The sequence below is a fragment of the Calypte anna genome, chromosome 2 (assembly GCF_003957555.1).
Source record: "Calypte anna isolate BGI_N300 chromosome 2, bCalAnn1_v1.p, whole genome shotgun sequence".
Taxonomy (NCBI): domain Eukaryota; kingdom Metazoa; phylum Chordata; class Aves; order Apodiformes; family Trochilidae; genus Calypte; species Calypte anna.
The window spans coordinates 58,596,140-58,668,228 of NC_044245.1; positions in this window are offsets into that span (position 1 = coordinate 58,596,140).

Below are 72,089 nucleotides of genomic sequence, written 5' to 3' on the forward strand. Positions count from 1 at the left end.
AGTATGTGTGAGTTTTGCGTGTGTGCAGGCGCATATATTTATCCCTGTCAACATTCAGAAAATTACATGCCCCTAGTTAACATACTGTACAGTACTACAAATTCTCATGAATATCCCTCATTGCAAAGAATAAGTTCATCCAACAGCAAAGAATGGAAACTTTTCTTCTTTTCAAACAAATTACCTTTGCTAAATACACAGATATTTACCGTCGGTGCTGTTTTGTATTATGCTTGTAAAGTATAAATGTTTCATTTACCACTTCTCCTGTATTTCCAGAGGGAGACCCTGACAAAACCACCTAGCAGAATTTCAGACAAAAATAACTCCAATGCATATTTAGAACTGATACATGTTCACATGTATCTTTCATGTTTTCCTCCTGCAATGGTTTTCCTCCAGTGGTTGATAGCAGTCAAATGGAGTTCTTAGATAATCATGTAATCACAGAAAAAAATATGAAGGCAAATAAAGCAAATCACATGCTAAGTAAGTTTTCAAGATTTTATCCTGATCAAACTGAAATTGCCCGTCTGTCACATCCTATTCCACTGTAACTTAGGTTACTTGTTTCACTGCACACAAAAAAAACCAAAACTCTCAAGCAACTCTTCTGTCCTTCTTTCTTCAGTACCACTTGTAACCTTTAGCCCTTTCATTCTTACTTTGGGCTACAAGGGTATAAAACCAGTAATTAACAACTTCTTTATTGCCTCCCCAATAGTAATTGCCATGTATAGCCTTGAGGTACTAAGAATAAAAAAATAATTTTCCTCTCCTTGCCCCTTGTATTTAACCAGGACTCCACAGTTATTCTTAGGACCTTGTCAAAACTTCACCTTTCACAAGAACCTTGTGATAAAAGTGTAATCCCCACACAGCGACCTTTGCATGCAGCAATCAATACTTTTGCTGTAATATTTCCTTTTCTTGCTGTTTCAGAACAGGCTTCTTTTAAATAAATAAATAAATAAAAAAACCTGAAAAAACGAAAAAAAACAGGCTGGGAAGAGATTAGATTATCAATTATCATGAAACTGTCTGCAACTTCAAAGGGCTGCAAAGTAAGGGAAACCATAGTTTATCAGGACTGTAAGCGTCCTGCAATTATCTCTCATGTCACCCAGATGTAGACCAGTAGTTGGGGGAATAGCTTGGGTCTGTGGTGAGAGACTGGGCTGGTGGAAAAATATAAAAGCAGCATTTTCTTTGGAACATGAATCATTGGTTTTGAGTCAGATATTGACAATAAGTAGGATCTTGAATGTGTTAACTACGAGCAGCTCAATCCAATATACTCATGTATCTATGCAGCGTGAGCATTTTATCGATAAGCAGAAACGGGACGCTTTCTTTTTCCCTGAAACTCCAATTTTTACATAGGTCAACAGATTGTTAATAGCATGTCAAAGAATGATGCATTGATAGTCAGTAAAACTGCAAGATGTTTGTCCTCAGTCATTCCCCCAAGTATTAAGCCTATGGGTTTGCACAGGAAAACAGCTTTGCAAGTCAAATAAAACACAGAAGTTTGGAAGCAAAACTCCAGCTCCTGACATCACTTCCTGACACAATGTGGCATTTTTGTTTGCTCTTGTTTCCAGTCAGATCCATGAGGTTTGAGTCTGACCTGTGATATCTTAAGGCCATGAACAATGGAAAAATTAATGTAGTGTTTATTAATACACAGAAAAAGCCTCTGGCTATACTGAGCACCAAATCAAAACGATTAAAGTAGCATGTAGTCACAAGTCTGGTTAATGTGCAACTTCCTGTGTCAGGATATGATATACTAAAAGAAAATAAGTTCATAAAGGAATTTTACTTAGTTATGTTCCACCCCACTACCTCTTCATTCCACCTGATATGTGAGTCAGATATTTACCCTTGACCATGACCATGCAAGGACAAGAAAAAAAAAACAATTGGCAAAGCTAGACAATTTTATTTTGCATAAACAGGACAGATCTTTAATACATGTAGCAAGGAGAGGAAGTGTAATACTAATGTGTTTAACTTACACAACATGCAAGGATCTCAGTGCACTCTACAGCAATGGAGATAATTCAATGAAACTTATGTATAATGAGACTCATTCTACCATGGACAGATGGTAACAGTTCCCACCTCCAAAAAATGTGTAGAGGTGACGAATAACAGAAAAGAGAACCAACTGGGCTGACATGGTAGAACAGAATTAATAATGCTAGAAGCAAGATTTTCTTGCTTGCCTTTTGTTTCTTCACAGTTGTTTCTCTATGATACAGCACTGGGTGATTTGTTGTTATTGACATTTCTGCAGGATTGTTTATCACTGAAGAGACTGGATAATGCCTAAGCTGACACCAAACATCAGTCTATGGTTTCCTTATGCTTTTAGCCAAGCAAACCACAATGGTAGAAAGACCTAAACTTTGATGAAGTCAGGAAGATTAAGAGGTTATAAACTTCGTGCTGAGTGGGATATCTGGACCCCCTGTACCTTTTTGTTTCCTGTTACTGTAAGATACAGGCTGTGTACCAAGCTAATAACGTTTTACATAAAAGTAAAGGGGCATATCTGAGAAAGAACTCAAATTCAATTCCTCTCACAAGAAACTACAAAGAAAAACTAAAACCATTCAGAGTGTATGGATTCTTTTTATCTCCAGGTGTATGTTACCTGGGTAATGTCCTTAGGTACTTGATGGCCCCTGAGGACCTGCTGGGCATAGAGCACAATATTTCAGATAAATAGTAAATAAATAAATAAATTTTGCTCCACTGCTTCCTAGAGTATCCCATAAGGGTCTCTGATGGTCTATTGGAATACTAAGAGGTCAAAGGGCTGGAAGATAAGAGGAAAATAAAGAGTCAAGTTCATTTTTGTGGACAGTTTTGGGGCTCCTCTTTCCACAGCTGTCATTTTGCCACCTGTTGGCTGTTGACATCATCAAAATAAAGTGGCTGTAGATGAAATCTAGTACACTGATCCCTCATACAATTATAGAAGAGAATTATTTTATACTAAAACATTTCAGAAATACTGAGATTTCAAAGATGGGTTTCCTATTTTTCTATGACATTGCATCTAATCTTCAGTGATGTCATGGTGCCAGATAAAAGAGTTTCCTGAGGGAAAAAAAGTGCAGCTAATCAGTTAGAACCATTTAGGAATTAACTTTAACATCTTATTGTTGATTAAACTCTGGATATTACCCATGTTCTTCTGCCAATGTTAACACCAGGGTCAATTATTTCATGTATATTTCAGGTGAGAAAGATGAAATATATGGCTTTGTAATATGTGGTCGTACATGTCTGTTGTAGAAATGGAACCTGACCTTAGGTGACTCAGGTCTTTTTTTTCTCCATGTTTTGCTGAAGGAAAGTCCTTTCATCCATACCTATAATAAAATAAAATATTATTTCCTGCCTGTACCATTTCAGACACTCAAGGAAATGAGTGCTCTTCTCCCTTTTATACAACTGACCATTTTGCATGTGATTTTCTCTTTCTTTTTTCCTAAGAAGGCAGTAAAAAAGGGTGGAAAGGTCACGGTATAATCTCCAGATGAGTCCTGCTTGTGTTCTGAGCCAGGCAAAGCCTCCACAGCCATCTAATTAGCCTTTCAATGAGAGTCAGGAGTGCACTTCTGAAGCAAATCTTGCCATCAGTGCTATGTACCACTCTTCAAGTGTGGAGCAGTCTCAGAGACATAAACTGGACTCCTTTCAGATGAAGCTGTACCAGAAGGTGCACTTCCACCACTGCAGCACACAGGAGTTGTTCTAAAAGAAACATCTCCAAAATGCACATGGCATGAATACTGGGACCTCAGCTGCATCACTCCTTTCAGTAGCCCTGTAGTGCTTCATCATTTGTTAGCACAGACATAGTCATTATCTTTCCCTCAGCTTCCTGAGGGAAGTAAGGGAATTCCATTATGCAACACAAATGAGTACTCCTACTGTAAGAGTTGGAAAACTTTTGTTATTTCAGGAGGGACTACATTATGGGACCAGGCTGGTCCATGTTTCACAGCTTACACTGCACATGCTGATCTGAGTGTAGGGGCAATCAAATATAGTATTTAACATAAACAACATCCCTGTGAAACAAGGACACCTGGGTAGCCAAACTGTTATTTATCTGACTAGAAGGTTATATAAATCAGAATGCTTTGGGGGTAAAAACCGTTTGTCAAGCCTCTGTATAGTGTCTGGCTCAGGGAGGCCTTGATCCATGACCTAGCCTGTAGGCACAACCAAAATACAATAGAAAGGATTTCCCAGGCCACTGGGCAAACAGAAGAGAAGGATAGCTCCTGCCCTGCAGAGCTTACCTCTCCTGATAATAATAGGACAGTTATTTCATTTATAGACAGCTTAGATTTGCTTACATGTCAGGAATCAATTTGAGTGTCTAAGTCCACCCATGCCCTCTCATTAGGAAATTGTATGATCTGAGGTCTTGACAATGAAATGGTCATCAGCTAGAAGTTTACTGACATAAAAAAGCTAAGACAGAAACAAGCTAACATTTTTAATATTCTCAGCAAATAGTACAGCAGAAGATTGAAAGTACAAGTAATTTGGGGCCAGCTAGTAGAAGCAGGCATTAAAGAGTAAAAAGCTTTACCAATTTACACATGAACATCTTTCTTATGTCTGTGGAGCTGTGCAGCTACAAGTCCAAATCTATGTCATGCATTCGTGCAGGTCTTATTAAAAAAGGTGAGGAAAGCAGTCACCCACCTGTTCTTTACTTAAAAATTTCCTTACTTTATCATTATGAATTACTGTTTTGTAAATGCTGGGCCAACACTCTGTCAGAGTGTAATAGTGAAATTCCCCTGCCTGATAGCCTTCAAAGGCTAGAAGTCATCATCTCATCTGACAACCTCAGTGACACGGACTACAGAGTTTACCTCACCCTCATATTAAGGTGTAGCACATGGACCTGCATGAGCAACTACTCTATGAAACAGGAAAATGTCAAGCTGCCAACTTAAAGTGACTTTTATATACAAAAACATGAAGGAAGAATAAAATGTCTTGAAGCAGAATTCACCTCCCCTAAACCTTTAAGATAAACGACAAAAAATTCAGCATCAAGTTGATGCTAGGTCAGTGGATGAGCACCTCTTCAGTATGGGTGGTGCCCATTTGCCTAGCCTTTTTTTCTGGGAAGACAATGAATTAACCCCTAAGGGGGGTGCCTGCCATCACCATTTATGAATGTGAACTTGGGTGTCTAAGCTAAGCCAAGCTCTTGCCTGTTAATAGGACAGAATACAAGTGAGACAAACATCATCTTAAAAAAAAAAGTTAGCTTTTTTTTTTTTTTAAACAGTGAAAAGACATCAGCGACTTCAGTGTAGTCACATGCAAAAGTGAATGTTGCCCACATGTGCTATTTGTTTTAGGGGTGTTATCTATGGCTGTGGCACAGTCCTTCTCAATGAAGTAGGAGTATGTATACTATGTATTCAAATACTAGCTTATTTAAATTAATTTTTTTGTTATTTATAATTTCAGAAACTATTTATTACATACAGTCATCTTTTTTAATGGGACAAACTTTGTTTTAGAAAGGAATAACTGTTTTAAACCTCAAGAAATGTTTCTACATGGGGTTTTTAATCTTTGTGATCACTGAACATTCTTACATAAAGGGCTGCATTGTACAGAGCACTTGAGGTAAGGGCTGTGTTATCATTTCCTGTAAGGTAAGGTCAGTCCAGTGCATTTTGGAGATGCTCTAGAGGGATGTATTTTTAGGATTAAGAAGTAAGGATTGAGTTCAGGAGCTGTAAGAAGATAGTGCATTTTGTGGCACACCAAAAATACCAGGTTTGTTTGTAATGCCTTTGTCCTGCCTTCCACCTATGGGCCTAGGAACAAACAGCCTGAGAGTGGAATATGCAAAAGGATCTAGCCTGGCTAGAGAGAGTTTAACAACTAGGTACTTATGGCTTCGTGAGCATTTTTGATGATCTAACTCAGAAGGTCAACTTTTAGTTTTCCATTATGCAATACAAAAAATACTCTTACTGTGAGTTGGAAAACTTTTTTTTCAGTGTCCATTTAGTCAAAAGTATTTATGTAAACATCACATCTCTCTTCATATGTTTGTTAAAGTTCTGTATATTACAAAAAAAAGCAACATCATAATTCCTGCAGGATTAAGCACAGTGAGCACAGAGCAATAAGGGAATAATATTTATGAGCAGGAAATGCTAGCTTGTAGCAGACTGATATATTTACACCTGTTCACTAAAATGTCACATTTACATATATCTATTTTTTAATTATATGTGGGCACTGTAGTACTCAGACTTGTTTACACTGAATGGATCCAGAGTACTGACTGCTGATTTTAAATATAAATGGAAGAATAAATCAAATAAATACAATACGACTGTGTAACTGGGAACATGAGATGGTAACATTTTTAAAAATACATAATCAGAATTTTCTCAATATGCATCAAAATACAATGAATTATCTCTTTCAGATTAAGCACTAGTTAAAGCCTTGGTTCAAAAGACATCACTGGGAAAGTGGCCATTAACATCAGAAAGTCCAGACTATCATGTACAAAATTCCAAACTTCACACAGTGTTCTCTGCTTTCTCATTCATGAAGTATCAAGTGCTGAACAGATGTCTTGTATTTTTTTTCTCAATGCTGGCATAAGGATGCATAAGAGAAAGAGAATCGTGAAAACAAAAAGCAGACCCTTTAGCTACAAGAAGAGATTATAAATACAGTTGACTTTAACTGCCATCAGGAGTACTTATATGTAGATTTTGCTCATGACATTTTGAGTTGCCCAAGATAGATTCCTTTTGGGACAGGTAAGAGATGTAATGGGGTGGGAAATTTTAATCTAGGCCCTCAATATCCATTGAATGACAACTTCACTGTTCAGATAAATTCTAGCCCAATATGTCAGAAGCTAAAAGCTACCTCAAATGTCTTCCCCATTCATCTTTCCACATGCTGCTGCTGCAAGAAAAGCCAGAACACATTTGTGGCAGTGTATTATATTGCTATCATTGTAAGAAGTGCATTCAGCATAGCAATCATTTTGTAAAAAATCCCAGCTCTGTTGCTAATCTTTATTTTAAATAATAATGATTCCTATGCATCTTTGAAAGTTGAGGTCCTACTCAGTTCAGAGGAAATACTGGAGTCAGTATAAGGGTTATTTTCATTCCAGGCCATGTTGGTGTGAACGTTATCAATTGATCTAGTATTTAAGTGACCTGTCTGGAATGCTTGACAAACAAATTTTTCTCATGAATTATACATATTACCGAAAAACATACTTAATGGGAGACTGGGAAGAGGGCAGGTATTTCCATCACCTAGGGGTGAAAGCCCTGCAAATTAACAACAAGACGGTTCATTGAAGCAAGTAATGGATTGGCCTGTGAAAGCAAGAAATCTTTGTGGGAATGACTGTGATTATTCATATAGTCTGGTTGCTAATTATTGCTAGTATGAACATTATTTTAACTGCTTTTAAGAAGCCTGGAAATTATGTGACTTGTCAACATTGTTGTGAAACACTGCAATACAGAAAACATGTAAGCAGCACACTCATTCTTGGAAAGCTTCGTGTTTGATTTTGGGAACCAAAATGTGTTGGCCATATCTATTTCTGCATAATGATCATGTGTCTGGCTAGCAAGAAGAAGGAATAATAGCTGAAAAAAAAATCTTCAAATATGGTAAGTATGATGTGTCAGCACAGAATAGTGACATTAGAAATGAACATCTATGCAGCTAACATGATGCAGTGTATGATGCTCTGACAAAAAAGGGTGAGAAAGGGCTAATCCTGCAGTGCTCATTTTCACATTCAAATTCCATGTCCAATAATTCCTAAATGGTCATGTGGTAAGAGCAGTCATTTTCATTTGGAGAAAGTCTAAAAGCTATGTCTTCCTAAGAGCTATAGAGCACAGCATACACAGATATATTCTATATACAAACCATTTTCCATTTTTCCTTTTTTTTCCTTTGTAATTGTTATCAGAAATTAACACACAGACTTAAGTAATAACTTTGACATTTGTTCTTTTGTGAGGTTCTGTACCTTCTGTTTTTGTCACTGTATCTTTCAGAAATCACATCAGTGCACATCATTTTTTTACATAATCTCAGTCCTGATCACTTTACTCCCAGCCAGGCATTATTTCCTCCATTAAACTTTTAAGACCATAGGGATCTATCTAAGAGTCTTCTCTAACCTCCAACATAATACTGGCCTTCATATTTAATCTCCAGAAATCTTTCCATTTAAGTTCCATATCTTTCAGTTGGTCTCCTGCATGTTACTTTAAAGTCATGCAGAATCATATGATATCACAGATCAACAGAATGTTTAGGTTGGAAGAGACCTCCAAGATCATCCAGTCCAACCTTTGACCAACACCATAAGCTAACTACTAAACCATGTCCCTAAGGACCAGGGCCAAACACCTTTTGAATGCATCTGGGGATGGTGACTCCACTGCTGTCCTGGGCAGGACATTCCAATGCCTGACAACCCTCTCAGTGAAAAAATATTTCCTAATATCCAGCCTAAACCTCCCCTGGCACAGCTTCCATCCATTCCCTCTGGTCCTATCACACTTCCCTAAGGAGCAGAGGCTGTTTCACTCCTCACTCCAACCTCCCTTGAGGCAGCTGAAGAGAGCTCTAAGGTCTCCTCTCAGCCTCCTCTTCTCCAGACTGAACACCCCCAGCTCCCTCAGCTGCTCCTCACAGGACTTGTGCTCCAGGCCCTTCATCAGCTTCATTGCCCTTCTCTGGACACTCTCCAGCACTTCTGTGTCCCTCTTGTAGTGAGGTGCCCAGAACTGAACACAGGACTCAAGGTGCAGCCTCACCAGAGCTGAGTACAGAGGGATGATCACCTCCCTGTTCCTGCTGGCCACAGAGTTCCTAACACAAGTCAGGATGCCACTGGCCTTCTTAGCCACCTGCACACACTGCTGGTTTATATTAAGTTGACTGTCAATACCCCCAGGTCCCTTTCCAACTTACAGCACTCTAACCACACTTCCCCAAGACATCCTGTGAGCTAGTCCTGGAGATTCTTCATAAAAATGGAACAGAAAAAGAAATAGTGCAATTTTTCAGCTATTACTATTACTATTATCAAAATTATCTTTCATAGAAGTGTAGAAAGATTTGGGTTGGAAGGGATCTTAAAGACCATCTTGTTCCAGTTTCCCTGCAATGGGCAGGCACACCTCCCACTGGACCAGGTTTCTGAAAGCCCCATCCAGACTGATGCTGAACATTTTCAGGGACAGGGAACACTTTTCTAGGTAGCCTGTTCCAGTGTCTCACTACCCTTACAGAGAAGAATTTCTTCTTAATCTCTGGATGCTCAGGCAACTTCTCTGTACTTCCAGGCTACCTATCCTTGCTTCCACCATCCGTAGACTTGTTTTTCACATGTAAGTGCATCCAGTAGCTCCTTGTTCATTCACACAGGCTTCCTGGCATTCTTACCTCCCTTCCTTCTTGCTGGGACACATTGCTACTGAGCTCAGAGGTGATTCAAGGAATATTGACCAGCTTTCTTGGGCACCTCTCCCCTCCAGGACTTTATCCCATGGGCTTTACCAAGCAGGTCCCTAAAGTCTGATCTTCTGAAGTCCAAGGTAATGATCTTGCTGTGTACCCTCCTTGTTGCCTTCGGACACTGAATTCCACTATTTTGAGTTCGCTGCAGCCAAGGCTGCCCTTAAGCTTCAAGTTGTCCACCAGCCTGTCCTTGTTGGTGAGAACAAGGTCAAACATCTTTAAATCTTCCAAAGCAGATTGAATATACCAAGTTCTGTTTGCACATATTTATGTCTTCCCATTAAATTGAAGGAAGTATGGATGACCTTTGCAGCATCAGAGGTCCATGCAGGGGACACCTGAGCTTAACAAAAAAGGCTTGCATTTAGCTTTGATTTAAGGCTTTCAAGTGAGAGGAAATTCCCAAATTGTTTCAGTGACTAAATATAGTAGCAGATAAAAATTTACATCCATTTTCTAATTGGAATCTGACTAAATTGTTTTCATTCCTGTATGCTCTCAGTCTGAAGGAACTTTTTCTCTTCCTTTGACTCTAATCAACCTGGAGAAGTGATCACAGGAAGCACAGAGCAATTTTATTCCTTCTTACTGTCCTTCCTAGGTATTACATCAGCTGGTCATATTCATTTATTGCAAGTGATAGTAAATCAATTGAGGACCATCTAGATCTGTATTTTTCCTTGGTGTAATTTCAGGCTGAACATCTTTCACTACCCATGGCAAGATCATATTAGAGGAACTGAGGACTTTATACATAAAGAAAAATTAGTTTCAGGTCAGTAGCTATGACATTCCCAGACCATCTGGCAGCATCATTTACCTTTTATCATTTACCTTATCCTAATGAAAGAAAAACTGGGTCTTGGTCTTGTGGAATAAGAATGCCAGAGATTGGATTTCACCAAAAACAGACTCAGGAACCAGATTGTATGTAGTAATTTGACGGACTTTCAGGGACACAGTTTAAATAACTTTCTTTGCTAGAAGATTAAACTGTGAATAGGACACTTGAAGTACTAGAAATAAGGAGTGGATAAAGCAGGTTCCTTCATTTTTTAGTATAAACCAATTTCGCATCTTACTTACAAGCATCCCGTTCCATTCTTCGTTGTGTGTTTCTAATAACTGGTCAGATTTTTTAAATTGTCATAGCAAGATTATTGCATTCAGAAAACTTTAAGATACTGGTATAAGCAGCAGACCAGATCACTGTAGATATTACACATATTGTGCTTACTTCAATTAAACTATTTATCTCTGTGTATGCCTCACTTAATTTCAGCTCTCCTAAAGATGTTCTTCTGAATTATAATACTGTTTAGGGGTACATTTTATTAATCAAGGCAGGTTAAGCTGTCTTTTACATCTTCCTTGGGTGTATGTCAATGATGTGGAGGCATTGCATATGCAAGAGAAAATGACAATGCATTTCTGGAAATAATAGGATGGTTTGGGTTGAAAGAGATCTCAGTGATCATTTAGTTCCAACAACCCTTCATGGGAAGGGACACCTTCCTATAGACCAGGTTGCTCAAAGAGCCATACAATCTGGTCTTGAACACTTCCAGGGATGAGACATCCACAACCTCTCTGGGCAACTTATTCCAGTGTCTTAATATCCTTCCACTACAGAATTTCTTCCTGATGTCTAATCTAAATAATAGAATCATAGAATCAATCATAGAATCATAGAATTGCTCAGGCTGGAAGAGACCTTTAAGATCATTGAGTCCAACCTTGTCCTAGCCCTATTATCCTATTACTGATGACCCACCATTAATCCATGTCCCCAGGCGCCACATCCAGATGACTTTTAAACACATTCAGGGATGGAGAGTCAACCACCTCCCTGGGGAGCCTGTTCCAGTGCCTAACAACCCTTTCTCTAAAGAAATTTCTCCTGATATCCAATCTAAATCTCCCCTGGTACAACTTGAAGCCATTTCCCCTTGTCCTCTCATCTATCACCTGTGAGAAGAGACCAACCCCACTCTCACTACAACCTTCTTTAAGGTATTTGTAGTGATAATCATTTTACTTGCCTCAGTCTCTCTTCATAGGGGATGTTTTCCAAACCCTTCACCAGCTTTGTTGCCCTTCTTTGGACTTGCTCCAACACCTCAATGTCCTTTTTGTACTGAGGTGCCCAAAACTGAACACAGTACTCAAGGTGGGGCCCCAGCAGTGCTGAGTACAGGGGCAGGATCACTTCCCTAGTCCTGCTGGTCACACAGTTTCTGATACAAGCCACAATGCCATTGGCCTTCTGGCCACCTGGGCAAATTGCTGGCTCATATTCAGCCAATTGTCAATCAATACACAAAAAAAAAATCCCCCCTCTTCCAGCTTGAAGCCATTTCTGCTCATCCTATCAGTACAAGCCCTCCTAAAAAGTCCCTCTCCTGCTTTCCTGTAGGTCCCTTTCATATAGTGGAAGGTTTTTACAAAGTCTCCCTGCAGCCTTCTCTTCTCCAGGCTGAACAATCCCAGCTCTCTCAGTCTGCCTTCACAGAAGTGTTCTAGCCCACTGATCATCTTTGCAGACCTCCTCTGGACTCAGTCCAAGATCTCTATGTCCCTACTCTGTTGTGGGCTCCAGAACTGGACACAGCACTCCAGGTAGGGTCTCACAGAGAACAGGGAGAAAAATCACCTCCCTCGGCCTGCTGGCCATGCTTCTTTTGATGCAGTCCAGGATATGGTTGGCTTTCTGGGCTGCATGTGTACATTTCTGGCTCATCTTGAGCTTCCCACCAACCAACACCCCCTACTCCTTCTCTTCAGGGTTGTTCTTTATCCATTTTATGCCACACCTGTATTTGTGCTTTGATTGCTCCAGCCCAGGTATAGAACCTTGCACATGGTCTTGTTGGACTTCATGAAGTTTGCAGGTGCCCACATCTCAAAATAAATAAGTCACGGATTCTTCTGGACAAACATGATGAGGTGAGATGCAATTAAACACTCACACACTTTTCAGTGAAAATATTATTGCTTCTGATAGTCTTTTAACTATGGACACTTACTTTAAACTATTTGCATGACTATTAAGTGCCAAATTGATATAGTCAGAAATCATTTTACTTGTCTAATTGTAAGTTAACTTTTTATTCTTCAAAAAATACTAGAAAACAAAGAAAAGAACTATGACACATGCACCTGACTTGCACCATCCTCTACTGAAAAAGCTTCCTTGCAGTGGTAATTTCTAAAATGTCATTTATTCTAAGCACCATATAAAAGTTCTTACCATCGTGAAAATATTTGACTTCTAATGTGCAGATAGGGAACCTCAAGTTTATTTTATCAAAGGTCCTTTTATCATTGGTTACCTAGGCTGCCAGGGTTCCTGCATGCCACTAACTTTTTAGATAATATTCAGTGTTTTCATTGTAATTCTCTGGTTGTAATGATTCATTTACAGAGCTTATTTGGTCTGGTCTAGTAATCTTACAGATCATATCCTGCAGGCAGTCGGTTAGAATTTTTGCCAGAAGTTGAAAATTCTAATTACTTAGTAACAAGGACAAAGTTTCCTGAAGGCATTGGGAACCCTACCTCGAAACTTTTCTCACCATTCTCACTTTCTTGATAGTTTTGAAATATATGTATTATTCTGCTGACCTTTTAATGTGCAAATCCAGTCATCATAACTGATATTCATTTCATAATATCTGCTAATCCAGCTTGTAACAGCCAGAGTGTTGTATCTTGCATTGTTAATTTTCTGTTTCTTGAAAAATGCAACAATGGCAAGAGCTTGCTTACATCCCCTCTGTATCTAAGCATAAATGTATTCATATTTCATCAAATTTACCAATGTACTGTGTAAATACCATAATATATTGCTTGTCGGCATCCACATGGCAACATTTTGTAAAGTTTCTACTAAGTTTTGGAGTCTGGCAACATGCACTTATCATGTGCAGACAACCAGCCCAGGTTTTGCAACTGGTTAGACAATCCAATTCCTCTTCTTAGATACACCAGTTCAGTCAGTAGGTCTCCAGAACTGTGCCACTGGAAATCCAGGCCCACTTCAACTGGTGCTGTTAAGCATTATAGCAAAGTACATTGTCCCACAGCGTGTTTCTGAGGACATCAGGTCCTGTACTTTGATTCCTGAAAACCACCAGTCAGTTTGAAAAGCTCACTGATAGTTTTGCTGTTTGCAACACATGAACCATCTGTCATATCTTCTACAGAAAAATTACATCTGATTTTAAATACAAAAATAAAGTCTTTGTCTAGAGTAAGCAAAGGAAAATGAAACGTGCTGTGACTGAGTTTCCTAAGTAGTTTGCAAACTATATTAAACCCTCCTCAGTTCATGTACTGACCAAAACTCAGGGATTTTCAGCTTTACTTTTAGGGACACCCACTAAGGTAAACAGAAATCATGATTTATGGACACATCAGAAAGAACTTCAGTGCTGGCGTGCAACCACATGAACAAAATAAATTTAGCAAAATCACTTTTGTGAAGGCATGTATCATCATTATCACCATGGCTTGGCTTCACGAATGAAGATTTAAGAAGGGCTTAAGGTCTCTCCCCTCACTTGCTGCAAGCACGCTGATGGCTGATAAGGCCAATGTGGGACAGGCCAAGGTATGGTTCTTTCTGCATTGTTTTTTCTCCTCGAGACTGATTCTGCTGTGTTCTCAAAGGAGGCAGCAGCATCATGGATGGTGTCTCCATGTCTCCTGATTGGAGACCAGAGTGGACCCCTGATGGCAGTCAGTATGGCCAAGGCTGAGGGATTGTTTCAGGAAGTCCTTGTGTCTCCTCTCTGGGGCGCCTCTGTTGCAGCAGCTGGTGGCAAGTTCACCAGAGAGCACAATCTTAGGGAGGGGGTGATTCTCCATCCTAGAGACGTGCCCTGTCCAGCACAGCTGTGTCCTCAGTATCATGGCCTCAATACTGGTGACCCCTGGATGTTCAAGGACAGGAACATTGGTCACGGGGTCAGTCCAGTGGGTCTTTAGGAGGAAGCTGTTTTTAGTGGATGTATGGAGGCAGCACTGATGGAAGCACTCAAGGAGTCACAGGTCGTGGGGGTAGATGACCCATGATCCAGACCCTTATAAAAGACTAGACAGTAGGATGGCTCTCTAGACACCAGTCTTTGTACTTTTCTTCAGGTGTTTATTGCACCAGACTCTTTTATGAAGTCTTCCAAGTGCTCTGTGTGCCTTTGCTAATCTGTTGTCTATCACTTTGTCGACCTTGGCGTCCAAGGAAATAATGCATCCCAGAAAGCTGAACTGCTGGACTGACTTAAGCTCTGATTCCCCTATGGTGATGTGGGGATGATGGAAGTCTTCCTGTGGTGCAGGCTGGTAGAGACCTTCTGTCTTCTTCAAGTTGACTTCCAGCCCAAAAAGATGATCTTCAGTTTCTGCAAGGAAGGATATTATGTGCTGCAGAGCTGCTTCTGTGTGAGCAAGGAGGGTGGCATCATCAGCAAAAGCCAGCTCTGGGACATGGGAATTTAGGGTCTTGGTGTGGGTCTTCAGTCACCTCAGGTTGAATAGGCTCCCATTGGTACCATATGGGATGTAAATGCCATTTTCTTCATTGAGGTCTGCCATGGCCCTTTGGAGCATCATGCTGAAGAAGATTATGAATAGAGAGGGTGTGAGAACACAGCCTTATTTCACACCATTGATTATTGGGAAGGATTCAAAGAGTGCATTGCCATATCTGACTTGGCCTCACTAATCCTCATGTAGCAGGATGATCAATTTGAGGAACTTGGGGGGGCATCCCAATCATTCCAAGATTCGCTACAGGTGCTTTTTACTCACAGTATCAAAAGCTTTAGTGAGGTCAATGAATGTCACATAAAGACCTTTGTTCTGTTCCCTACACTTCTCTTGCAACTGTCTGAGAACAAATACCATGTCTGTGGTATTCCTATTGGCTCTGAAACCACATTGGCTTTCAGGTAGAACTTCCTCTGCTGTAGCAGGTATTAATCTATTCAAAAGTATGCTTACAAGGATTTTTCCAGCAATGGAGAGCAGAGTTATACCTCAGTAGCTGGAGCAGTTTGACTTTTCTCCTTTCTTCTTGTACAGGGTGATGATGACTGCATCATGAAGATCTGGTGGTAGTACACCTTGTTCCCAACAGCTCACAAGGAGCTCATGAAATTTAGCATGGAGTGCTTGGCCTCCATGCTTCCACACTTCAGATGGAATTCCATCAACCCCATCTGTCTTGCAAGTTTTCACTTGCTGTATGGCCTTAAGAGTCTCTTCCAAAGTAGGAGCTATGTCCAACTTGGTTTTCACTGGTTGTTGTGTAATGTGCTAAATTGCTTACATTGTTTAAGTCCAAGGCTTACATGGCTGGCACTGAAGAGAGTCTGAAAATGTTCAGCCCATCAGTTCAGGATGGAGGTTTTATCTGTCAGAAGCATTTGGTCATCTGCGCTGTGTAGGATTATGATCTTATCACCTGCAGGAACCTCCTGGGTGAAGCGGTGCAGGTCGGTGTAGAATTTGACTTTATCTGCATGGTCAGCTTGGAAGGTTGGGACATGAATACTGAAGAGAACAGAGTGTTGCTTGTTGTGTAGTAGGACGCATAAGGAAATAATGCAGTTAGAATGACCCATCAGCAAATTTTCAAGTTTGGAGGTGATGGAGTTTTTAATCATGAAGCCAACTCCTGAGAGCTGCCTTTCAGTTTTGAGTTTGCCTGACCAATAGAGTGTGTAGCCAACACCATGTTCTTTAAGACTGCCTCCCTCATGAAGACAAACAGAAGAAAGAACTTTAGCAAAATATACAATATGAATCTTCACACTAGAAAACAGAAAGGTGATGGCATTACATGGTGTCGTTCACATCAAATTGGTCTGTGATCATCCACAGCTGTATTTTCCCTATTATAAACTGTAAATGCTGCTGGGACCAACCTTTCTATATATCATGTACATAAATATAAAATTATATATGCTTTCCTTCCACGTGCACCCCCTTGTCATGGGGGAGGAGCTTGTGTGCCCTTGTGAGATTGTGAGCTATGCTGGCAGTGGCATATGCCTTCAGTAGGGTCTCCCATGCCAGACAGGTCACAACTGAAGGGTCAGACAAAGTGTGTCCATGGGCAGGATGTTCAATTTCACTTTTCCTTCCTATATAGTAATTTCTGATTTAGCCCTATTTTTTCCATGGTTTATTTCAATCTCTCCTACTTGTTGGATGATCTTTCTCCAGCACAATACCAATTCATTGAGGTTCACGTCAGACATAGAAAGCTACCATGTCAAGCTGAAATTAAACAAAAATGTTTCTTCCTTCTTAAACTAATGGATGTTATCTGAATTTTGGCATCATCTTATCGCAACTATATGAATACAAAAAAAATAGTTTTTAAAGGAAGATTTCCCAGATGGAGGAGTAAAAGTTTCAAAATCAATGTTAGTGTTGAGGAGTTCAGATAATATAACCAAGTCACTGCCTTCTTGTACAACTCAGACTCAAAAGAAGAACAAGCAATTAAGATCACTTGGTCTCCAAAGCTCCTTTAGTTTACCTCTGTACATAGTGGAAATTAGGCGCCTACAGCATGTGATATGCCTCCCTTAGCATTATGACTGCCCTCCAGTGCCTCAGCAGGATGAGCAGCCTTGGCTTGTAGTGACCTGTGTTTTTTTGACACTCTGACATGTTAGCAACATGCTACGCACTCAACGCTGCTTTGAAGGGTGTGGAAACCTGATAGTTTTGGAAGGGTCTTCTACATTTGACTTAAAAAAAGGAGTTTCAGGTCAGAAAGATTTATTGTTTTCTCCATAGTTACTATCATATTGAATTGTAGGCAGAAAATAGGAGCACTGTTCTCATGAACAGGAGTGATAATTGCATTGTTAAAGGTCGCCCAGATGGGACACAGATATTCAGAACTCTTTTAAAGTGTAGTGAGAGATACAATTATTTTGTGTCTTCTCAAGTGAGTCTGAAGTTGCAAAAAGACATTGAACCTTCTGGAATAAATTTTTTTATTTCTTTCAATTAAATGTAAACTTATTAGCCTGTAAGGATGTGGGGTTCTATTGCCCCAAGACTAAAAACATTGCAGAATTTTCATTGCAGAAGAGGACACTAGTTTCTGGACTTCCAGGATGAGACGTGGGCAGCAGGACACATTTATTACAGCCCTGGTTGAGCTCCTCTTGGAGACCATACAACCATGCTTTGTTAGACTTCACTGTTGGACTCCATGCATTTAACCCACTTGACCTAAGCAGTCTGAACATTGCCATAGTTCTCTCTGTCACACTGCTGGAGAAGCAGTGAAAACAATTTGAAGTAATGAAGAGATTTTTTAACTAGTGTAGCAATTCCTGGTCATGTCAGCTGGGAAATCATCAGTTGCTGTGATAGCTGCAGAGAAGTTGAATTTCTCCTTTATTTCCCCTTTTCTATTTTTTTTTTTTTTTTATGAAATCCCATCACCCAGTAACAGTGTCACAAATGCAGCCAAATTAACTTGCATGCTTTGCTCTTTCTAAGTTCATGCATTTTGGATTCATTCTTAATCATCTGAATCATTGTGCTAACCTCTAATACTTGTTTTCATTACTTTTATTATCACTATCTGATCTGATTTAGGGCACTTTATGTAGTCTTAGTTCCTGCTTTTACTTAATCATAAAACACAACATGGAGAACGCACACTCTGCCCCTGGTTGCCAACATACTAAGCTGCAGAGAATTTTGAAATACGAATTTAAAGCCATCAGAAATCTTCATTTTATTAACAAGATTTTTTTTCCTTTTTCTCCTAAAGTGAAAAATTATGAATTCTAATAACTGTATTCCAAGAATGTTTTATTCTGTCAAAATGGAGAGCTCTCCCCCAGGGCCACATTAGTATCTTTTTCTGCCTAGGAATGCAGCTGTTCCAGGGCAGTCTCTGAGTAATGTCTCTAATCGGCAGATATGCAGAGTGCTTAAGCTAATTATGTAATAAGGGGATCACTCCTAAAATTTTATAAATGTTAATATAGACATTTAACTTCAATTTCTTTGAAAGTTGAACAGGAAATGAGAATTCTTGTGGTACTAGTACCAAATGCTCAATTTTATTCTGGGGTTTTAAAATGTCGGGTATTGCAGATCTAATGTTGTATTCAAGCTGCAAATTACTCTTTGGCATTGAAATATTGCTGCAATTAAACCTGCAGTAAAGTATTAAAAGACTAAAAAATAAAAAATAAAAAATCTTGCATCTGATTGCCTGTCGCAAAACTATGTGGATCTTCATTGATCTTTAGAGATGGACTCTGAGTTCTGAGTTTCAATTTTTCATACCCAGATAAGCTCTCTTTCATAGTTCTTGAGTAATAAATTGAAGATTTCTGATTTCAGTAGTTCCACACGGAACAGTTTGAGAGCTATCTGAGCTAGCTTCTATAACTCCATTAGCAATCTACATGTCCACCCTTATTCATTTATCCAGGTGTATGTCTTTGGTTCTACAGTCATATAACCCAGTAAACCACTAGATCCAATGCCAGTCTTTTCCAAGGTACTTGGTAAACAAGCCAAATGCTTGTTCAATTACAGTATTGAGCATGGGGAATGGGGGAAGGGGAAAAGAACAGCTGGCCTAAAACCAACACACTGGTCTCTCTCTGTTTAATATTTTTCTTCGTTCAAGTTCCCCCTGAAAGCTGACAGGACTGCAGATAACCAAGAGCTTCCATGTTCAAGGTAGAAAATTCCTTTGGCCATACTTTTGACTAGATCAATTCCCAAAATTCAGGGCATGGTCCTCGAGCCAGTTCAGCCTTCAGTGTCTACTGTGTGGTTATTAAAAACAAAAAACAAAAAACAAAAAAAAAAAAAAAACAAAACAAAAACAAACAAAAAAAAAAAAACCACAAAGCCAAGACACTTCTCATAGGGAAGATTAAAGAGTTTGTTACCTCTTTGTTGCCCATGACAAATGTTTCCCTTGGAAGGGACCCTAAAGGTCATTTAGTTCCAACATGCCTGCATGGGCAGGGACACCACTAGAACAGGTTGCTCAAAGGGCCATCGAACCTGGTCTTGAACACTTCCAGGAAGGAAGTATCCACAACCTCCCAGGCCAATCTGTTCCAGTGTCTCACCAACCTCACACTATAGAATTTCTTACTTATGTCTAACTTGAATCTGCCCTTGTTCAGATCAGAACTGTTAAGTCTCATCCTATCAACTTTCCTGTAGGTCCCCTTCAGGCAGTGGAAGACTACAGGGTCTCCCAGGCTGAACAACTCCATCTTTCCCTGCCTCTCCTCACAGCAGAGGTGATCCAGCAGACTGATCATCTTTACAGACCTCCTCTGGACTCAGTCCAAGATCTCTATGTCCCTACTTTGTTGTGGGCTCCAGAACTGGACACAGCACTCCAGGTAGGGTCTCACAAGAGCAGAGTACTGGGAGAAAAATCACCTCCCTTAGCCTGCTGGCCATGCTTCTTTTGATGCAGTCCAGGATATGGTTGGCTTTCTGGGCTGCACATGTACATTTCTTACTCATATTGAGCTTCCCACCAACCAACAGCCCCTACTCCTTCTCCTCAGGGGTGTTCTTAATCCATTTTATGCCACACCTGTATTTGTGCTTTGATTGCTCCAGCCCAGGTATAGAACCTTGCATTTGGCCTTGCTGAACTTCATGATGTTTGCATGGACCCATTATTGCACCACTACTGGGCATTAAGATAAAATCTATACTTCATTTTCCAACTGGACATCTGAACTACTTCAGTCTTGCTATTATTAATACCTGAAGCAACCAACCAATACATGGAGGAGTATGCTGTGTCTATTCTGCATCTAATAGAGAAGAAGTCTCCTTCTAAGTTGCAGAAAAACATCTCCCTCCTCACACATGTCTAACTGAAGAAATACAAGTCTTTGTTTAGGAGGTTTCTGAGACACAATTCGTCAGAAGCTGGAAGCATAGTTCAGTGCCAAATGCTTATCCTGTTCCCAAACTCATTCCCTACCCATGTTGGAGATGAGGTACTTAATTAGATGGACCTTTGCTTTGTCCAGCAGTACAGTACACACTCACTCATGCCAAGTTTTGGAAGGAGCATGAAGACAAAACCTGTGAGCTAAGCCTTGTATCCTAAAGAAGTTTAAATATGATATTTACTAGCAAGGAGGCTTACTAGTTAGGAGGCTGCAGAAGTGTCTTGTAGAATGGTATGTTCTTGAAAGGATTTAAAACGTAGATTTTCAGTTGAACTTCCAGGAGTTGCTCCATTGTCCTGATGGTATAACTTCATCTTGTGCTAGACATCTTGGATATACTTTTCAGATATTTGATTGGATTTCTATTGACAGATACAAGTTTTCACTGAAAAATTAAATGAAAGCTCTGGGAGGTAACAGAAAGAACACATGTTGGATGTTGGCTTGCTGCATTGTTTTGTTCCCCCTGTTATTCCTTGAGATGTTATTCCTTAAGCTTATGTTTGAGGTCTAAAAATTACAAACACAGCTGGGTGTACATTCTATACACAGTAGGATGTTACTGTGATATTACTACTGATTCAGCTTCAGTCAGAAGTCCTAGGAACTACCAGATGCACAAAAGCAAACACACTCATATTCATTGTAGCTATGGAGAGAATAGAGAGAATGAGAGGTTTTGTGACTGAAGTCCCTCAAATACCAACATTATTACCAGAGCAGCAAGTCTTCTCATTTCCTAAATCCTAGTGTGGAAAACTTGATCATAATATCTGAGGTTTGAACATCCTTTCTTCTGACACATAACCCTGGAAAAGGGACAGTGCTGAGGTTCCACCAGAGCCAGGGCTCTCAGGCTCTGCCTGAGTGTATCCCTGTTGCTACAACTAGACAGCACTGAATCCCTTTCACCATACCAGAGGGTATTGCTGCCCTGGGTTATTATTATTCTCTGTCAAGGGATGGCCTCAAGCTGCAGTGAGTCTGCATCATGCTAACACTTCCACATTTCTAGCTCTGCATTCATATTTGTGTTAGTTACTTCTGGAATGTAGACTCATAAAATAAATGCAGATGCTCAGCTCCTTGCTTTGAGTCCTACATCTTTGCATTTACCAAATGTTTGATCACTACAGAATTATGGCTTTTGGAACAGATTCAAGCATACATACGCTTCTCACCTGTCAAGAGTGCCCAAATCCTGATGTGTTTGAGTGTATTTGTCCTTCTCATCAGCATATGGGGATCATGTTGTTGCTCCTCATTACATGAAGGATAAAAGTGACCAGTTATCCTTGACTTGACAAAGGCCTTGGCTCCATCAATAGAACTGGTAGAAGATGTTTCAAATTTATCACTCTAAGATGCATACAGTGCCCCAAGATTCTTGCATTACTTCGGCACGTAGACATTTCTCCCAACTCATTGAATCAGGTGAACCTGCCCTGGCAGGGCATTTGGACTCGATGATCTCTCAAGGTCTCTTCCAAGCCCTAACATTCTGTGATTCTGTGTGAATTGATATACAAAGATTAACCATAATGCTTATACCAACAACACAATCTTAGCCATAGTGAATTCAGTATCCGTGATATATGAACACTACTTTTTGCATTCAGAAAGCTGCTCATACCTTTTGCAAACTATGAGATACTTTATTAACTGCTTTCATTTTGTTCAGTGAAGACCCACAGTATTTCTGGAGTTAATGTGGATTTCTACTCCCATTTGACAGCTCATGAGGTAATGTGAACTACAGAAAGATTAAGTGAATCAACAGAAGTCATGTCACAAGTTAGTGGCAGACTGTCAGAGTCAAGAAGGGGATTCAGATGTCTTGAATTCTCTTACTTAATTCAGTATTGAAGCCACTTGGACCAGAATATTCTGAGAAACAGAGAACAATTTTAGGTAAACAGTGGGAATATTTTGTATTTCAGTGATGTTTCTAAATACAGTCTTCTTTATCTTTACAATAAAGCAAATACAGCAGTACTCCTGAATTATCACACAAATATACCAATGACAGAAAACTCCAGTACTGGAATGGCATTTACCAAAATTTCAACTCATCAGAAACTAATCAAATTCGTATTAAATTTCTTGTACAGGAGACAAAAACAAAAAGAGAAAGCATGTACAAAATATGTTAAGGGTTACAACCTTGGACAAGCTCTTTACACAAATGCAGGTCTCTGTTCTGTTTCTACATTACTAAATTAGCATGAAATGCCATGAACTTCAAACGATAATGTCAATTCTTTTTAGCCATTTCTTTTATCAAAAAAGAAGTCTTTATGAATATCATATGCTGACTAAGCCAAAGGCATGGTCAGCACAGAAATGTTTACAGATGGCAGAACTCATGTTTTTTTAAAAAAAAACATCAAAGAGGGGTTGGGAATATACAAACCCTGGTGGTTAATATGCATTCATAAACAAATAAATAAACTAGCATGATGCTTACTGCACATGGCCAAACTATCTGTGCAACTGCCTGAGGCTCTGCTATTAGATTGTCTTTGATTTGAAACCCTCAGTTTGATCCCCCCTGCTGACCAGGACAGAACTCCTTAGATAAGGTTCTGTCACTTGCCTCACTACCATCTCCAGTTTTTAGGGATTTATAACTTGGCTGTAAAACTTCATCTGAGGGTTAGGCTTAGCAGACAAGGTCTCAGACTGACAGCAGTGTTTTTATTACATTATTTCAAAATGAAGTGGCTCTTTTTAACCTTAAGGAAGATGCAAGATGCATGTGAATTTGACAGTTTCAGGAGGTATTTGGCTGCTGCTATAACTCAAAACAGTGTTGGGTTTTTTATTATTTTTTTCCCTTGAAGAGCATGTATGCATCTGCAGGAGATTTATAAAAGACACCACATGGACAATTATGGGCATAGAACTATGTGAATATTCACATGCAGCTCTCATGCAGACTAAAATTATTTATAAAATTCAAAGCAATTACATCTCACCTACTTAATTTAGGGAAACAAAATCAATTTGAATTCACACTGAGAAGACTTACAGTTGATCTTTTGAGAACCAAAAACGAAAAAGCTTACAAAAACTTACAAAAAAAACTGCTTGAAGTGCTTGTCAAGAGTGAACAACAGTAAACAGACAGAAGGATATAATCTAATATCTTCTCAGCAAAAGATGTTTACTATCCCATAAAGAGATAATAGCATAGAACCTAGGAAATGGGCAAAGTGTGAGTCCAGCCATTCAGCGTGAAGCTCAAAGCTTCACAAATACCTGTACTATCAGGCTTTAAAAATCAGAAACATTATTTCATATTCAGGCTGTCTCTCTGGAAGGAATCCAGCACGTTCTGTTGTCTGTCCTGTGAAAGCATCTGCTGTGTTTTTAAAATAATTTGTATCCTTAATTGTGTTTAGCAATGGACTGAATCTTGAGATTCCCTATTCAACAAGAGTTTCCTACAGTTTATTTTCATGATGTTTTGTTGTTTTTTTTTAATTAATCTACATTTTCACAGTTTTGGGTGTCTGACATGAGGCATTGTCAATGAACAGGAGCTCAGTAGTCAGTGTCAGGAGTTGAACTTGATGATCCTGATGGGTCCCTTCCAACTTGGCATATTCTATGATTCTATGAACCTCATTTTTACCAGAGTACTTCTGTAGTATATTAAGTTGAATGCCAGCAAATTGAGAGATATTCCTTGATCTCTTCTGAAAACATAGTCAGTCAATACAGAGCACCCTGTAGCCACTCGGGTGCAGACTTAAGAACCTGCAGTGAACATGTGAAAGAGGGACCTCTTTACCAAAAAGAAATGCAATATGTTTAAATCATTCAATTAAGGAAGAAACAAAGTGGTTTACAACATGGATCCTGGCTCTATGCATAAGGCCAAGGCATTCCTTACTTTAGCCTCTTTTGCTCTAAGATAGCACTCAAAAGGTTATATGAACAGAATGGTGGAGACTGCTGCAGGGTTATGTTGAATTAGAGTATCCATTTGATCTGGGCTATAAGAGGGAGAGAAGGAAATTGATTGCCAAGAACACAGTTTCACAACATTGGTACATACTAGAAACAGCAAGTAGATGTTCACAGCCCATTAGAGCCTTTGAGTCAGCTCTGAAACATCAAAAAGTTTGGATTAGCAGCTCCAAATGTGACAAAAGCATCACATCTCAGCACCTTCCTATGTCAGATTAAAAATACCAGTGTATTAAATATGTGTTTCAGTAGTGGCTGACACGGGAATACCAATAAGGAGAGAGAAAATGAAGTGATGTCAGAAACACAAATAAAAAGGAGAGAAACAGGAAAGATAATTGGAGGGATAATGCAAAAGCATAAACTGAATGCAGAGAATTTCTGTCTGTTGAAGGATGACAAGGATGACAAAAGAGCAAGAGAAAACTGAAAGTAAACAGAGCATCTTGGGCAGTACACTGTGGTGCAGAGGTTACTAACGTTGTGTGAGAAGTCATGAGGGACTGTCTTATAAAAGGAGAGTCACAGGGTAAAAAGCAGCAAAGCTTAAATCAAGAGAGGATGATTTTTTTTTTTTTAAAGGAGGAAAAAAGTGGTACCTTTTCCAGGAAATCGTGAAAGCAGAGAGGAAATCTTGTGGAATGGATTAAACACTTCATGACATCCAGGTCATGAGCAGAATGTAGTCTCTTCTCACTGTAGTGAGATTGGATTGGAACATTTGCCCTGAGCGTCCCCAGAAATGATAGCATGTGTGATGCTTTATTTTACTACAATTGTGCTAAAAGGAATGAATGGGAGAAAGACAAAAAAATAGGCACTGCTATTTCTGTGCTTTGAAGTCTTTTTATTTACTAGGGATGCACACTACCTCTTCAAGAAGGACAAGGATGCAGTGCGTTATTGTATGACATACGACAGCTTAGTGTTAGCTGCCTGCTTACAAGAAGAGCTCTAAATTCTGGCAGACCTGTTAGAAAGACTATTGTATTGCCCTTGAGAAGGGTCTTGTAAATCTCAGCTATAACAGCTTCATCATACATACCCAACCACTACCTCCTCTGCTATGTGCTCTGGGTTTGCCCTTACTCCCAGTGAAGCTGAATGCAAAGCTGACAATGATTTTAGAAGGTGCAAGATCAGGTTCTCTGATGTCTAAGCAGCAGCAGAACAGACACCCAAGGAACACAAGTACTACAGCAATCTAACTGGCTGATCTAGGCCATTCACAAAGCTTTTACCCTACCAGACTGCCCATCTTCTCATGAATAGCAGTATGATTTTGAGACTGCCACAAGCACCAAAAGATCATCTGAACCACTTACAGAGCTTTTTATCTCTTCTTTTACTCCTTTGGTACAGTAGCCTTGAAAAGCACACACAAACAAGAAATACTTTAAATAATGCAAAAGCCTCAAATACAGAAATTCTAGGCTTCATACTAAACACAGTAAAGATGTCTCAAAACAATGCATGATGCGTGCATAATTTAGCAACTATACTTTAAGGATTCAAACTAATGCTTAGGTTCCTGTATCCCAAAAGAACACTGGAAATGGATCTGCATCAACATTTGCTGTATTGATAGAGCAGGGACGCCTACCATGCCTCACCCTTTTTCTATTAAAAATCTGAAGACAGTCTAGTCTGGAGGGATGATAGATTCAAACTTGGTGCAATGGAGGAATCTGCTGGACAAATATGTGCTCTAGCACTTCTGTTTTCTCCCTTCCTGCTCACTGTAAGGAAACAACTTAACACTGTCTGAAAACAGCTTGTGGTTTCAAGAAAGCTACTGTCATAAATAAACAGATATAGATTAATTTACAGAACAAATCTTCTCAGTCTCACCTGAAAAACATACAAAACTTTCACATATATTACACTGCTTGAAATGGAACATTGGGAGCACCTTCGTGACCATCATGCTCAAGTTCACCTTCACCTATGTTTTCAATGGACAATCCTTCTTCCTTTTTCTCAGTACCCATCACAAATCTCAAAACCATCATCCATTGCTTTTTCTCTCCCCACTGAATCCTATACAATGGCCTAAAGATGTAAGTAATGTTCACTTAGCTTTGTACTGTAGTAAACACAAAGCAGCATCTGATGATAGAAGTTTCACGAGTATTTGTGTGAAATACTTTAATAATATTTCAATTGCTATTAGGAAAAGAAACGTCAGTAAATAAACTATGATATAGACCTATAATTTAAAGAAAAAAATATACAACAGGGGATAAGATAAAAGGAAATAGACCTCAGAAAAAAAAATTCACAAAAAAGCACTAATGGAGCTACAAAGTGGAACAAGTACCCTACGGAGAATGGCTTAGGGGGCTGTGGTGGTGCCCAAGGCTGTGCTTAACTCAGGGATTTTTTAGTACTTCAGTACTAATGTGCATATGTTGGCCATGATCTTAAAGCAAAACTCAAGCAGACACCTCACCCTCTTCTCAAATGTCCTGATCTTCAGAGAAATCAAGTTAAGCATCCAGACAGCACAGAAACCAGAATACCCCAATCCTGCCTGATGCAGATGGATGTTCTGGAGGCTAAGACCTCAGTGTTTACTACTGTACATGCAGGAGGTGAACTTAGGCACAGTGCCAGCAGTTGTGCTTGCCTCATTCATTTTGAGACTGAACTTATAGCACACTGGTAGTACTACCTGCTTTTGAGGAAATGGAGCCCCTGAGACCCCTCAGGCTATTGTTCAAAGCCCCATGCAGACATTACTTTCAAGCATGGATTTTGATGTATAGAAGGAAAAATACCAGTGATTCTGTCAGCTCATTGCCTGCTAAGCTTTAACTAAATCATATCATCTTCATTTCATTGTGGTCAGCAATACAAAATCCTTTGAAGATAAGAAAAAGTGGGTTGGGATTGTCTGTTAGGAGACAATTTGTGTAACTGTTATTGTTTGTATTGTGCTAAGGTGAAAGAACTCTAACGCAGGAATAACATTACATGAGTACTGATTTACTTGTGGAGGGTTAAGGCTAATGAGCTTAATTCTCCATTCCAGGACAATTTAAGAGTAAAATCAAAGTCCATGAACATCAAAAAAAACAGAAGTTTGACTAAGAAAGGAATTAAGTTTAATGAGAAACACCAGAGTCTTATTTAAATGTAATTATCTCCACTGTTTCTATTTATCAATAGTATCAGTGATAGATAATAGAATCAAGCTTGCATAGTTGCAAGACTATTCTCTGCTGAACACATACTAAAAGTTTCCAGTAACCAGAAGAAAAAAAAAAAATGGGAACTGAAAAGTACTTCTCACTCCATTACTAACAAAAAAAAGCAAGATGTCTTTGAAAGACTACACAGGAGCCACATTGAATAGGTTAATACATTAAGACACTTTGATTCACTGACCACCTGTGTTCACTCGAACTTGTTAACTGCTTTATTTTTATCATATGTTAGCTGTCAGTCTACCATCCATCTATTCTTCATTTCACATGACATTTCTTCAAGATGAGAACTAGTCAAAATACTTTTCTACAACTGAAAAACTTGTTTTCTTGTAAATGCATGAAAACACACTGATGCCAGCTCTGCAGAGGAAAGAAATATGCTCCACTGGAGCATACTTCAACTCTCCCAGTCTATTTACTACTTATGTCTACTATTTTCTCTTTTTGTATGTATAAGTCCTACTGGCACTAATGGCAGACCTGCTCAGGGAAGGAGTAAAATCAGACCTTAAACATGTTCTTACTTTAACAGCTAAATCCCTGTGTCCAGGAAATTCTACATACTATGTCAACATGTTCCAATGTATTTTATTGTCTCATGATACCTCTACTCCATTTTAAAAAACAGTATTTATCTGTCTTCCTTCTGTACTGTACAAACAAATGTCTTACACATATCTGAGGATAGGTTATAGAAACATAAAAAGTGGTGTAAAGAGCAGTAGAAGCTTCATTGCAAAAAGTTTGCTTCTTAAGCCCTACCTTTTCTCTGATATAAATGACCTTATTTTAGTGGAGGGAAAAAAAAATAAAATAAAAAAGTGGCTCTCATGAGGGAATTTGTGGGAGTAAAAGTTACAGAGTGAGGTTTTCTAATTAGAAAAAAAAATCTTTTTGAATCAACATAGTCCAAAACTAAGCAATGCTGCAGTCATCTCCCCGGCAGAGGATAGTTGACATGTAAATTATATGGTGCTGGGAGACTTCCAACAGGGCTTCCTCCTGCCCAGGGTACCCAGGAAGTGTGGTTTTCATTGAGTCTGTTACACTTTTATGCCTTCTTTTTTATTAATCTGGCAGTAATATTTTTGGTTGCTCTAACAGAGAGAAAAAAAAAAAAAAAAAGTGGGTTGTGTTCTGCTTTATGGAGGGGTTGAGGAAAGTAAAATGCTCTGACTTGCTTTTCCTAAAGGCAAATTGTGGCACTCTGCACCCAGGTCATCTTTTGCATGGTTTTGCTGTTAATAAAAGCTAGCACCAGAATAACTTAAATGGCAAAAAGCAAAGATCTGGGTTTTTTTCAGATTCCCATTTGTCCAAGGCAACCCTGGCAAAGGTAGAATAGTCCATGTTCTCCAGGCACCATGAACTCACCCCTACGAATCAAATCCCCCTGTGTTAGACCAGCTCTGAGGTAATCAAAGAACATTTATATTTTATTTGTTTCGTGTATTTATAGATCTACCTTTTCAGTCCTTGTTATTTTATTTCTGTATGTCAACTATTTATGTCCATGATGTGCTACACTTCCAAATGTCTGAGACGTATGATGGAGAGAAACTTGGTTTATCTGCCATTCCTCTTGACTCATATTAAGCTTTCTCTGATCTTCAACACTGTAGCTCTGCAATGAATCCGGACTACAGTCACATTTCTGTGGTTAGACACTAAAACACAGCAAAAATCCTGATTAAATACTGAAGACACCTGTGAACAAGACCTCTGTAGATCCTACTAAAACTGCAGGTCCACATCATCACTCCAAGGTTGCTATGGACTACTATAATACCTTCTCTTTGGATATCCTGAAATAAACAAAGGAAGAGAGCAATTTGTGTTTAAAGTGTACTGTAGATAACTCTGTGGATCTCTCATAGCTTTGCCTTTCCTTGCTCCATTCAGTGTTTGTCAGGATAGATTTTTCCAGCTTCTTTGTGGTATTTCTGTTATGCATTCACTCTCCAAAGGCACAAATCCTGCAGTATCCTTTATTCTGAATCAGGGACCATTTATCTGAGTCTTTCTGTATCATTACCAGATTTTAGCTCTGTCAAGAAGAAAAGTATTAGCCTCACTTGACAGACTGGAAATTAAAACACCACTGAGCTTATATGATTCACTTGAGATTATATATGAATTGTCTGAAGCAGACATTGCATCTTGGCTTTGCCATTGTCCATCTGATATCTTGTCTTCTAAATCAGCCTTCAGATCCTGGTTCTTTTCCTATTTGTGGAAACCTTATTTTCTCAGTAATTCCAATTTGTTGCTTCCAAAGGCTGTCATGCTACGCTGAATTAGAGTGGACCTTCAGTCCACTGGTAATAATAGGAATGAGCACCAGTTCAAAAATACATGCTGAAGAGTCACCATGCTGGACTGGGACCAGGAAAAGCAGGAGTTTGTTTGGTTTGCTTCAGAAGAGTTTTTGTTGGCAGGGGGTGCTGTGAATTTGGAAGTCATGAGAACTGATATATAACCAAATGGGCATCCATAATGCTACACTTGTCCTAAAAAGAGCACTGTGCTTTACACCAGCAGTAAAGCAAGCCTGTGTTTAGCTGTGTGAGAGCCATACTTGCAAGACCAACAAGTCCAAGAAGGTGATTTTTGCTGCTGTTCTTAAATTCTGTAAGGCCAGTAGCAAGCAGGTGAGGCTTATGCTTTTTTGTGGTGAAGAATGTGTAGCTACATCAGAGTGAACTGAGACCACCATATTCATTCCCTGTTGTATTCCTTGCCAATTTTCAGCCCTCACATCAGGTTTTCACTTGTATAAAGCCTTGCTTGTGTGACAGTGAACATATGCTGTTAGTGTGCAGTAATTGTCCTTTAGCTCTTTGTTGGCTGGATTTATTACCTAAAGTAATCATGCTGCAACAGAGGAAAAAGTAAATAAAATGTTTATGATCATGGCAAGTCTTGTTTCTCCTTTAAATATTGAAAGGGTTGGATGATCTCAATGGCCAAAAATGACCTCAAAATGTATATGTGTATGTTTACTTTGGCTTGACAAACTTGATATGATTTTCACCATAAGCTTTCTTTGCAGCCAAAAATCACATCACATGAGCCAAAGAAGATAACAGACACGTATACTTCTGAGGTCATCATTGCCTGAATTATTGAACAGGTTTCTGCACCTCTTCTGTGCATGCACTGGGATGGGAGCTTGCCAATTGCAGCTTTTTCCAGCATATACTATACATAAAAGTAAATGCATGTATTACAGCTCTGTAAATGTAGTGAAATAAGAGGTGCTATTTCCCAAGATTCTCTTTTCTTTCATCACCAAAAAAATGCAAACAGCAAATGCGTCGGTTTTGCTCTTCAATAAAATGAAGACATACAAACTTTGACTCATCAGACATCATAGAGAAAGCAGATGTTTTGGAGGTTATCTTTGCTTAATATTTGTCATTATGGACATGAAGATCTCAACCCTGTTTTGAAAAGAAATACCTGAGACACTTGAAGGTACATCTGATTTTTAAAAACACTAAAATTGTGTTTTCAGTCCATGGGATATAGGAAACAATGGAAAATGTACTGCTGTAGAAATAATATGTTCACTTTCTAAGCAGCAGAGCCTGATACATCAGGATGTTAGATTATGGTCCTGACTATAGGCGTGAGGAGACCAGTGAGAATTTTTTTCTTTTTCAGTTTGCTGATTGAATCAAAAGTTGTGTGTGTAAGATTTTGTAACAACCAAAACCAATTTTCAGTGTTTTGACAATTGTTATTCGTTGACCTCATATTTTTTGCTGTTCTGTGTGACCTGAAAACAAAGTTTGTTTCAGTGTAACAAATTTAACTTTTAATATTTTTTATTTAACCATCTGATGAAAGTTTACAATTTTTTTCTTTTCAATGAAACTTCCATTTAGAAATGGAAAATTCAAACCATTGGGCTTTGAAAATACTACCCTAAAACAAATTGGCTTTTTCTGACCCTTTCTTTTGATTAAAACCTTGTCCCGATTTTAGGATGCATTAGAAGTTGCTACATCTCAGAGCAAATAAAACATTGTTCAAAAAATGTTCTCCTAGTCCCAGTTTTGAAAGTAAATTACCTTACTGACACCAGTAGCATTAATCACACGTTAAAACAGGGTGCACCCCAGCCTGTTCTACCAAACATATGTGAAATGTGTTTATTTTACTAATCTGACAGTAGGAAATGATCAAAACTTCCAGGGATTAGGTTCTGTGTTTTAATTAAATGTATGCTGACCCATAGCCTGGGTTACATTTCAAGACTACTTCTCAGGTCTTTATCCAAAGAACAGACCTTCCGTCATGTTTCCAGCCTGGTGTTGTCCACCAACATTTTACAATATTTTTCTATCATTTTGTGGCTTTTTGAGGTGTTTTGCCCACACCTCTGAGGAACTGGTGGGCACACGCACACTTTCACCTTGTGGTCCCCCTCCGAAACCTGCAACCGACCTTCCTCCTATGAAAAACTATAAAAGACTTAGACAACAGAATTAAAATAAAAGACCAATGAATATACAGAATGTCACACCTGCCTCACTTGAGAATTATTGGTCTCTTAAACTTCCATAACCCAGCACTCTCAGTGGCACCCTTTATTTACCCTGAAGGCGCTTGGCAGCTGCTCAAATAGCTGTCTGTGCAGTTTGGTGGAAACAATAATAATACATTATAAATCAATGAAAATGAAGTTTTTGCAGTGATAATCTGATATAGATTTGCTAACATTTATATGGAATTCAATTCTGTTTGATTGCATCAGCATATGTTTCATTTCTTTTAGCACTATTGATTTTGAAGGTTCTTTACCTATGTCTAAATTATTTGTTACAATTTTGCATTATTGTTTGGAAACAACCTAAATCAACTGAAACCATTTATTTAATTTTTACCTTTTAAAAGTCTGATTACTCAAGTAATGTGATTGTATTTTTTCAGTAGACAAAAGCTATTAAATCTCCCAAATCTTCCATATCATTTACCTGCTAAGATTCTTCTGTAATTAAGTGAGTTGTTATTTCTGGCAAAACCACTGAAGTACAAGGAAAAAAAAATAAATATCAGCATAATGTTGTATTGCCTAGAGAATTCATAGCAATGAATAAAAGCAAGGTTTTTTTGTTGAAATGGATATTGTTAATGCAGAGAGTAGTGATTACTTAATATGTGTGGGAAAGTAGTGGTGTCTGTATGTATATTCAAGTGTCGTGTGTACAATAATAATAACCATGTCATTGCATTCTTTCAAAGAAAAGAGGTATTGTTCCTATTCCATTGATTTACTACAAAAATTGAGGCACAAAATCTTGTGAAATTAGGTGTTTTAAATGGCTATAAACATTTCTATAAATAAGTGACCTGATTTTGAGATCCACTGGATGCTGTATTCCATGCTGTATTCCATTCCAAGTGTCCCTTGGATATAAGGTGGGATGAGAAACATTAACAACATATTTTCCCCTGAGTAAAAACATTGTCAAATTAGCAGAAACTTTCCTCTGGAAAAAATAAAACCTTGCATGAAAAAAACATTCTTCTTCTGTTAAATCACAATGAATGTGTGAGGTTTTTTTATTTTTTAATTACCAGATTCTTTTTTTTTTCTTGAATATGGCAAAATAAAATTTTTCAGACAAAAATTTAAAATCACCTGGAAATACTACCAATAACAAAAAAGTAAATCACTTCAAAGTACTGATACTTCATTTCTGATAAAATGGCAGAACCTTGCAATCCTTCATGAAAAAGACTATCTGCCTACCATGTCAAGACAAGCTCCAGCCTGTGACTTGTTGATAGAACAGTAGTAGTTACTGTAATTACCCTTTTTGCTTTCTGAATGTCTTTTATTAATTCTAATATTTGGGGTGGTTTTCCTGCTTGGATGCCACTTTCACCACTCCAGCTCTACACGGACACCTACTAATTTCAGTGTATCTTCCTTGTGGAAAGCACAGCCACAGGAACTTTCCTTTCTGGCTAAAAATCCTCTGCAAGCATGTGAGAGAGGACACACACTTTAAAACACTGAAATGAAGTTCCCTTCCTGCTACACAACGGTCACGGTTGCAGCCACACAGTGCCTGAGTGAGAGGAATGACTGCATCACTAGATCAGAAGCAGAAAAGCCCAGTGCAGTTTCCATCTCCAATGGAGTATCCAGTAGTGAAAGGCGATTAAATTATTAATTGTGTCTACATTACCCCACTGATTCAGTCAGAGCTTTTTTGTCTACAACTTATTTGAAAATAAAGCCTATTTTGTGAATATTGATTGCAAAATTGGATAAGGAAACTCCCTTCAGTGAGGAACAGTTTTAATGGTAACCCTTCTGTGAGCAGTCATAAATGTCATACAGTATTTTTAATGACTCTCTGACTGAAGTTTGCATAGAAATCAAGGCCAAGCAAAAGGATCTACAAGTATCAAGCTGAGAATTCTGTCTCCCAAGTAATTTCTTACTCATATACACACTACCTTATTGATGTCAGAGGGCATATCCTGCAAGCAGTGGTGCTTGCCTGCTGCAAGCTGAGGATAGGATCCTCTGCACACCAGAAGATGCTCAGTATCCCTGTGAGTATTTAGCTTCCCACAGCTGAACAGAGAGGCCCATCAGAGAAGCCATTCTCATACCTTTACACACCAGCTACCCCTTGGATCATCAAATAGCAGCAACAACTTAAGATGATGAATATGCTGAACCTGGCAGCCATTCAGAATTTGAATGGAAATTCATTAACATTTTATGTCTTAATGCTACATGAAGAAGAGGTTAAAATTACAATTTTTACATTTAAAATGTTAAATCACGGGTAATTGCAGGTATAACAAGAGCAAGGATATTTATTAAATTTTATAGCTATGGTTTACTTTGCTCTATTTTCTAGCTTCTGAAGTCTTCTCAGTGTGGAAAAGGAAAATCTGAAAAGGAAATTTCCCATTACCAATCAGTTTGATATCCTGCATCTCACTGATATGATATTTACAATGCTAAACTGTAAATAATCTTTCACCACATTAAAAATTGCTGCAGTAAGAAAGAATAGATACTTGCTTCTGTTTTGTAGTGTTGTGAGGGGAGCTGGGTTATATTTTATGAAAAAAAAAAGAAGTAAGGAGGAAAAAATATTTCTGCAAAGTCTGAATTCAGTCTACATTTGAGCTCTTGGTGTCCTTTGTGGGTATAATTTTTACCACAGAAGATAGCATCAGCACAAGCCAAGGCAGCAGTGGTACATCCTTACACTTCAATTGTGGTACTATTGGTCAAATGACATTTCATGCAATAGTGAATTTCTGTGGTATAATCCACTCACAGAAAGATGCAATTTTGTTTCTTAGTGGTGTTTGCTTTGTACTGAGGTTTCTGCCATATTCAATGGAGATGGTCTGAAATTAAAGCCAAATAATGAACACAACTTCTGTATTTACAACTAGGAAATGAAACAAAACTATGACTGCAGTAATGAAATGAATCTGTGCCACTAAACAGAAGGACTCATGAAAACCCTGTTAATAGTCTGTTTCTCCTCAGATATCCTTATCTGATGTTTCATTTCCTTGACAGGAATGGTCAAATGAAGGTTTAGAGTCCTGCTGGGGTTAATGCCCCAGCCTGATTTAGGGCTGTGCAGAAAAAAGGTCTTCTCCTCATGAAGAAACGGGCAGAGTGAGGCTGTGGAGTGCCTCCATCCCCAGGATGGCCTAATATCTCCCCTAAAAGAAATATAAAAAGGCATCAGACTGGGCTGCCCACATTTCCCCTGCTTTGTACTTCCTCTGGAAGAAATAACTTTTCACTAACATCTCAGGATGCTTTAAGACAAGTTGACCGCATGTAAACTGGTAAATGGTATAAGGTATATTAACCAACACCAAGATTTTTAATCAGTAAAACTTATTATACAGCAAAAGAAAATCTTTTTAAGTGACTTCAGGGAATCTATTTCTGTGAGTCAGGATTACTTATATCAACAAGGCAGCATAGTGTCTCACTGTATTTCTGTAAGGCCACTTTTCTTATAATCCACGAGTGGTAAGTAACTGTCCTGATTTAACAGACAGATTTTGGGTGTGCAAAACATCTGTGTCACAAAGCTGCAGCATCAAAATTGTGAGACAAAAACAATTTTGAGGGACAGAATCACACCTTCCTTCAAAAATCACTACCATCTAAAGTCAAGGGAAAGCATAATTGATATTTCCTGTAAGATTTTCCTTGTAAACACAAAAACACAGCCTTCAACAGACAGGAAAATCTACCTCACATATCTACATTTCTAGATCACAAAATCTGCCCAGCCCAAGATCCCTGCTGTGGCAGTCGGGAGTGCTTGTTCTGCAATGAGAACCCCAACCCCATGACCTCAGGCTCCCAGCCCCTCTCACAACAAACAGGGACCTGCTACAGGGGTCAGCAAAGGTGCTGCTGGCTGGGATATATGGAAGCTTTTATCAGCAGGCCCAAATCATCTCCCTTTACCTGCTGTGCTACAGGTTGGGGTGCCACAGGGCAGAATAAGCAAGACTTAAATCACCTCTTGAAAAAGCAATAGTTTGGGGCTAGGAGGAAGGTCAAAGGAAGATTCAAACTCCACATAGTATCATTTGTTCTTAGGAGCACAGTGTTAACCAGATGCAGAATAGTGATTTATCTTTTGAAAGAAAATTAGATATCATTCAGCAAAGGAAAATGTAATGAATATCTACCTCAACCATTTCTACATTTTTCTGGCTTTTTCTTGTCATGAAATAGTAACACTCAGAAGCCAACACTCCCAATCCTTCACAATTCTATAGGTTTTATGTCTACTTTTTTGTTGAGAAACTGTCATGGTTGGTTATAGTTTCTTTAAAGGAATGCACTTATCAAGCTCTCTACACCTAGGACACTTTTTCTCAACCTCTGCTTTTTTTTTCCCCATTTTCCCAATTTCTCACATTCACTTTCTTACTTTCTTTGCTGCCTCTTTCTCCTTTTTCAATCTTTCTCATCTAGCCTTTCCATTGTTATTCACCCTGTTTATTGCTTCAAGCAACCCTGACATACTGGACATCATCTGAAACTACAAACGACAGGATGCAATAAGCTAGAGAATAGCAGTAATCTGAGGAAAGTTCTTCATTCACTCTTGCTCCTAACTCTCTGTCTTCTTATCCTACATAGAAAATAAAAAAATCAATACCACCTCACAGAGCTTGATAAAAGTGCTGGACGAGTACAGCAGGCATGCTGGATATAGTAAATTAAAGTGATCAAAATTTTCCAGTCGACTCTGCTTATAGCCTACATAAACTAACAACCCTGTCTGCAGAATGTCTGTCACTCTAGAAGCTTTATTTTATCTGTGTCTCTGATTACCTAGAGAATGAGTACATATACGGTGTATGTGTGCACATTTATCTCTATGCATACGTGTGAGAAATAGATAGGAGTAGAAATCAGCCTGTGTTTGTAACAAGTATTTCCTTTTAGATGGGCAGATTTTGAATTTGCTAACATTTTTGTATGCACAAAATGTGGAAATAAATGTTACATTATGTTGATATTTATACAGCCAATACAAAAATTACTGCATTGTACTTAATTTTCAATATCTCGTTTCCTTCCAATGTAGATTTTTGCCAGTGTAAATCTGCACTTAAAATAACATTTGAAGATCAGGCTTGTTACCTTTTCATTTTATTTTTTTCAGGTCTAGACACAGCTTAGCAATTTCCAATCAATGTCTAAAATTGTATCAGAGGACTGAGAGACAAAGCAGGCAGCAGAGAGATCTGTCAGTAGCACGATTCATAAACGAAATACACAAGAAGTTAAATTCTTCCCTCAAAAGCAAACATACATAGTTGCATTGACTTCAGAAGGAGATATGTTAAGTGTGAAGTGAGGCCTTACATTATTTTACAATCAAAACTCCATAACATAAAACTTCAGAAGGTATCTATACAAGAAGGATGAACTTGTACTAATTCAGGAGAAATCCTAGCTTCAACAAAGCTAATGGTAGAACAGAAAATACCTTCACCTGGACTGTTTATTTTTTTTCTGTGTCCACCTTTCTGGGTATTTAATCATGGTGAATTATGCCAATTTCTGTCTTGTGATTAAAACGACCTGATGAGCTAAATATGGTATTCACACAAGAGGCCTGACCCTCAGGTTTCAGTGCCCAGGGATGCCACTAAGAGATATAGACAGTGTGCTAGACAGTGCTGCAGAAAAGCCACCTACATATCTGGATTTTTATTTGTAAACCTATAGTGCTGATCCACTGTGCCCAAAAAAGAGTCTTGGAATGTGTTAAAATAAATAAATAAATAAAAGCAAGGTCTGGGCAAGTCCCCATCACATTAACTACATCCTCATTGGGCCATACAGGAAAACAATTTGAGAGAAGTCTCCAGAATATTTTTTTCAACCCCTAGCTAAGCTTTCCCTTCCCTACATGGAAGCCCTTTCTTTTTCATCCTCTTTCTCCTCTCTCTGTTCCCTGTTCCTTTCTTTTTCTAGTCTTGTACACCATTCCAGACTAATTCACCACCCCTCCTACACCTGACAAATCTGCTGGCCTTCTATGACAAGGTGGATAGTGGCAGAGACACTGATGTAATCTACCTGGATTTGTGCAAGGCATGTTACACTATCCCACATGATATTCTGGTCACCACACTGACAAGACATGGATTTCACAGACAGACAGACAGTGGGTAAATAATTGGTTGGATGGCTGCACCCAGAGAGCTGTGGTCAGTGGCTCAGTGTCCAAGTGAGGCAAGTGATGAGTGGTGTTCCTAAGGGGTCAGCAATGGAACCAGTGCTGTTTAACATCTTTTTTGGAGACATGGACAGGGGGATAGAGTGCATCCTCAGCAATACCAAGCTGTGTGATGTGGCTGACACCTTAGAGGGAAGGGATGCCATCCAGAAGGACCTTGAAAAGCTGGATAGTTAGACCCATGCCAACCTCATGAAGCTCAACAGGGCCAAGTGCAAGGTCCTGCACCTGGGTCTGCACAACCCCAGCCACAAATACGGGCTGGGGGGAGAATGGATGGAGAGCCCTGAGGAAAAGAACTTTTGGGGTAGACAAGAAGGCCATCTACATCCTGGGCTGCATCAAAAGAAGTATGGCCAGCAGGAAGAGGGAGGTGATGCTGCCCCTCTGCTCTGCTCTTGTGAGACCCCACCTGGAATACTGCTTACAGCTTTGGAGAGGGCCCAGCCCAAGAAAGACACAGACCTGTTGAAGGGGGTCCAGAGAAGATGAACACCTTTGGGTTTGAGCTTGAGCACCTTTGCTACAAGGACAAGCTGATAGAGTTGGAGCTGCTCCTCTGGAGAGGAGAAGGCTCTTAGAGCAGCCTACCAATACCTGAAGGTTGCCTACAGGAAAGCTGGGGAGAGAATTTTCATCAGCAAGGGATGTGACAGAACAAGGGGTAATGGTTTTAAACTGAAAGAGGGTAGATTTAGGAAAAAATTCTTCACTATGACAGTAGTAAGATACTGGAATACGTTGCCTAGGGTGGCTGTTGATGCCCTCTCCCTGGAGATGTTTCAGGCCAGGTTAGATGAAGCCTTGTGAAACCTGGTCTAGTGGGAGGTGTTCCTGCCCATGTAGAGGTGTTGGATCTTGACAATTTTTCACATCCCTTCAAACAATTCTATGATTCTATTATTTTTCCTAAAGAGCATATATTTGTTTAGTTTTAAGCCTATTGATATAACTTAAAGGATTTTACCCCAGTCCCCTTTCTTCCTGGAAAAATGGATAGGTATTCTTTTTGAACATTATTCCATATAAGACTATCAAATCCCATTTCTCCACCCCTAGTCACCTCTTTTTCCAGCAGAAGAGTTCTTATTGTTTTATACTTCCATCATACAGATGATTGGAGGATTGTCTTTCAGTTTTATGCTGGTTTGCTTTCTTCACAAAGGGTATGTTCTCTGTGTGCCTTCTTATTAATGCATTTCTCATTAGTATAAATGGGACTTCCCCAATAAGCCTGGAAAGGAGCACCATACAAGCAGAGGATCATTGAGAGCTGAACTGGTGCTTTGTGGGTGCTCCTCCTGCTTGGTTTAAATCCCACAGAAGCCTTGAGAGCTCTGCCAGAGCAAAGGCTGCAGATCCTGACCCACAGAAACTCAGCATTTTTGTTCCAGCAGTCACAGTGTCTCAATAACTTTTTCTCTTCTTTTCTTTCTTTTCAAGTTAATTTTTCTCCTCAGATCATCTCTGGGGGAGCTTGTGACCCACCATAAATACAGAAATGTCTCCAAATGTAATTTGTTCCCTGTAGGCTCTCTACCATCTAACTTTCTAGTTGGTAGAAACTCGGTGGGATCTATTGCAGAGTGTCGGATAACTGGTCAGGGACATCTGTTCCATACATAATCACACAGAGCAGTATCTTTAAGAGATGCCATCCATTCCCTGTGATGTGAGGCACCATCTAGGCCAGGCAATTGACATGGAATTGCAATTAATTATGCATATAATCTGATCTTTATTAAAAATCATTGAGAAAATGCATTGTTAGAATATCCTGTTTCTCTCCAACAATATCTTAGCTATTTTTGCTTTCATATGTTGTGCTGTTTCTTCTGAATACCACAAGTAATTACACCATGCCATAAACTTATTTCATTTTTTTTAATTGAAAGCCATTTCAAGTTATTCAAGCAGTAGAACTATATTTTTATGCCACTATAACTTAACAGTCAAATGAATGGATAAATAAAAATGCTCCTTGTCTGAGGCCAATTTGCTAAGTTTCATTCCAGAGCAATGTTAAGACTGAAGCTGTAAATTGCTGCAAACAGCAGCAATGTAATGAAAATGGTAGCACAGACTTCAGATTGTGGCAGCACAAATGACATTGCTGGAATTAAAGGCCATCATGTATTCAGTTAGCATGTAAACATGTATAGTAGAATGAGTATATGCTCCTCTTTTTTGTATGTTTCTCCCCAGAACTACCTATTAGCTTAGAAACTTCTTTCCCATCACAACTATTTTGCCTTATCAAACATCAGAGAATAAGAATGGTACAATAGGAAAATAGATTTTAAATTGTGGAATGTTTATTTACTTTATTTACTAATTGAGAAAGACAGTTGTTATAGATATTTTATTCAATGAATTTATGTCAGAATACAGCAAGCATACCAGTGAACACAAACAAATATAAATTTTTAGAAATGTATAATTTAGCCAAATCCATATGGACTTTCCCAGATATGGCTAGTTGCATCTCTTCAGTCATAAATTATCTCCCTGTACAATGAATGCTAAGTCCTGCTTCCACAAAAGAAAGCACAAAACTTTTTCAAAAATACAGTTGCAAAAATTCATGCAAGGCCAATACAAGCTTGTAAAAATAGATGGTAAAAATCCAGTGCTATTCCAAAATCCAGAATGTGGCAGTTCACAAAACTTATAGTCACTAACTTTCGGTAGTAAATACCAAAAGAATAGCTACTGAATATCTTTAGTCATAGCAGCTCTCCAAACACAGCAGAAGCTACAGGGATGCTGCCAAGATCAGCTTAGCATTTGGACTTTGTAATGTTACACGTTAATTTTACAAAGCCCGACGCTAAAGAAATTACTCATCTTTGTTTTTAAACAAATATTTTGCTTGCTTCACTGACAACTTCTCATGATGATAAATTGCTGCATGGTGATTGGGTAGTGAGACTGTCTGAAAAAGCCAGTGCCCTCACTGATGGAGAAACTCGTTGTGTTTGTCTCACTCTCTTCACTATCAAGGCTGGAATTTTCTTTCTTGCCAGCCTTCCTCATTCCTTCTTTCTGAAGCCCATACTCATCAGCACCACTTCTCTTTTTTCTTGCTGCACAGCACATTTCCCAGTCTGCCTCTACAGTTGTCAGAAATGGAAGGAAAGGTGGTTAAATGGGAAAAGAGTTGATCTCACCTTTTTGAGAAAAACTCTGAGAAATACATCTAAAGGAAGAATATTTGTAATGAAGCTTCAGAAAAAGACAAAGCAACGCATATTATCTGGGGGGAAAAAAATCATAGAATAGAATCATAGAATAAGAGAATTTTCAGGGGTTGGAAGGGACCTTTAAAATCATCAGCATCATGGGCAGGGACACCTCCCACTAGATCAGGTTTCTCAGAGCCATCATCAGCCTGGCCTTAAAAACTTCCAGGGATGGGGCTTCCACCACTTCTCTGGGCAACCTGTGCCAGTGTCTCACCACCCTCATGGTGAAGAACTTCTTCCTAACTTCCAATCTAAGTCTATCCTCCTCTAGTTTGAATCCATTCCCTCTAGTCCTATCACCCCCTGACATCCTAACAAGTCCCTCACCAGCTTTCCTGTAGCCCCCTTCAGATACTGGAAGGCTACAATAAGGTCTCCTCAGAGCCTTCTCCTCTCCACACTGAATAACTCCAACTCTCTCAGTCTCTCTTCATAGCAGAGCTGCTCCAGCCCTCTGATCATCCTCCTGGCCCTTCTCTGGACACACTCCAGCACATCCATGTCCCTCCTGTACCAGGGTCTCCAGACCTGGATGCAGTACTCCAGGTGAGGTCTCACCAGAGCAGAGCAGAGGGGGAGAATCACTTCCCTCGAGCTGCTGGCCACGCTTCTCTTGATGCAGCCAAGGATCTGGTTAGCTTTCTGGGCTGCAAGTGGACACTGATGGCTCATGTTGAACTTCTCATCCACCAGCACTCCCAAGGCCTTTTCCTCAGGGCTGCTCTCAAGCCAGTCACTGCCCAGCCTGTATCAGTGCTTGGGATTGATCCGACCCAGATGCAGGACCTTGCCCTTGGTCCTGTTGAACTTCATGAGGCTGGCATGGCCCCACCTCTCCAGCCTGTCAAGGTCCCTTCCCTCCAGGATGGCATCCCTTCCCTCCAGTGTGTCGGCTGCACCACACAGTTTGGTGTCATCAGTGAACTTGCTGAGGTTTACTCAATGCCACCGTCCATGTCACCAACAAAGATGTTAAACAGAACCAGTCCCAACACTGATCCTTGAGGGACTCCACTTGTCACTGGCCTCCACTTGGACATGGACCTACTGACAGCCACTCTTTGGTTGTGGCCATCAAGCCAACTCTTTATGCACTAAGTTGTCCATCCATCAAACCCATGTTTTACCAGCTTGGAGACCAGGATGTTGTGTGGGTCTGTGTCAAAGGCTTTGCTTAGGTCCAGGTAAATGATGTTGGTTGCTCTTCCCTTGTCTGTTGACGTTGTGACATTTCCATAGAAGTCCATAAGGTTTGTCAGGCATAATTTGCCCTTGGTGAAGCTGTGTTGATTATACCCAATCACTTAATTATTCTTCTGCTCCAGCAGCACCTCCAGGAGGGTCTGTTCCATGATCTTACCATGCACAAAGGTCAGACTGAGCAGCCTATATTTCCCTGGATCTTTCTTCTTTACCTTTTTTTAAAATGGGGGTTATGTTTCACCCTTGATTCCTTTGGGGTATCTCATATATCCTCCCTGGCTTGCCTCAGGGCAACAAATTGAGAGCCCTTTCTCCATCCCTCTGTCCTTGGTGTGCTGTCCTACTTTTTGTTACAGTCAAGCATGAGATTATTAACTCCTTCCCCTTTCAAATCTAGTTTAAAGCCCTATCAATAAGCCCTGCCAACTGTTACCCCAGAATCCTTTCCACCCCTGGGACAAATGCATCCCATAATTTGTTTGTGGCTCTGGTGCCTCATATACCAAGTCATGATCATAGAACCCAAAGTCCTCTTGAGAGTACCAGTCCTGGAGCCATGAATTGACTTTTTGGCTCTTCCTGTATGTTCCTTCATTCATCACTGATGTCAGAAGGATGGAGGAGAACACAACTTGAGCTCCTGATCCCTCGGTGCAAGCAAAATGACAAGCCTTGGGCTCTCCAGTGGCCACAAGCCATCAGTCTCTGTTCTTTGTCTGACCAAGAAGTGGCACATCTAACAGAACCAGTACCTTCTCTTTACATAGGAGGAATATTGATGCCCACATCATAGAAAACAAACACTCCAGCACTCCCCTGTTTCCCTATCAAAAAATCTCCTTTTAAAGCCCTGGACAACCTCATTCAGCCCATACCCAGCCACACTCAATGAGCTCAGAACTTGACACACCATCACTGCACTCAAGTCTACCCCCTCTTTAGGCTAAATCCATTCTATAAAACAGGCCAAATCCATGAGAATAACATGAGAATATGGTGCTCCGTTAGAATAAATGAACATCTGTCCACTTATTTGAGACAATCAGTGAGTTTATTCTAAAAAACACATTCTAATGACCTTGAAAAGTTGTCAGTATCTGAGAAAGGGAAATGTTGAATATGCCTGTCTAAAAGAAAACTGCAGACATTTTCTAATACTTCACATAAACCCCTCTATTAGATTGACCCAAATTAATTTTAGTTGAAACATTTCATCACATTTAAACTTCTGAGACAAAAAGAATCTGAGAATATGATCTTTTTCTTTCGAAGTTTCCAACAGTGGCATAAAATGTTTTGGAATTGTTCCATATTCTTCTTACTTCTGTCAGAAGTTATCTATAGCCAATGATAAGGTTTAAAGACTACCATTGCTGGAAAGAGCTGTTGGTAATGTTACGTCAGAGATAAATCACCTAACTTCAGCAAACTGAAACTCTTCCTCCCAAAACTGTTACCCTGTTGTGCAAAGCTATTCTTTTAGTGACCATAACCCAACTTTTGTTTTTTATTTCTTCCAACATGACTGCAGCTGTGGCATTTGCATACCAGCACCTTCAAAAAACTGCTGTCATAGGGGGACTTCTGCAGAAAGAGTGAGAAACCATGAAGTGATAAAGTCTATAAACACTGTTTTTCTCTAAAAGGAGAACTGCAAGAACCTAGAGTAGAGCTTAAAAGGATATCTCCTGAAGAAGACAAGAGAAATACTCTCATGCAGATAAACTTAGAACAAAATTCTGTCTGTTTTGAAGGTGGGAAACAACATACAATTAGGAAGCAGTGGGCTTCTCTGATTAGCTGGGAAATGCAGAAAGAAAGAAACATTGCAGTCCTCCAAGACCTCTTTATCATGTGAGAGCTGTCCTGCATGGAGACCTGCTCCAGACATGGGGCAAGAGACTAGTACCAGCAGAGTATTTCTGTCAACATGAACATCAGCCATGGAGTGGGGACCCAGAAACACCATATGACCCTTTTTGACCCCAGATGGCAGAAGGAGGCCTGGTCATCCTCCCTGCATAACATTCTGTACAATAGCAGGGGAAAGACCATCACTGTAGCTGGCAGCTGAGGCTATGGGATGTCCCAGCCCTGGCACACCCTACTAGAGTTATGCTTTGTGAAGCTCATACCCCATGCCATAACCCAATATATGCAAAGGTGCTCCAGTCTTGTCCAGCTACCATCTCTGCTAAAGAAAAGACTTTCTACCCATGCTTCCTCCTCCATGTCCTGCTGGTGGTGTGGGTAGAGGGCAGAAACAAACCAGTGCTGGTGGTGGATTTGCACATGGTGCCTCATGAACTGGACTTGGTCCACAGGCAGCTAGATAGAGAGATCTGGTCTAGGGACTTGGAGTCATAAGGCTGGTAGGCTCTCTAGTGTCACTGTGGTGGCCAAATTGCAGGGCTTTGTAAGCTGGAACTGGAAGGTAGAAATGAAAGATAATGGTCAAGGAACCTTAGTTCATAGAGGGATGGCACTGACAATTAACCTTGTGGCCCTGTGCAAGATTTTCTTTCTGAGAAAGGAGTGCAGCTTTTGTTATTTAAATATCAGCTTATATTATCTAAAACCATGAAAATCTACATTCAAGCTTTATAAAAATAATAAAATACGTTATCTGTAGCCTTGCATTTGTAGTTCCTATTAATTTGGCATTCATCTGCAGCTATAATTTAGCTTTGTGCTTGCTCCAATCAACAATAATATTGGAACCTAAGAAACATTACCCTCCCAGAAGTCAAAATCTCCTTTTACATGTTTGACATATGCATTCATGTCCTCCCAGTGCTTGGTCTTGTTCATTGAAACATCCACAAAAATAGCTTTTCTTGGGAGTGGCTATTTTCTTTGCAGTACATTCAGCAAAAAATGTATGTGTGGGAGTTTTTTGCTTAGGATTTAATTACCCAAACTAAGTAGGGAGTGAAAACCATACCAGTGTGACCCACTGTGTCCAATCCAAGCACTTCACATTATCAGATACTAGATGTACAAAGTGAACATCTTGTGAATGAACTGCAAACTAAAGTCGGGAAAGAGTTAATCCTTTCTCTGGCTTAGAAGAAAGATCACAGTTGCCAGCTTGTATATAGGACTTTGCAGGTTGGTGGGGCTGGACTAGATCTGGGGAATTAACTAATGTCTTCATCTTGTACTTTAAGATGTCTGGGTAGAGGAAGTCAAGGCTGAGACTGGTGGGGAAGAGTCAGTCAGTAAATAATGAGGATAACACAAGAAGGAGAAGAACCAGGGAGAACTTCTCTTAATCCTGAAGTTCCGGAGGGTTGGTCCCTGCATGGCATTGCAGCTTCTCTAGCTTCATTCTGAACTTCATGGCAGGGGAGCCCTTCTTGCTTCTAAGGGCTGGACTACTTACTCAAAAATCTGAGGGATTTTTGAAACATGACACAATACAGAATTTTTTCTGTAAATTATTTCATAGTCAAATTACTAGAGTGAAGTCCAGCCCCCCTGAGGGAGTGCAGTGCATGGCCTGAGTTCTCACTTTGTATGCAGGAATAAACTGAATTTGGGAATGTTTACAAATCTATGCAGCCATTTAAAATACCAGGAATAGCAATCTTCACAGAGCTAGCTTTTGCAGCTTCTGTCCTACTTTCATATAAACCTCACTGTTTTTACAGACCTAAATATTTAGTCCAGGTTATGCCAGTTTGTAATTGAAGGATCGGGGTATTAAATTGGATTTGTAATCCTTATCAACCTCCAGATACATCCAAGCTCTCTTTAAGAAACATCTCATACTGAGGTCATCAACATTGGTTATTTCTGATCTGTTTCTTTTCCCACATATTTTTGAAGCTTTGCGGTTACAGGAGGTAGCAGAAGCTCATTCAGTGGCAGATTACAAGAATAAACAAGATATGAGATCAAAGACCTGATTATGGTGAGAAGCTGTAGAAACTCACATATCCAAATTAAGGGATGAACGCATCCTCATACAAGAGGACAGAGCAGGTTGGGACATATGGTCTTTCTAAGAGCTTTAATGCTTGAATACAAGAGGAAGAAAATCCAGAACAGCAGACATCAGCATAAAGATAATCGTGATGCTTGCCACAAAATATACAGCCTCCATATTGCCAGAGGGGAAGGTCAAGTGCTTGTGGTGACATTGCTCCCTCACATGCTTTTATCACCTCTCGTCTACCAGGCACGAGCTTGCATAACTTGCACCAAACACTAAGTACACAGAACAAGCAGGATTTATTTTCCAGCAACCAAGGGGAGGAAACTGTCAACATGACATTTGCTTTTCCATCTCTGCACCACATCCCACCATCTGAATAAGTTATATTCATTTTACACTCTCTGAAGGCTTTGCTGAGATAGGTTGCACTGCCTTGACACAGCTGGATGTAGCTAGGGTCTGACTGATGATCAATTTACACCCAAAGAATAACCTTCCTTTCATATACTGCTGAATCAAGGAATAGCTCTACCTGAACCATGTATGAATTTGACCTAAGTATCAGCAATTGCATAATTTATACAGATTTTGTGGAGGAGCTGGTTAAAGCATTATAAATTTTTTCTGTTATTTTTCCAAACTATTTCAGATACACAAACTGACAGATTTGTGTGCTAAAAAAATAGTAATGCTTTCTCTGAAGAATTCAGATGGAAATTCAATGTAGTTTGTGTCTCTAAAACCTGTGAGGTAAACTGAGCTGTAGAGTCAAATGGCTTCTCCAGTGCTCTTTACAATCTTATTCTCAGACTTTTTTTAAAAAAAGGAAAAAAGAAAACACACCATTCTTTCCAAGTGATTCAGTTGTTCATAAATTATATACAAGAAAAGTAAACTCCGGCCAAATGCAGACTCTCATTTGGAAAATGTCACTTGATGTTAAAGCCTCTCATTATTACCATTTCAATTACACTGCCTTGGAATCTGTCCTGAGGAAAACAAAACCAATATATAAAGACTGGATCATCACCCTGGTGCTACAGCCACCCAAGTCTCAAGACATTTGCTAGTGGCTTCAATAGGAGCTGAACTGTGTTCAGAATAAGCATCAACCTTTTTTCTTTTCTTTCTTTTTGCTTTTTTAAGAACTCTGAAAATTATATCATCCCCACTGAAAGCACTTCTGGACATCTAGTCCAGAGTGTTTTCAAGAGATGATCAAGAAAAGAGAGATGGGCTGCAAAAATGTTTCTTGCTTTATGTTTTCTAATCTAGTTCATCTGTCTTCATTGTAATCAGATAGTGAACAGGCTAGAATAAATCCCTGGGCATTATCTTTGCTGAAGATAAATAAACAAAAATGAAAAAAAAATTAAGAGCGATGTTACAATAATTCATAATCAGGTAATCTCTTGTTTCTTTAAGAACCATAAGCAACTGTGACCTGGCATGAGTCTGGGCACTCTCTATCAGAAGACACAAGTTCTGTCCTCAGCCCAATAATGGGTATTTCTTTTTCTGTAGCTTGACCACTGTAAGTGCCATGCAGTTTTTAGACTATTGGTCAGCAACACCAGAGGGATGGATTTTGTGTTTAGCTGACACTACACAGTTCTGACTTGGCTTCTCCCAGCACCGCATGTTAGCAGCTTTGCAGTGAAGCCCACAACATCCTCTCATTGGCCCTGTCCATTTTATGCTCTTGTCTGATATTTTCTAGGGTTTTTAATCACAACTCCAGCAGATTGATCAATGACAGATATGAGCAACAACTTTTGCATGCTAACACTGCAGGATTTTTTATCTGAGATAATATTTCTCTCTTAAAAGGCCTCTGCTTTGCTATGTATTAATTAAAATCTAAATACTAAATATTGATTGATGCGTTATCAGGCCATAGCAGTTGGGCCCTGCCATATTGATTTTTTGCTGTGATTTATTATCATATTTAAGAAAAATCATTTTGTGTGATTATACGAGGAAATAGGCTTTAGTGAGGGTGTAATTCTTTTGTATCACTTCTGTTGTGCAGAGGACGGGCCAATTCCTCAATTGTGGCTAAGATTGCTGATATCCTTCATTGCTTCTTCTCTTTGGCCTCCGACAGCTAATGCTTTAAGCCTGCTTGGTCTTGTCATTAGGAATAATGGGCATTAGGATTACCTCTTTAATCACAACTAAGATTAACAGATGGTATGAACCCAACATCTTAAAATTATCTAGTTATTAACATGTATTTCCTTTTAACACATCAATAACATTTGCTTTTCCTAACTGCTCAGGCAGAAATGCAAACTCTAGCACTAATAACAGGAGAATTTATCACTTTTGTCTATTACTACCCCTTCCCACATAAAGACATCCTAAATATAATTATAAAGAAAATTTATATGTAGATCTAGATACTGTGTACTCTGTATTTGCTCTTACTAGGGCAATATTTATTTTCTGTATACCTACACGTGGATACAAATGGAGGTGGGTGTATATCCAGATGTGTGCATGCTTTATGTATGCACTTTTTTAATTTCAGCTGAGAAATTAATGACTCTAAGTGTCCTTATTAGCTGAAAGGTTTTTTCTCTTAGTACAGCAGGAGAAAAACCACACCATATTTCAATTAATATCCAGAATAATACTATTCTGTTTGAACCAGAAGGAAAAATACCTATGTATTTTTCATTTGGGTCCAAACTTTATTCTTTCTGTTCTGTTTTTAATTTGTTCAGGTTCAGATGCCTAGTGAGGATTTATTAAGCCATCAGAGTACGCAGATAGCTGTTGTAACAGGTACGAAGACTGTATTGTGAATTATAGGCAAAATTATAAACTGAAATTATTAATTAAAAGAAAAACTTTTTTTTCCAAAGGAGGCACAGAAAGTATCCCTTTCTGAGAACTGTTCTGCAAACTCATAGTCTTCATTAGGAAAATAGAAAAACAGATAAGTAATGGATATAACTATCAAAACTATGAAATGGTCAGCAACTATCTTGGATTAACTATTATTTATGAACTGTTTTCATAGTGCTGAACAAAACACAGAGAAGAACAGAGTCTGTGCTCTCCTGAACTTACCCTTTCAACAAATCTATTTGTACCTATGTTACTGTTATAAATACTGATGTTACCAAGTTTAGAATGTTTGCATCATAATCTCTAAAATCAAATATCATAGAAGAATGTCTATATATTCAGTAATAATAGTGACATAGCTGTGCCTGTCTTTGATAATCACAATTCTCTGCTTATATAAGTAAAGATTTCTCCTTAATATACAATGTAGAAGACCCACCTGATACAACTAATAATTGTTGGGAAAAAATTGTTTCCAGGATGCAGGAAATTAATCTTTTCCTAACATAGATTAATCCCTCTATTTGAGTGACTGCTATAATGTAATAATTGCCTGTCTGTTATCATTTTAAAATATGCTTACCATTAAACATTAAAATATTTAAATATGAGATTTAAAGTACTACAGGAAAATACTCAACCATGGTGTTTGGTTTTGATTTCTGTCAAATATGGTGATGAACTTTTATAAAGAAAAATTAATTCTAGAGGTTGACAATAAACTTGCAGTGCTGTAAGAGCTGGGGATCACAAAGAACTACAGAAGCAATCACCAAAATTTTTTGTAAGCAGTGCAGAAAAGAGGGCTTAAATCTACCATAAGGGGAATTCCAAAATACAGGTATGCTGTTAGAATTTGTCCCACATTTTATGTCTCGATATGAAACTCCTGACAGAGTTTCTACAACCATTTTCCCCCATTCTTACAGAGTCACTTTTTCCCTCAGTAGTGATGTTTAGTGTTTAATCCTGAGCACACAAGGTGAACTCTTTACCTGAATAGTTAGAGGACTAATAATAAAAATGTTCTATCAGAAGTGCAAATTAAATATTTAGAGATTCACCCCACTCCTCTGCATTCAGATCTTTTCTCATTAGTTTATTGTCAACTGTTGCATTTAACTGTGGCATATATGTAGACATAAATGTGATCTTTAAGATTATCAAAATTATCTCTTGTAAGACTGAGTACAAACAAAGCACTTCCCTAAATTGGACTTGGTTTTGCCTTGGAATTGCAGAATCTAGAGAAATAGGTAACACCTCTTCATGCATTAACCAAGTCTAAAAGAAAACAGCGTAGACTGCATCTGTGTAATTAAAGCCCAGTGAATTTGCTGGGGAGCAGTTGGGTTTCTTCTTCTGTTTTCATCCATAAGGCAAAACGCAAAGCAAAAAGTATACAATAAAACAATGACACCACAGAAGCAGACTGCTGTTTACAGTCTGTTTCTTCCCTCACTCCTTCCCAAATAATAGCAGTGTCTATACTGCAATATGTGCTAATCACTAGCTAACTAATTTATGCAGGGAAGACAGATGCATTGATCCATTACAGAAGACTTTGCAACTTTTCACCTTAAGGAAGTCCAAACTAGGGTTCTGATCCAACAACCAGTTACCCTGGGACAATTACTCCAGATTTTACATGCAAGTATAAAAAAGTTATTACGTGATCATGCAATTGTTAGAAGGAAAAAAAAAATCCCTTTTCAGATTATTTCAGAGGTGACTAATGCTTCACATCCCAAGTCTGTAACAGAGCTGCTAAAATTACAGAGATAACTAGCTGGGTAAAAAGAAGCACTCTGGGCAGAAGTTTGCAGTTATTGTTTACTTTTACACAGCCCTAGGGATTTCCACATTGTCTAACAGGCCTCTGAAATAGATAAGATTATACTCCAAAAATGTTCCCCTATGTGGCACACAAATGTCACATGAAAGCTGTGTGTGGAAATCCTGCATGTAGAATGGTTTCCAGAGAGCTTGTGTACTACATTTTCTGTAATGGAAATCCATTTCAACATAAGTTCTTTTCTTTACAATGGCAGACAGAAATATAAAGAGGAAAGACGAAAGATCCGTGTGGGAGAAAAGATGCAGCAACAGTTTTGAAGGAAGTCATTGCAATAGTCATCCTTAATTCTGTGTGCTCATTTGGGAGAGGGTTAGACACCAAAGGGTCCAATAAGCTTTACAGATGTAAAAGGGAAGCATCTGGACTTAGGAAGCAGCATGACAAAGGTGCATGACTCCTCTACAGTTTGTTAGGGCACATTCTAGGATCAGGCAATATTCTAGTTCATTTTTAGCAAGACGCTGTGGAAAGCAGAGCCTGTGCCAATGACTACATGTCTTCTGAGACATTTCCACAAGTCTTCTGAGAAGTGAGTGTGCTTCAGAGCAAGCAGTTTCAGGCCAACAGAAACCACCTAACACATGTCTGGTAACGCTATGGTAATTCTCTAATTATCAACCCGAAATACCCACTCTGACCTTCCTCTTCTCACACTACACAGTGCAAAAGAGCCTGCTTCAACAGCTTCAGAATTACTCTTCCACCTCCCCCACCTCCCTCTATTTGAAGCCTCGTATCTTCTGACTCTTCCTGCTTCCAAGCAGTGTCCTGCAGCATTACACTGCAAGGAAGAGATCTCTGCTTTTCTTCATCACAAGCAAATGCTTTCCCTATCCACTATGAAGTTAAGACATAAAGACTGTCAGATTACCATCTAGTAGACTTTGGGAAAAAGAAAGTGTTCTAAGTCTGCATTTTCAAAACTCAACTCATTTGCATTTCCATTAATTCATTTAGCTCATCAAGCTTGGCTGTCACAAAGGCACTTTCCCATCAAGGCCCAGGGACCACTTTGTCTTGAGTATTAACCAGGGCTCTGCCACTGAGTCTGCAGCTTTGTGTGCAGAACAGCCCTGGATACTTCAGAAGTCTGGTAACACAAACTCTCCTTGTTTACACAGTCTGATGAGGGAAAAGAAAATCTTAGTACTCAATGAGTGCTGAATGTCAGAAGAGGGAAAAAAAAAACAAAACAAAACTAGCTTTGCAGCAGATTTTACAGGTTTAATTACTATGTAGATGCCTATATTAAAGTCCTGTGTATTTAACACTAGCAGTTTTTTTAAATTTTAACAAATATTAGCTTTCTCTTCCAATGTAACACATCTATCCTGTGAGGAGAATGGTGCCAGGACCCCCACTGGTCTGAAATGGCAACCTTACCTATGTGGTTTTAAAAACAGAGAAGTGTTATGTGAGCTTGATTTAAAACTGATACTTTGTATCAACGTGCTTAGCACACTTCCTTCTTTTTACCTCACTGGCTTCTGTGGAAACTCAATATGAAAAATTATCCCAAGTCTAAGTAAGTGAAAAACTTCAATGTGGGGGCCCTGCATGGGTATAAATAACTTGACAAACTTCAAGGTTGTGAGAACTCGTCCACAAAGTACTTCTGTGCTTGTAGAAGACATGAGTTTACCTCCCAGATATCAGAAGTACCAGGATGTGGAGTCATCTTTAAGCAGGCATTGGCTGGATTGCACAGGATGACTGATAAATCCTCCAACACAATTGAATATTTTGAGTGTTCTCTGGCTTTTTTCTACTTTATCATATTCTGGATGTCACTTCTCCCTTGGCTCCTCTGACGCCCTAATCCCCCAGCCAGTGTCACTCATGGCATGAGTCTGTAGTGTTACAAGATCAGCTGAGACATGGATCTCTAATAAGATTAAGACTCATCAGCATGGTTTTAGTCCTTTCCTTTTCTGAGGGGATGGAACAGAATTACTCAAGGCTTGCAGGAATACCTCCAAGCACTTGCTAAATATTACTTTTCCCCATTTTGTCTGAGCAATCTACTGGACAGTTTTGCAAAATTGCATAAACAATTTAATGAAAACAGAAAGCAAAAAAAAAAATAGCAAAGATCAGATGAAGTTTTGTTTGAAAAGAATTTTTCTTTGCCATCATACAGAGTTGCATTTTAAATGAAGCTGTACTTGTCACCAAGTGATAATTTAGTAGTTAATTGTTCAGCAATTAAGAGAAGAGGTGAGAATTGGAGTATGTGTCCTTTCCAAGAGGGCACTTCATTCTGTTCTATTGTCTCTTGGTGCAAGAGTTTACACTTCACTTGAGATAATTACAAAGCCTTGTCATGTGCAGAATGTGTCACATTCTGCAGTTTTTCAAAACTATGACTATGTAGTCAGAAAAGCCAATCACAGAAATCACAGAAAGTTAGGTGTTGGAAGGGATCTTGAAAGATCACCTAGTCCAACCCTCCCCTGCCAGAACAGGGTCACCTAACAAAGCACATTACTGCTTTAGAAATGCTGTGTTACCATCTTGCAAACCACTCCTAGGAAGTTTCACATGAAGATGCATTGTAACATTTCCTTTATGTAGTGACTTCAGGTTCTGTGCTGGTGGATGTCAACTGGATGCCACAGAAACCTAGGGAAGGCATTTCTCCAACTTTCCATAGGGAAATCAACCTTCTCCCCAGCCTAGCCTGACACCCAAATCCCAGACACAGTAGATTTGAGCGACAGCTGCATTTTTAATCCCATGGGGAGATTCTATGCCTCTTGATGGATTCATTGTGACACTGCCCAGACTGCCTGCAAACTGGCATACAGCTCTGTTTGCCAAATGTTGACATTATCTAATTGGCATTTTATCCCACTTCTCGTTTTTAATGGACGTGAGAAAGAGCCAGCAGAGAGCTAAAGCAGAAGCAGGTTCAGGCTGCACTGGCTGCTGTCTCCCTTGGACAGCGGTGGGATGGCACCAGCACTGGGGATGTGAAGGCAGGGACTTGAAAGCACCACTTGATGGAAAACACAGGAAAAGAGGAGAAAGAAGACAGCAGAGGAATGACAAATTCAGGGGTAGATGCTGTAGTCAAAATAGCATCTTGCTATTGTGGTGGATAATAACTGAAGATTGAAACTTTCTTCAAATTGGTATTCCACAAGATGTTTAGATCTCACCACTCTCTAAGACAGGTGTTTGATCAAAAAGAAAAGAAAAAAATCAGAATTGCCAGATAAATCTGTGATCCAACAGTTGTAATTAAGATAGTTCAGCAGTAACCCAGAGACTAAATACAAGGACATGGGATTACATGTATAATCAGGCTTTTAAGGAAAAAACCCTAACAAAATGAAACAACATAGGAAAAGTCAAAAGTTTGAAAGTTTAAAATACAGTTTTCATGGGTTTTTTTCATCTTGTATTTCTTTAATATTAGTTTTACTGTCCCTTGTGGGGCTGGAATATTTTACATTGCACCCCTTTTTGGTAAGCACACTTTTCCAAGTACAGATTACAGTAATGATGAAGGGCTTCTTTAAAGCTTAACATCAAGAAGACTTTTAACAGGTTACTGAAGAAGGGTTTTCCATTTTTAGTGATAATTATGGCATTATTCATCGTTCTAACAACATATTAAACATTAAGGAAAGCTTTCCTACAGCCTCAATATCATTTTCTGTAATAGTCCCCTTCTGAATGCATGCAGGTGCATGTTTTCAGCCACTCTCCACAGTTCCATAACAATCATTACAAATTCCACTTATCTAAAGTAGTGATTAAAAACCTTTAAGGGGAAGCTGTTTAATTAAAAGTAAGGCAGACATTTATTGTGTGTTTAGTGTGCCAATTTTGCTATGACCTAAGAACCATTCTCTAATTAAATTTTGTAAATCTTCTATATATTACAGCTACAGTATGATAACACAGAAGAAACACAGCAGCTACTTAGAAACTCCTGTGTGCATTTCTAACATTAGCTGGGCTGTTTTCAAATCTGAGGCTGGATCTTTCCCCTGTCAAAGTCTTTAGAAATATATTTCTATTTTTCCCACCAACTTCAATAAAATTACACCTGTGGGACTCATGGTCATGACCTATTAACATAAATTTATCTAAATCTGTCAGAATGTCTTATTTTTAAAATTGACTCAATCCAGCTTTATAAAGTCAATCTGTATGCAGTATTTTCTAAAGTTTAGACACTTTTTGACACATTTTTCATCACTGTATTAATAAATGTGTACAGTGAACTTGATGTTAATCACCTCCCATACTTTTGTTTGCACATAATACATATACTTCCATGGATATTCTCATTAAAATGAAGCAAACTTTAGGGTCAAAATGTTGCCTTTGTGTTCGTCAGAAACTGGGGATGTTTATGTTCTACCAGTAATGCCAGGAAAAATCAGTCACTTAAACCATTGCTATAAAACAAGATTATGACTGCAGTGCCTCGCTAGGCACAGGACAACAGACAGTGACATGAGAACACACCTCTCTTGTTCAGTTTTTTATCGTTATTACTTTAATGCTGACATCTGACCTCCTTAGTTTCTTATGTGTAGTGAAGTGTTCCTGGCTCACACCTGGTGTCGGTAATAAAGCACAGCATGCATAAATAATGAAGATATGTTTGTGAAACTTCATTAAGTGGCAACTGCCTGTGACAGAGATCCTGCCACTAGAACTTACTGCTGTAAAGGTTTGTTAATGGAGGCTGCTCAGCAGATGACAAAATGACCCAATTAAAGTTTATTCTGAATGACATCGGGGTCATAAAAGGAAACAAAAGGGGAGGAAATGGCTCTGGTGGGTTGAAAACATGGTGCAACGTATATTGTTATATCTACACTTTTTGCTATCACAGGAGCACTTCATATTCATTTAAAACAGTATCTCCTGAAAGCCAAGTTAATAAAAGGGTAACTGTTACCTAGACTAAAAAATGAGGGTTTGTGACACTCTGCTGGACATGCTTTCCAGGAAAAGATCTTGTAAGAAAATCTTTAAAAATTGGGATAGGGGAGAAAGTTCTCCTGTGAGATACTGGATCAGAGACTTTCCAGATGAGCAAATGATTTTAAATCCACTTGTAGGGAAAAGAACTTTCTCAGATACATAGTAAAGTACTTGTACTTCTAGTGTAGGGTTGGTGGTATTCTGATTTATTCTGAAATTTCTAGATGAGGGCTGAAACTGTGGGGCCTTTGAGGACTAGACATATGACCCAATTTACAGAAAAGTTATTTGGTCCTAAGTGCCCCTTCCACTGGAAAAGAGGAAATGTGTGTAAAAAAGGAGGCTGAGCTGCTCCAATGAGAAATCAGCAGGCAATAAAGTGTCAGTGATTTTGAGCCACCTGCAGTTAATTTTCCATTGGTTCCAGTCATTGCTGCATAGGGAAGGAGGAAAGACTATTTCATTGGATTTAGTTTGCATTCAGACCCCACTAAGACCTTGTGATATACCCAGTGCATCAGTACAGGTGAGTGAAACTATGTGATTCTTTATGCAGGCAAGCAGGATCAGCAAGGAGAATATGGGACTGGATCACAAGTGCCACTGTATGCATTCATCCTGGGAAAATGAAAATGAATTAGCTCACTCACTTCTGTCTGAGAGACCATGAGGCCAGCCTGCAAGTCTTAGAAACACTCACTACACAGTGCAGAATCACAATATTTAAGGGCATTTTAATTTAGGACATTAATTTACTGGCATTTTTGATCTTATGAAGCCAAGGACACAAAAGCCACAAAGCAGCATCAATTTGAGTACATCAGTTTCAGCTGACTGAATGAGATACAAAGTCCTGCCACACAGAGAAAGGTTGCCAGAAATCAACTCAAATTACTTCAGGTTTACTACGCAATTTTTTTATATTGTAAATGAGGACAGTGATGGACAACCTCTATATTTAGCTTGTTTTAATAATATACTGCTTCCCCAGCTCAGACAGGCTGATCCTCTGCCCCTCTCGGGTTTGATTTGTGAGGAATTTCATTTTTTAGGAAAGTTCCTTGTTTGTGGGGGCAGGTTTAATGTAGCACTGCAACATGTAGCAAGTATTCAATCAACTGCTACTTTGCAGGCAAGAAGCAACAATCTGAGTTTTTGCTCTCAGATGCACCTCACCAGCATAAAAACAAATTGTTAAAAATGCAGCCTCAGCTGGAAACCTTCAGATATGCAGGCCTCTCGTGGCCACACCAAAACACATTTTGGCTATGAACTTTTAAGATGCACCTTTAACCCTGTAAATTCAGTCTTCTCAGGGGAGAAAGAACGTTTAGAGAAGAGGGCTCAGCAAACCTTTTGTTACACTTCCTTGAAAGGTTAACACACTTTCCAAGAGACTGTGGCTCAAAACCCCCTGGCTTTACGGTTTGGTGTTTAATAGCCCATGGTGAATATTTTTCTGCATTAACCATGCCTGAGTTTTGAATCCATGCAAATTTTTGGCACTAATTTTATGCCAGCACTAAAAGAAAGGAAAATTAACACCAGACCTGCACAGGCAGCTAAAACAGACCAAAAACCCCCACAATTTTCTAAAAATGGTAGGATGTTTTCTTGCAAAGTGTGATGATAACTCAAACACAGTAATCTTCAGCATGAAGATTTTTCTTTGGTATGAATAGCAATAAAACAAGTAGAGCCATAGTTGCTTTAACAAAAGGTCGTCCTACCCTATCAATATGAAAATGGGCATTGACCATTTTTAGCTAAATGATCTTGAGTTAGAAATTGAGCAGCAATATTTAGGCCAATTAGTCTCCACTATGCTGCTTCTCTTAATAGAGGAAATTATTTGCCTTCTCTACCAGCTTCTTTCTGCTACCTCTTGGCATGTATACTTTTATTATAAAGAAAGATCCTTCTCACATTCTAGGAATGGGTGTGTGCCCGTGTGAAATCAACAAGATTAAGATGTCTGCCTTAAGGCAGTGATTCCTGCCTTAACAAAATATACTGCAGAGCTGTATATCAACACTTCCTGTCATCTATTAAAAAGAGGATGAAAATACTGAATAATAATACAATTGTCAGGGTTGGAAGGGACCTTAAAAATCATCTAGGTCCAACCCCCCTGCCATAGGCAGGGACACCTCCCACTAGAACAGGTTTCTCAGAACCTAGTCTGGCCTGGATTTTAAAACTTTCAGAAATGGGGCTTCAAACACCTCCCTGGACCACCAGTTCCACTATTTCACCACCTTCATTGTGAAGAACTTTTTCCTAATGTCTAATCTGATTCTTTCTACCTCTACATTCCCCCAAGTCCTAAACCAAGATCCTAAAAAGTCCCTCACCAGCTTTCCTGTAGCCCCCTTCAGATACTGGAAGGCTCCAATAATGTCTCCTCAGAGCCTTTTCCTCTCCACACTGAATAACTCCAACTCTCTCAGTCTCTCTTCATAGCAGAGCTGCTCCAGCCCTCTAATCATCCTCCTGGCCCTTCTCTGGACACACTCCAGCACATCCATGTCTCTCCTGTAACAGGGTCTCCAGACCTAGATGCAGTACTCCAGGTGGGGTCTCACCAGAGCAGAGCAGAGGGGGAGAATCACTTCCCTCGAGCTGCTGGCCACACTTCTCTTGATGCAGCCAAGGATCTGGTTGGCTTTCTGGGCTGCAAGTGGACACTGATGGCTCATGTTGAACTTCTCATCCACCAGCACTCCCAAGTCCTTTTCCTCAGGGCTGCTCTCAAGCCAGTCACTGCCCAGCCTGTATCAGTGCTTGGGATTGCCTTGACCTACATGCAGGACCTTGCACTTGGCCTTGTTAAACTTCATGAGGCTGGCATGGCCCCACCTCTCCAGCCTGTCAAGGTCCCTCTGGATGCCATCCCTTCCCTCCAGTGTGTCAGCTGCCCCACACAGTTTGGTGTCATCAGTGAACTTGCTGAGGGTGCTCTCAATGTCACTGTCCATGTCACCAACAAAGATGTTAAACAAGACCTATCCCAACGCTGATCCTTGAGGGACTCCACTTGTCACTGGCCTCAAATGTCCAATGGACCATGGACCCACTGACAGCCACTCTTTGGTTGTGGCTATCAAGCCAACTCTTTATGCACTAAGTTGTCCATCCATCAAACCCATGTTTTACCAGCTTGGAGATCAGGATGATGTGTGAGACTGTGTTGAAGGCTTTGCTCAGGTCCAGGTAAAGGATTTTGGTTGCTCTTCCCTTGTCTGTTGATGTTGTGACCTTTTCAGAGAAGGCCACAAGATTTGTCAGGCATGATTTGCCCTTGGTGAATCTGTGCTGATAACACCCAATCACCCCTTCATTATTCTGCTGCCTCAGCAGCACCTCCAGGAGGATCTGCTCCATGATCTTACCAGGCATGGAGTTAAGAGTGACCAGCTTCATACTTCTTTCCACTTTTTGAAAGTGGGGGTTATGTTCTTCTTTTCCAGTCAGTGGGGACTTCACCGGACTGACAGGATTTTGGGAATATAATAACAGCTTAGCAACCTTATCCACCAGTTCCCTCAGTACCCATGGGTGTATCCCATCTAGTCCCATGAACTTGTCCACTTTCAGGTTCAGATGGTTGCAAACCTGACCTTCACTTCAATGGGCAGCTCTTTCTTCCAGCCCCTGCCATTATCTCCTGTGATAATCTCTTCAGAATAGGGGTAACTGTTTCTTTTAATTTACATTTATGTAAGATTTCTAGTAGATATGTTTGGGGGGGGTTATCTTTTGTCAGTCAGCAGAAAATAAAAGCCTGTTACTGCAGAGATCAGTATTTTCTTATCCCACAATCCTCAATGTGATCTTGTGAGATCACATCTTGAGAAGAAGAAATCTGAGAAAGCAGAACATGGGCAGTTCAGCAGTGCTGCTACTGTCTCCCAGTTCCTCCTGCAAGAGACGTACCACAGACCTCAGCTAACTTACAAAAAACAGAGCATGTGATCAAATCCTCTCCCAAAAAGAAGTCCTCGGTAAGCAGTTACCTTTCTTCATCCCTGTTGTATCAGTGTCAAACCAGTGTGATTAGGCAGGGAGGACATTGATGTAGTACAGTAGTAGCAACCTTTTGGAAGAAAAGCAAAATAACAGCCCTAGTCACTAGCCCTCTTTTCAGGAGTTCAGTGGTATTTATCCAGTGTGTAAGAGCTCTTAGCCTCAGCCTTCTGACAAAATTTCTATTGTAGCTAATTACATACTCCTTATCTACAAACCTCCCATGCCTCAGCAAGCTTGAGTGGAACTTTTCCAGACAAATGTTTTTTCAATGGAAAACTGCTGTTTGACTGAAAACAAAGTTCTCCTACAAAAGTGTCAGCTTCAACAAAATCTGAAAAATAATTACAACTCCTTCAGTGAGGTTAAAATACTCTGCATTAACCTTTTCAGAACAGTGGCTCCATTTCTCATTTTGAAATTACTTCTTCAGATTGTGTTATATTTTAAATTGAGATTAAAGAGTGGGGCTTAAAATGAAATTATTTTAAAATGTAGCTTAAAATTATTTTATTTTGTTCTGCTTCAGAAGTGAAATAAATCTTGACATTTTCTGTGAAAGAGAAATTTTGTATCCTTTGCAGCTTCACTCATTTGCTTTTGGTTCCATGATATGGTGCATTGTTACTGTCCTCATTAAGAAATCAATGCATATTCTTCACACAGGACTTGTATTTCAGTCATGGTAAATGTAGCTTGGTCCTAAAAAGAACCAAATTTTAATCTCTCCCATACCCATGATGTCTTCTGCCATGACCTTCTGTACTAACATGTGTAAGAGCTCATATTGCTTGCCCTTAAAAATGAACTACTAGTAATTTTTAAAAAAATTCTTATATCACAGCCTGAACAGTGCCACTGAAAAACAGTTCTATATTTCTGTTCTTTGTATACTCAAGCAAAAGAAAAATAAATCAACACACAAAGTTCTGATTAAAAAAACTATTGAAATTTTCACAGCTTGGTGTCTTCTGCAGAAAATGTCCTGTTTCTCCATTCAGATCATACTTCCCATGTAACTTCAGCTGCTGGAGTGAGCACCATGTAATAGAGCAAGACAAAGGGAGGCTCCAAAATATGAATACTTACAAGTTATTGAGGATAACTGGGATTGCATGCAAAAGCAAATTCAGAGAGCACAAAGTTAGCTAAACCAATATCCTAACAGTTGTAGTTAGTAGATGGTGCCAAACATCTCTATCTGACTTTCACTTCTGGGTGCTCCTTTACAGTAAAGCAAAATGGAACAGGTTAGTGCCAAGAGAGTGGTCTTTTGGTGACAGTTCAGGATGAACTTCAGAAGACACATGTTCTAATGTTGTCTGCATTAGTACAAAGAAGGGCTCTGCACCTCTAGAAGAATGTCCCATGGACTGTGCTCACCAGTTCCCACTGGGAAAGAAATGGTCTTAACGTCTGGTCTCAAACTCATCTGAAACACAACTGCGAGAATACTCCTAAAACATGTCACAGAGTTGTCATGAAGTACAGTTCAGTAAGTGGTCAAATTATGTTTGCAAATATCATTCATAGATTCTCCCCAGCTGAGGACCTGTCCTTCAATGCTCATTTAGAAGAACATTTTCTACTTTAAACAAATCAGGTCAGTCAAATTCTAATCACTTCTTCCTTGAATACTAGATTATTAGATTTAGGAGCATCACAGGGTCACTGGGAAGATCCACTGATGGAAATCCATCAAATGAGGTATTGGTAAAGCTGCAGTACATAAACATAGGTCCTGGTGTTAGAGAACACCTATAGAAGACAGCTAGAAAGCCCAGGTCCTAACTCATACATCATTGCTGCCTTTTCCATTTAAATTCATGCCAGTTAATGCATTCTGGAATGGTTATGCGCCCGGCTGATGTGTAAACCACACCAGGCAGAAATGTTGTATCTTCATTTGTCATCCAAAATCGGCAAGCAGCTTTCTAGATTCTTGGAACGGATGAAAGCTATGGCATCTGAATACAAAATAGGTAGTATCACAGCTCCTTGTAAGAGGGGTACAAGAACTGAGATCACCATCATAGTAAAGAATGCCCTGGCAGCACTGAGCTTTATAAGGAAACACCTGTTTTTCAAAGCAAGATATTTTTTGTGAAATTAAATCTGGCTTGACACATCATAATTAAACCACATGGTTCTGATGGAGAGTCACCTGCCAGAAAAATTCCCCTTTGAAATCCAGGCATCCTAGGCTCCCAAGAGCAGAGACAGCATTTCTATTCACCCCAGGCAGCTTTGGTTCCCTCACTGCCCAACTCCTAAATAGTCATGTCTGAAGTCCTTTTGTGTGTTTTCCTTGCTATCCCTCTACTAGAAATGGAGGCCTCTGTAACTAACACCTTGCAGGGGAATTCTGAAACATGATGCTTTTTCAGGTGAGTGGTTTGATGATGCCCTTCCTTAAACAAGCAGGAAATATACAATGCTCAACTAAGTTTACATACTTTTGTAGAATACGAAAGAAAACAAATCCACATTCCACTCAAGACAATCAGTTTTGCTAGTGGCTCTAATGGATTTCTGAATCTTTTCTTGAAAAGGATCTGATTAAAACTTATGACTCACCATTATCTTCTAATACAATCTTGTCAGGTGGTCCACCTGGAAACTCTGGTATCAGCTCTTCAGCCCAGACTCAAATTCTGGTACTCTAGGAGGCTTTGCTAAATCACTTCAGATAACATGCTCAGCAATGCACAGCCCAAAATTAGGTGGTCTATGAAATTAATTCATATTAAATGGTTGCTTTAATACCAAATGAAAAAAGTAATTTGTCCTCCTCCTTCCCCTCCTCAGACTTTCTCATGCACGACGGAAGTTTCACTTAGAGTAAATCATCTTGGGGATATATGGGAGGAGGGGAATAATTCATCCATCCTATTTTCTCTTCATGTGTCAACAAAAAATTAGTAATCAAAAATGCACTTGAATAATGGGAAAGATTTCTTTATTCAGTGAAAATTATAAAGTAGCAAATTTCCAGAGGAACTAAAAAATATGCAAGTCATGACAAAGTATTGATTGTGTAATAATGTGATGTCAACAGCACAGAATAATCATGTTTGCAGGTGGGAGCTTTACATTCATTATACAACAAAGATCTTACTGTGGAAATTAAAATATAAATCGAACAGTATGTATTTCTAGAAAATAAAACATTATTCACATTCTGGTACTCATCTTCTACATAGTGATAGAGCATTATGATTTCTCTACTGGAATAACTAATGAAAAAGAAAAATTTGGTGTTTGGAATTAAATCTGATGTGGATGACATTTAAGGTCATGAAAGGCAATCTTAGTTGCACTGAAATCTTTTAATCTTATTTGCAGATTATTCCATCAGTGGCTCCCTGGAGCTGCAAAAGGATTTTATTCTCATATCTTTATTATTTATTTGAATGTTGAGATTGTAACATATTGTAAATTGCTCCTAATTTTAAAAAGTACTTTCCTGTCTCAACATCATAGCATTTGCAAAGCTACAGGAGTACTCACTCAGGAATATACCTGGGCAAATTCAATAGTGGCATACAAAGTGACTGCATATAATTAGGTAAGGAAATTACTTTAGGGGGTGAGGTACATAATCATACTTAAGTGTGATTCAACAGATGTTCAGAATTACTGTAACTTGCACCAATCCGAGGTAACAGCCAAATCTTATTCTATGTTATATCAGGATGCAATTCCCATTTAAATCAGCAAGTCCAAATAATTGGGGGTGTCCAACTACCGAATTTTTTAAGCAGGAATACATTTGGCCCTGTGCAAAAACTGTGGCGAATTAGAGGGGTGTTCGTATGTTTTTCCTTATCATGGTCATCACTTTTTGTATACCCTTTTGTATTCTACAAAGCTCCTGGATTTCTTATCCTCCAGTACTAAATTTCACATTCAGCAACTGAATTCAGAACGGCTTTCCCATCAGACTGAGCAGCCAGCTCAAGAACACTTTACTGGCTGGACTAACACACTGAAGGCCCAGTCTGTGTATCCAGCCAGCCCAAGTGTAAGCTCTTGTCTTCAGCTGGTCTGCAATGAGTTTTCTCAGCAAAGATGTATCAACAAAGTCAAAACCTTTTTCTTACTGTTTTTTTTTTTTCTTGCCTCCATTCACCTAAAGGTATGATTCTGCATTAAGCTGAAGAGTGTATCTCTCCCTTGAATTGCAAGAAGCCCCTAACATATGAGTGATTTTAGCTTGCGTGCTCAACGTAATACTGGAAAATCCCACCACAAAAACAATCTGAACCTGTTTTCCAAGCACTCCCCTACACACGCCAGTCTGCATATAAAGGCATTTTGTGTGGGTTTGAAGGTGCTTTGGAAAGACAGACTCAGTCTGATGGGTAAGGGACAAATGGTCAAACGGTGACAGCAGAATTTCAGTGATGAGGCTAAGGATGGGCAGATTCCATGCTCTAGTGATCAGCCATGGCAGAAGTTCTCTGAGTACTTATTTCAGTCATCTAACAGCAAGCTTTCCAGCACCCCCTCTTCCTTGGTCTGGTCCTCCCTAGGAAGGAAAAGCCAGTGCAGAAACCACATTGTGCTTTTCCATTAATGCTGTATAACCTGGAAGCCAGACAAAACTGCAGGAGTCTTTGACATTAGTAGCAGCACCTGTAGGTAGGATCCTTCTGTCCTGGAGGTGAGGCCACCTCTCCCTGAAAGCAAATGAGCCTAGTACAGTGTTCCCTCACTACCTACTTTCACACGTCTTGCAGGACAATCTGATTCATTTACTTCCTGGCCACTGCAGATCTATCTCTGGTAGGTATTTATACAAGAAAAATTGTAAAACACTTGTGCATAGGTATTTATAAAGTATCAATCACATGCAATTGTGCCTAATGACTGATATTAACATGATGCATCAAATGCAAAATCTTTCTCTGTAAACAGCAGGTCCCAAACAAATCAACTCATGAAACAGGCAATGCAGAACACATATGTGGCACCACCCTGCCTATCCTACTTTTGACCATTAAAATAGTGTGGATCTCTAGTACATGAAAATAATGCAACCAGACTATTTAATTTGCAGGCATGTCAATATCTTCCATCAAGGCTTACAAGAGGGCTGTGGGATTTTGTCCTCAAAAGCTAACCTCTTTTGTCAATCAGCACTTTGGTGATAATATAAGAGGACTACTTCTAGTGCTCATTGCAGGGGAGAATGGTGCAGCTGAGCTCTTCCTTACCTGTCAGGGCTCCCTGGGTTCACAGCATGGTACTGTCCATACTAAGGCAATGGCCATCTTGCAGCAATAGTTAATGTCCAGTACCTGCAAGACAGGAAAGTGTCAGCCACATTCTGTGCTCTGGGAAATGGTGAAGCTCAGCAGCCACCCTTGTGTTGCACTTATGTGATCAGCCTTGTGTTGCAGGCAGGATCTGACACACAGGAAGACTTGAAGGACAACACCATTGTGACAGGAGTCCCTCCTTCCCCTGTGCAGCCTCCCTTTCCTTGTCTCCTCCACAATTAAATAGAATTAAGGTTATCTGAAAGATAATAACTTGCGTTGGGTTATAAGGGGCTGATCTATTAAATGAAAATATTGTTGATACAACTTGCTAATGGAATCAGAGAATGGGAAGCAGATGTGAGGAAGCACCAGAGTTATACAGATGTAATCCACATTTGCCCAGTGAACAGAAGGACACATGTGCCACCAGACAGTTTCCTGACTTTCAATACGTCTGTAGCACTGGTCTTCACCAGGTGCTTCAGAGGAATGTCAGAAACTCTACTGCAACTGACTGTGAAATTACCTGCATGGTAATTCCATGGATTTTTTTTCTAACCATAAGTAATCAGTGGCTGGTCTACAACCTTCTGGTTCATCTCCCCTGTGCTTGTGTATATTCTGTTCTTCTCTAGCCTAAACTGTGCATATAATATATTAAGTATTTGTAAATTTATCAGAAACCTATCTAAATGGATTGAATTAATTTAATTCAGTGTCTCCCAGAGTCAGATTCTGCATTTGGAAACTCTCCATGTCACACATAAGGTAGATGCATTTGTTTTCTTTGAGGGCAAACAAAAAATATTCTTGAACCAGAAATCTTTTGCTGTGGGGAAACTGCCTCTTTCAGCTATGGATGGATACTCCTCTACACCTGATAGAGGAAAACACAGCATAACTGCAACTGATTGCTTAGATTCTTAAGATAATTTTTGGGAGGTGTGCATGCTTCGATGTTACTTTGAAATCAAGCCCTGTGCCCAGGAGAGAGAGAACAGAGGTGTACTGGTTTTCAGATCCATATGGATATACCTGTACAGCTCTGTGTACAACTGTTAAATATCCATATACATGTACACCCATGCAGATACATAAAAAAGCTGGTGCATTCAGGAAAAAGACTTCAAAGTGGGAAATAAAACTCTTCCTTTATTCTCACAAAGGGGGGCAAGAAAAGATTCTGCAATATCATTCCCGTTAGCAGACAGATACAGGCGAGGTGATAGATAAATTGATTTTGATCAAAGTAATAGCAGGAGGGGTTCTGAAAAGGACAAAATTATGAGTTTGAAGCATTATTGCACTCCTTAAGTAGATGCTTGTATCTCAAAGGTGATACTTCATAAATTTTGTCTGAGCCCCTTCCCCTATCACTGTTACCACCATTTTATACCTTTCAGTGGTGAAAAAAAAATCAGGGTAGAATTTTTCCTTTTTTTTTTCTTTACTTCATTTTATTAATGGCATGTCCAAAGAGAGCAACACTGCCCTTTCAGATATTAGCTTTGTGCCAGTTTATACATAAAAGCTTTTCATACAAACTGATGTTTCATTCTACATTCAAAGAAGAAAAGTTTTAAATAGGATCCATGCATCTGATAGTATCTTCCAGTATCTTGTTCTATTACCTAGAGTCTAAAGCTTTTTTAAAGAATCAAAGTTTGCATAACTCTATATGTAAAATAAAGGCTGTAATTTTTCTTTTCCTAACTTAACTCAGTGATAACATTTCTGAAACACTTCTTTTCTCCTCACAGTCACACACTAGCCTTTTCTCTCTCTGTCCATGTAATCTCCTGTCCCATCATCTCGTTTTCACCTTTCTGCCCTTACCACTATTCTCTTACTACTCAAGTGGCTCAGTCTCTCCTATCTGTTTTCCCAAACTGCTCTTTTTCTTCCTTTTAATAGTGCTTCTTTACCAAGTATTCATTATAGACTGTGCTTTCTGTTCTTTCTCCTGTTTCTCTACACATCTCCAAGCAATTCTAACCCAGGCTACACTACATGAACAAACACGCATAACAAAAGATACTCCTGCATATTGAATACTTAATTTGTGAAAATTCACAAGTTATGGAAAAAGCAAAATGCCAAAATTTTTTTGCAGTTTCCTCTGGCCAATACTGTCTTTCAAAGACTCTAAGTCATCAGAAACCCCCACCTTCAAGAGCCTTAGCACATACTTAGAGCTTTATCCTGTTTCTGTAGTGCATGACATAATGGTTTACATTGAAAGGCCAACATACTTATCTTGAGATTTGACGATCTTCCTCAGTGTGGACTTCAGAATTTAAATGTTTCCATGCTTCCTTATCTAACACTCTTTCTTATCTAACTTATCTAACACTATCTTTCTCACATTCCTGTTATTTATATGGGTGTGCAGTCAGAGTGGGTTAGCCAAAATCATTTATGGAAATGTATGCTGCTTGGTTTTCAAAAAGATTGTATTTCAGCTATCCTTATTTCAGATCACAGCACATGGGCTATCATATAAAACTTGCAGATACTCAGAGAAATAAGAACAAGACAGCTAGCCCTGGTAGTAAAGGTGGTAACTCTATCACAAAGTGCAAAAATACTCTATGCGAGCATGAAAACACATACATAGTTTTGCAAACTATATAAGCATTTTAAAAACCTTGGCATTTGAAAATATCAGACATTCTTTCTAAAGGAGAGCTAGAGTGACACAGAGAGAAGCTGTTTCCCAATCAGGTGCTGCCTGTACTTAAGCAGCGTAATCTAATTTGCAAGTAGGTGACCTATATGTCTGGGCATACCTGATTATTTATTCAGCTAATCAAATTATATTGTGTTATTTGACGATAGGATGTACACAGTGCTGACACTATGTTATTTTTTGTCACTAGATAAAGGGAATTGATTCTAATCTATATTAGTTTTGTTAGTGATCAGCTCTTACACTTAGACCTACCAAGGGAAGCATGAATACATTTTGTGAAGTTCAATAGCACATATATCATAAGGTCATAGTAAAGACACGCATTGTTGAACAAAACTTTGGTGATCAACTTTTGTTGATCAACTTTTTTCACATCCCAGTAGTTTAAGTAGTTTTAAGGCTGAAAGCATCCTCCTGTCCCTCTCCCACAGGCCAGCCAGCATGATACACTTTGCCATTCCCATTTCTTCATTTTTTATTCTCCTATCATCATCTCCTTTTAGGAAGAGACCACTGCATTTTATACTGCATCTGCTGGGAAAGCTTGTCTCTTTCTATCCCCCAAAACACTGAAATCTCAAGAATACCGAATACCCTCTGTTCTCCTGTGAGCACTTGCAATGCCAGTTATATGGTTAATTTCAAGTCATGTGTCATAACCCAGACAAAAGTCTGGGGGTTTGGATTTTTTGTTTGTTTTTTTGTTTGTTTGTTTGGTTTGGTTTTAATTGATTGATTTTATCCCCTAACAGTATGTACTGCAGAGGTCAGTGAACAATCCTGTTATACCTACCAGGGGTGAGGGGCTTGCTCAGAGAGGTGTGTCTGTGTGACCTGATTAGGAGCAGGGAATACAGCCTCAACGGATCTTGATATTTATCACATCCTTCACCTCTCTCCTTTTTTTTTTTTTTTTTTTTTTTTTTTTTTTTTCTTATGAACCGGTAGGTTATTTCAATGGGGAGGAAGAGCGGAGAGAGGGGGAGCTGAGGACTTCCTGGGAAGGAGTAAAGCTTTTTAAAAAGATGTTATTCCGAGACGCTCGCAGAGCGAGCGAAGCCTCCTGAGAAGGGATGGGAATACAGCGACAGTAATTGCTGTCGCTGTTGCTCCTACCACGGGGGGCTCTGGCGGGAGAAGGGGGACCAAGGGAAGGGCAGGAGCCTGATCTCGATTCCCAGTGTTGAAGCAGCCCGGTCTCCCCCTTGCAACCTCCTGCACGCTTCCAGCGCCACCACCGCGGGTGGGAGCTCCGCTGCCCCAGCGCATCGCGGCCGCCGCCTGCGGCACCACATCCATCCCCCCAGCCCCTCTGCCCCAGGGAAAGGCCCGTGGGGGAGCGACGTTTCAGCGGCTGCCCGGGAACAAGCCGCCGAAGGGGAACGAGGCGAAATCTGACAAGTCGGGAGAAGTTGGCTGCAGCGGAGCGGGGCCCCGGGTGGCGGCGGGAGTGTCACAAAGCCGGCAGCCCCCAAGAGGCACCGGGCGCCCCGGAGAAGCGTGTGGCCGGGCAGCGGAAACCTTGGCCACACGCGTGTCTGAGACGGGCCGGGGGGCCACAGCCGCCACCGCGGCGCTTCGCAGCATCGCGGGAAGCGGCAGCATCTCGGCGGCGGGTCCCGGCGCGGCTACCTTCGGCCCGGCATAGCCCAGCACAGCTCTCGGCAGCGGGTTCAGCGCCCGCGGTGCGGCTCGTCCTCTGGCGCGGCTGCCGCTTGCTGGGCTTTGCCCGGCGCTGACCCCCGCCCCGTTTTGCCCCAAAGGGTGCCCGTAGTAGAGAGCATATTCTACCCCGCTGGACAGACTAAATAAAATTTTAGCTGCCGTAGCCGCTTTCACCCTTTTCCTTCGCTGCCCCCGCCTCCTCTTCTTGCCTGAGAAGCACAAACTTGCGCTGAAATGGCACCTCGGGTTGAATGCGAGTCTAACCAGCCCATTAAATACGATCAACATACCGTTTGCATGCAATGAAACCTTTCCCAGTCCTGATTGCTCCAAAGGGCAATCACGTCCTACCTCCCACCTTCCCAATCTTCATTCTCACAGTGTACACACGTTTGTAATTACTGGTGATTGCACTAATGCAACACTAAGCAAAAGCATGCTGGTGCTATAGAGAGGGGAGGCAAAGGAAATACCGCTAATTTAAAGCAACATCATGTGAATTACACTCCTCTTTTTCTACACCACCCTATAGATATTGCATGTTAGCCATTAAGCCGCACATCAGCGGCTCGTCTCCTAGTCTATTTTTTTTTCCCCTTGGGTTTTGTTTTGGGTTTGGGGGCTTTTTGTTTTTGTTTTTTAACTAATCACCAGGTGATATGGAAATAAGCGCTGGGTTTCCTCTCTGGAGAAAGGAGAGAAAGTGAGAAGACGACTTGTTAGTCCTGACTTTAACCAAGGAAAATGATGCCTGATACCCTGCCTGCCGTGATTGCTTCTTACATAACTCTCTGTATTCACCGCAGACCGCTTAGCCCGGAGAGGGGATGGAGAGGGGGGGGAGCCTGTCTATAATATCATGCCGGGCCTTCTCTGAACTAGATTCACCTCCTTCAGGTGCTTCGAAGAGACATCACTGACTTCGATGATGATCATTTGGTTTCTTTTGGAAGAGGCTGAACGGTCTTTTTCTTATCCTTTTTTTTTTTTTTTTTTTTTTTTAATTTGTTCAGATGACATTCCCTGTTCCGCTCGCCCCCGCCCCCGCGGCATGCACACACACACACACACACACACACACACACACTCTCACACCCCTTTTCTTTTCATCGTCAGCAAATAAAGATTAGGTGGGCAGATTATAGAAAGCGTTTTCAGTCCTGCGCTGATCTTTATTCCAGAGCCTTTGTGATTATATTGATGATGATGATGGTCAAGTGGACAGTTTGATTTTTGTGTTTGGAGCTAGTTATAAAGAATCAATATTATATCAAGGGGTAACTTTCGTGATAAAGGACTTTAACCACTCTGGCTATTCATCATAAGTCTGTAGCAAGCAGATAGGTCAAAAGAAATTATATTGCACTAAAGAGTGTGTCTTCTTATCTCTGCTATACCAGGGGAATAAGGGACAAGCCGATCGATACAGTAGCTGCTGTATACTTCTTGCAATTATCAATAGCTGATTTCGTCTTTTGAGGCCTGCATCTATTAATACAAACTAATAATAATCTTCTGAGCATATCCGTAGCCAAGGGGATGAGAGTTTTTTATATATAATGGCACTATTTATATATAGTTAGTGAACAATGTTACTTCTTTTGAGTGTGCTTGTCTGTGTGCGATGTATGTGTATATATATATATTTATATATACAGACATACACACAAGTACATTTAATATTAATTTCACTTGTCATTTTTGGAAGCATACAGATTTTTGCGAAGGGGCTGGAAGCACTGATTTTGTACGCACACTGTATTCCTACATGTACTTCCCAGAGTATGTGCTGACAGACGTGCGTTGCAATACAAATATAGAAGTTTAATATATGCAGCACCTATAC